Source organism: Caretta caretta, chromosome 9 (assembly GCF_965140235.1).
Source record: "Caretta caretta isolate rCarCar2 chromosome 9, rCarCar1.hap1, whole genome shotgun sequence".
NCBI lineage: Eukaryota > Metazoa > Chordata > Testudines > Cheloniidae > Caretta > Caretta caretta.
Genome location: NC_134214.1, coordinates 47808895 through 47878492, shown reverse-complemented (window position 1 = coordinate 47878492; position 69598 = coordinate 47808895). Strand labels below are relative to the sequence as shown.

The following is a 69598-nucleotide window of genomic DNA, read 5'->3' as shown; positions in this document are numbered from 1 at the left end:
TCTGCGAGTTCACATCACCAGCGACTTTGAGATGGTGCAGATGGGCTCCAGCAGTCTCCCCCAGCTGAAGAAACTGCTCACAGTGCTCTGCAAAGGGCTCTTCAGGTAACTGGAGCCTAATTTTCAGAGAAGGCAATATAATGTCATGACACTGTCAAAGGTAGGTGCCATTTGAATTGTGAACCCATATTTCCAGCACAGCAAAACTGCTTATCCTTAAAAACGGGTAGTAAGACAATGGTCTCATGGCCTATGGGGTCAAAGGCCAGGAGCCAGATGCTCATGCTCCAGTGAGGTTCAGATGATTTATGCCACCTGAGATTCTGGCCCTGGGACATTAAATCTGCCTGAAACACACAGCTATAGTAGGTAAGATTTTCCTGGGGGTGGTTTCAGTTAATAGAGTATTACTTATTTTATATTTTGTTTAGAAAGAAACAAAGCCAAAATGCATTAAAGGATTAGCTGAATAGGATTAGTTTAGGAACAGATATAAATGGCACCTCCAGAATCATCAAGTAAAAGTCGTATATAAAAAAACCCACATATTGCTTTATGACTATTCTCTCCAAACCCCGACTCTCCTCTCAATTACAGCAGGGAGAACCTGGGATGATTTTATTGAAATCATTGTCAAGGTGGAGTGAGCAGAGAAACAGGCCCCTACTCCAGTATGGTTTCCATTACAAGTACCCCTTCCCTATCCAGAGCCCAGACTGACCTATACCCAGCAAAAGCCCAAGTACCAGTCAGGATCTGATTGCTCCTCAAGCTTCCTCCCTATTCTGAAACAAACAAGGGGCTCAGCCCTCAGATCCCAGGGAGAGCATCTGGATGCCTGACCATCAACAGAGAGGTCCTGTACCTCCACGCTGGCTCAGGGGCCCACAGCACCCTTTTCCACACTGGCTCCTTGGCAGCTAGGCTCCCACAGAATTCGCACAGAGCTGGGGGGAGGTGGATGGGCCAGCTGGTGTAAATCGGTGTGGCTCAGTTGAAGTGACTGGAGTACTCAAGTTATACCATATGAGGATTGGCTGAGTGTGCATTCCCCTTCTCTGGCCCGACTCCAGCCCTCCCCAGGGAGGGGATCCAGGGAGGTCGGGAAGTGGGGGGTATGATGCTGCAGAACCAGCACTTCCTTTTCTGTGCCCCTCAGCTGGGTTTCAGTTCTCTACAGTCACGGAGTGGGGAAGGTCTCATGTGCTCTGTTATTAGCAAACCCTGAATAATGCGATCCCACAGCCAGCAAAATCAGGACTGAATCTTTTCCATTGCTAAACTGCCTCAAATAGGGCTGTGCTGTTATTCCAATGAAGGCCAAGCTGGCTTTTCCCAGAAGGGAGTTCGAATGCATCGCTACTCTGTGCTATACTCATCGCTATCTGTACTCTGTGTGTTTTTGTACCCCTCATCGCCCTTCAAGGGGATAAGAAAGTCTTAAAAAAGAAAACCTACCGATATCAAATGTTCTCAAGCATCAAAGCTGCTCTTCCAATTGTCAGTGTCCCTTTAACATTTGTAGTGAGAGGGCACAGAAAATCTAGTGCCCGCTTCAAACATTACCGGGCCAAATTCTCTACTGGTGAAAGTCCATTGACATCAGTGGAGTTGCACCAACAGACAATTATCCCCACCTTCCACCCCTTGTTTAGTGGTATACATTTATGGACTAATCTGTTGTCATCCTGGGAATTAATGACATCTTAATATAATTAGTCTAACTGGCCAGATTTTCAAAGACCTGTGCGATTGGTGAGATGCACCAAATGCAATTCTTTTCATGGGCAATCACCCACAACATGGAGATGTCTAATTATATATATAATTGCCCAATTTGCATATGCAATTTCCCACATGGAAATGCAGGATTCTTTCTTATGGAGGGGACCTGATCTAAAATCCAATGAAGTCAGTGGAAAAACTCCCACTGATTTCAATGGGCTTTGGATCAAATTCCAGTCAGGCACTCAGTTTGTGTTGCTCAGGTAATAAGAGACTTTCAAAATCAGCCCACGGAGCTGTTGTGCTATTTGAAAATGGAATTGATTTGATGTATCCCATCCAATTTCTTCTCCCTCCTGCAATTTCCTGCCAAAATCTGTACCAATAATCTTGGTATCATTTCATTTCAGTGGATTTGCCTTCTCAATTATCCTGTGAACTCCTAATAACTTGAGGCCATTTCTCCTTCTTTGTCTTCCATATCAATCAGCTTTCTCTAATAAACCGCTTTCCTGCAGATCAGATTTTCTCAGGAGTGTGTGCATTCTAGCCATAGAACCTAGCGTTCTCCCATAATTTACTAATTTTCAAATACCTGGCACTTACTTGCTTTATGTAGCTCCCTTAATCTCTGCTGTAGCTTGCAGCCTCTCTAGCTGAATCCCCCTTTCAAGATGCAGAAATTTAATTTATTCAGTGACATTACCTAATTTTAGCCTTCATTCACCTCAGCTTCTTTCCCAGCTGCATTGTGGGATTCAGCCTGAAATCTGCAGCTTGTTCTCAGGCAGCTGTGTTTTCTTTTTCATAACTGGATTTTATTTTAACAAAGCCTTGGGGAGGGGAAAAATTGCAAATCGCAGGCTCAATTGGCACTAATGCCCCATCTTTAGTTGTATAATGTCCCTCCCTAGCCCCCTCTAATCTCACATCGTTTAGAGATGAGTGAGATGATATATTTTACTGGACCAGCTTCTCCTAGTGAAAGAGACAAGCTTTTGACACAGACACAGAGCTCTTCTTTGGGTGACCTGAAGACTTTAAGGAGAACTCTGTGTCAGCTCAAAAGCTTGCCTCTTTCACCAGAAGAAGTTGGTCCAGTAAAAGATATCACATCACCCACCTTGTCTTGCTAATGTCCTGAGACCAACATGGCTACATCAACACTGCACATAGCCCAGGGATAGCTGTTGTCAGACCCACGTGACACTGCATTCAGTTTAAAGGTTGAGAGCTTTTCTTTGATGTCCACTAGCTGATATATGCCTGTGCTGGCATCAGACTGTGGGTAAGATGTGACTGCAAATGTTAGCAAGGGAAAGGGGATGTTTTCTGGAACTGCATGTCCTCCTTTGGGGTGGGGGTTAGAAGGTTGTTTACAGCTTAGTAATGGGCAGAACTGGGCTAACTGTTCAAAGGGACCAATTTACTGGTGACCGTAGGTCCTTTTCCAGTTCATGAGTTACCCATCAAGAAATGCAGGGCCAACGTCTGAGCTGCAGCTAAGGAGCACTCCACACAGCTGAGGGGGAGCAGGGAAGGGCTGCAGAGTAACTTTTGCACCCCTGCCTCCCCTACTCCTTAGCCAGCTCAGCAAAGGGCCAGTTCCTGGCATGAATTAGAGCAGTCTGAAGGTTGCTTTCAACTGCACCAGCTGCTACTTGCCTCCAGGGTCACCAGGCTGTAAAGATGCCCAGGCCAAGTACTCTGCCTCAGGAGTAGAGGTATGGGCAGGAGCACGGAGGCTGCAAGATCAGTGGCTGAACCTCTCCCAAAGATTCCCATAGTCAGGGGGTATCCTCAGAGGGGGCTGGGCAAAGCTTTAGGGGGAACTTTAGGGGAACTTTGTGCCAGCACAGCCACGGATCTTCCTGCAGATGTATGGGGAGGTGTTCCTCATTCAGAATTCCTTACAGGGTTTGGGTGGACATATTTCACAGTGCGAGTTATGGGTGAGCTGTTCAGCTTGACTGTTTCAGGCAATCACTCCATCATTCCCTACCTGATCGGTCACCTAAACATGGTGTTATTTCTGCTCTCTGATTGCATGACTCCCACAAGAAGCTTTTAAGATGGCTGCTCAAACACTTCTGGCGCCAATACTTATGCAAATATAGATGGACAGAAGTGTTCGTGACACTTCTGTGAAGATTCGCATGAATAAAATTTTACTCACACAGCAGTTCAAAGGAAGAAAAAGAAAGAGGTGTGAATGCAATTAAAACCACTTTGTGGTTTGGTTGAGCACAAATGCCAGTAAATTCTTCCCCAAGTCTGACCTGTGTGTTACATTAAGCTGCACTTTATGGTAAAGTGCCTCAGAGCGGGCCATTCTCACATAAGAAACGGCCAAGCAGTGGGTTTTTCTGTGGTTGCTGTTGTTCAGAACTGTACGGTCTGTGCTGCACATTGCTTCAAAGTAGATATATTGTAATTGTTTCCAGGTGGTTTGTCTAGTAGAACTTCTCCCAGAGCTTCTAATACCACCTCTTTTCTGATAGGGCCTGAACCAAAGTCCGCTAATGTTAGTGGGAGTTTTAGGGACAGGATAACTTAAAAGGTTCAAAACAGAACAGTTTTGTGACAGAACTGAGAACCTAGGAGGACTTGGTTCCCAGTTCCGCCACAGACTTCCTGCATGACTTTGCCAAGTCACTTAGGCTGAAATTTCAAATGTGGGTGCCTGGCTTAGGCCATTGAATACATATTTAGGCACCTAAATAAGTAGCTCGATTTTCAGAGATCGCAGGTGTATGCTCACTGTAGCGCCTTTTCCAGAGAACTAGATGGAGAAACTGGTGCATTCGTACCTATGAAAGTGAGGGGACTTGTTAGTACTGGCTACTAATTAGGCACAATGCCGCATTGTTCTCCATGTCCACCTTGGCCTGCAGGACCTAGCTGCTCTGCCAGTACTAAGTCTGGTCTTTAGCAGAGTGTCATTTGTGCCAAGTTCATACAAAGATTTTGTGATGGACAAGCATCCTCTGGGCTCACTAAATTAATTTCATTTGTAACCTACCCTTGATTTTAATTCAGAAAATTAAAGCTGGTTCATTTTACAGCCACAGTTCCACTTGTCCCCTTATTGCATTTGTTGAAAAATATATCTTTGTATTTCCTCCTTCACTGTGCTGTCCCAGCTTCCGGAGCTGTAAGGAGTTCTGTTCAAATGAGCTGTTGCTGATGCATTAGCTGCCATCCTAACCCTGCTGCGCTGTCCTGATCTTTCAGGGTTGGCACTGACCTCACTGGGTATGTCTACACTGCAATCAAAGGTGTGAATGCAGCTCAGATTGGCATACCCACACTAGCTTTAATTAGCTGGCATGTCTATGAATAGCAGCATAGGTGTGGTAGCAAGGGCTTCAGCGTGGGCTGTCGGAGCTTGCTGGGCAGCTTAGGGATATACTCAGGTTGAAGCCCGTGCCACTACTTCTTCACTGCTATTCTTAGCTGCACTAGCTAGTTTAAAGCTCGCATGGTTCTGTCTACTCATGCTGCATTCATCCCCCTAACGCAGTGTAGACACCCACATTGACTCCGTACTGACTATGCATCATTAACTGGTTTTGTGCTTTATCCTTCTTTCATTGCCCCATGTGACCTTGCCCCAGGTTCCCCACACAAACCCTGCATTGTCCTTTGACATGTCTTTGTATTCTCAGTGAGGCGTCTCGGACTCTCCCTTCCCTGGAGTCCATCCAGAAGGTTTTTGACCAGCAGCTGCCCCCTGGTATCCATCAACGTTCTCAAGTAAGTTCTACTGGAAGAAGCGGGGAAAGGTGGCCACGGAGGAGTGATAGTTTCTGTCAGGCACAGACGCGGGGGAGGGAGGACTTTCTGAGCTTGGGACACAACAATGACCATGAATTTAGATGATTGGTTAACACTTTTGTTCTCTTTAGCCTGTTTCTGGCTGCAGTGCACTGGGCACACAGTAAATTATTTAACCACGGATTCAGCTAACTCATAGTCTTCTCCATCCTCTCCCATACCCCTGTCCCAAAGAGAGAATGCAGCAAAGTGCCTCAGTCGTTCCTACTTCCAACCTCTATCAACCTGTGACCCAGAATTGCAAATTTTTCCTTCCATCAGCTTAATTCCTCTGGATGGTCAGTGTCTTTTTGTGACAAATGCTTCCTTCCTTCCATCAAACCGCCTCAATCCTGTGTCCAACCTCTTCCGTCCTGCGGCCCAGAACACCAGAAGTCCAATCTGCATGTTCAACCCATGGACCAGTAATACAAATCTGTCTTTCTGTCATCAACCATCCAACTCCTCTGCACGCCCAGCCTCTGACCTATGTACCAGATTGGCAAGGTTGTCCTCCCACCAGCCCGACTTTCCTGCGTGTTCAGTCACATTCTGTGCCGCTGCGCTTCACGCTATGGATTAAACTTGGATGATGTAAAACACACTGCTGCTAACAGCTGTTTCGGGCAGGTGGTGTGAACTCGGAGCTTCTTTGGGTCTGGTACTCATTGTTCTCTCTCTTTTTTTTCTTCTTCTTTTCTTTTAATGCTGTTGTTACCAGTTGCTTGGGGAAGCCAGTCCAGTCAATGTTGTGTTGAAGCTCAATCAGCTGATCTCTTTGCTGTCCTCGGCTGAAGAAAAGGTAGAGATTTATAACTATCTTGTGTTCCCATCTGCTTCTGGCTTTATTTATGCTCCTTTCATGCTCAGAGAAATCCATCTCTGTAATAAGAATTCTCCTGCAATGCCTTTATTACTTCCTTCTCTGATCCCCCTCAAGTGAAGTGTAGAGTCACCAAATAGATACCCATATGCATGAAATTTTACAGGTGAAAACACTGTTGATTGAAGGTCCTGATTCAACACATCGGCGTTCTCTCATCCCTCCTGTAACCTTTGAGGTAAATAGACTTTGTCAGCAATGCTTATTGTATTACAGAAGAACACAAGACATGTAGGAATGTCTCGATGTCTTAAGTTTCTGGATACTGTGCTCTGCTACAGTAGAGATAATACAGTTATATCTCAGTGCCTGGAGTCCCTGGGTGCTCTATGGTACTGTAGAAGGGGCCATGTCTTAAAGCTCTCTGTTCGGAGTGATGTAAGTGGGTCAGGCCATGCAGATGTTTCTCTGTGCATTGATTTAGGTATTGCTTTTCCTCGTACAACTGACTGAAGTTTAGAAAAATGGCTTATGAAAAATCTCTCCCTTTTCCAATAGGTGAAAGCAGATTCTCTAGGAATTTCCCAGAAAATACACCTCAAAGTTGATGTGGAGATGGGGAAATTGATTATCAAGAAAGCCAAGGATGGTCCTGAAGACAAGTTTTATAACCATAAGAAAAGTAAGGTGCCCTGAGTCACAAATAAGGGGTTAGTCCTCTAGATCCCAGTGGGAATTTTGTCATTGACTTCAGTGGGAGCAAGGTTTGGTCCAATGTGTATATTAGTCTGTTATGCTGAGAGTTTGGTTCTACTGCAAGGCATCAGTAAACCTAGATCGCTTGTCTCCAAGGCAGTTTTCAGTGAATAGGAAGTCAATGCTGTGGTAAATGGCTCTTTCTGAGAGTTAGTTTACAATCCCATGGCTTTCAGTTAAGTTAAGACAATGGCAGCATGTCTGCAAGGAAAACAGCATCCCTTGATCAAAGGTATTTCCAATTTCTGCCCTAGTATGGATCAAGGAGGTAAGCCGCAAAGATATAAACATCTCAGAGATGTTAGGCCAAAACTGGTGTGAGTCCATCTCTTTCCTAGGTACGCTGCACCCACAAAAGGGTCTGTTTGGAAAAGCGAGGTCTTGAGAAGGCATTAGTGTTCTTGCTCTCAAGATCAGTGCTCAGCCAGTTGCTGTTTGTACTGCTGTCATGTTTGTTACTTTGGCCTGGTCTGCACAATTTAGGTCAACATTGCTGTGGCGCTCAGGGTGTGAAAAATCCATACCCCAGAGTGCTGTAGCTAGACCCACCTAATCCCTGGTGTAGATGCAGCTAGGCTGGCAGAAGAATGCTTCCGTTAACCTAGCTGCTATTGCTCGGGAAGGTAGAGTTCCTACAGTGACAGAAAAGCCTCTTTGGTCGCTGTAACCTACACAATGCCATAGCACCTGAGCCGCTGTAGCACCTGAAGTGTCGCCATGGTGTTAGTATCATTAGGGGAGAGCGGTGGTAGTTGTTTGTTTGCTGTGAAGGCCTATTTAAAATGGTTCTCTTTATCCCTGGTTAGGTCCCTGCTAAAACAATTGGTGAAAGATTTTTATTAGGGAAAAGCTATTTTTCTAATTCCCCTCTAGCCTCTAACTCCAAACACTGCAGAGATTAGCAGAGGCAGAACTATCAACTCAGGCTCCATCCTCACGAGGAAAACAACCCGTTGCTGACCATAGTTTTGAGCTAAACCTCCACAGCTGATTTTCCCCAGCTGGGGTTCAGAATTGCTTAGCTGCGGATGTACATGGGACCGAACCATCTCCGCCATCAGATTGGCTTTCACCTTCTCTTCCACAGATGCTCAGACGAAGGAGTATAAATTGTCTGCTTGGGATGCAGAAAGGGCACGAGGTTGGGTTGAACACCAGGCAGGAGGAGCTATTTGTGACTCTTGTTCAGGGTATAAATGTAATCCCTGGGGGAAAGTCTCTTGCTGACTGCACCTGCATGTTGTTTCTGCTGATCCATTCCAAAAGCTCTCTGAGACTACTACCCTGACCAGCCAAACAGAACTAATCAAAACGCTGAGAAATGGCCAGACTTAAAGGACCAGATTGTCCCTGGTGTTGCTGCACAAGGAGCTCTCCTCCTTCCCCCGTGTGTCCCATAGAGGCCTAGCAACAATTGCAGTCCCTGCACATCAGGAACAGTTGTTATAGCTGAAGTACTGTCGGTCGGTCTCAGTGCCGAAGCTACTGCAACCATCTTTGTCATATTTTTGGTTCCAGGCTCTGTATAACACCCTTTTTCAGAGGCAGAATTGACAGGAATGTGTGCTTAGCGGGGGTCTCCCAATGCAGGGCAAAGAGAGCCTCAGAGTTCAGAATGAGTGATCTCTTGGAGCATGCTGCTTCCGGCAGCCAGTTCTAGTGAGCAGAGGAGGATTTCTCTGGGACTCTGGTTTCTGCAGATACAGTTTCTGGGTCTCTGGTTTCTGAAGTTGACAGCCCACCTCTGCTTAGTCCTGCAGCTCATCAAGTCCCAGAAGTTCCCTAACAAACTGGTGATCGTACTGGAGACTGAAAGAGAGAAAACACAGCGGAAAGAATATGTTTTCGCTGACTCTAAGGTACACGACAACGTCTTTCCTCACTTTATCCCAGGAGCACCAGGATGGGCCTGAGGGCAGTGAGCCTCGGCAGAGGACTAACCAGGGCATTTATAGGATTTTAATCTGCTCTGCATAAATGAGATTGATCATATAATGTGAGAACATCCAGAGAATGCAGGAGAGAATGGGCGACGTGTTCAGCAACAGTATAATAATAACCCCTGCTATATCAATGAGGGTCTGGGAAAGGGAAGGAGGCAGATTAGGACTGCGCCATTCATTGGCTGCTCAATGGCTGGCAAAGGCAGGAGTCAACCGCGGAGCAGTTACACCAGAATCGTTCACCAGCCTTGAATCCCACTTGTCTCGACTAGGATATCAGGGTGTGATGTAACACATGCTAGCTTCCGTGTTTGGAAACTCCAGTGCAGACAAAGCACACTGCCTTTACCATGTGCCAGTCTTTAACCTGACCAGTTTAACACGTGTCAGAGTAGTACACTGCCTTGTCTCCACTAGGCTTTTGGAACACTCTAGTTAACACATACTAACAACACACCTTTTCTCCTGAGAAGGTACCATAAACAAAGCAACCTCCCTGCAGACTAGTAGAGATAAGGCTGATCTGCCCTTTAGATATTCTGGGCACTTCCCTATTCAATTAGTTCTTCTTTCAGAAGAAGCTGAGATTCTGGCTAACGAGACAGCCATCTCATTAGCTGTCTCTCTGTTCCTCTGGGTGTAGAAAAGAGAAGGGTTCTGCCAGCTTCTGCAGCAGATGAAGAATAAACACTCTGAGCAACCAGAGCCTGACATGATCACCATCTTCATTGGGACCTGGAACATGGGTATGTGCTGCCTTCTCATCTAGTCCTTCATACATTCCTCCAGACACTTATCTCGACCTTGACATTGGCCTGCTTCAACGTGGGGACTTTTGGACGCCACATTTCCTATTGACTCAGTAAGGGACTTGCTCACAGAGATTGTGTTCCACTAGGACAGGAGCGAAATTGAGTCTCTAGGCCAGGTTTTCGCATGCACCTTGGCCCCTTTGCATTGCTCCAGCGTAAAGGGGCCATAATGCCAATGTGACCATGGTCGGGGGAAAGGGGAGTGTCCAGTCACTGCACTCCAGCTATTTCTGCATCTGATTAGGAGAAACCACCCATCTTGGGATTGAAAAAAGAATTTAATAGCAGGGCTCTTTGTCTGGGGAACCCGAAATGAATCTGTTTTTCCCATTTGGGGAATGTACGTTTGTTCTGATGGATGTGAGCTGATAGGTTAATGCCATTAATCTCACAGACCCTGATCCTCAGCTGCAGCCACAATGAACTCAGGGCTGTCTTTGGAACGTCCCAGCCTCGAGCCGAATAGCCAGTGAGAGCTGGCTGCCAGTGTCTTCCATGGGCAGCTCCAACAGATGGGAATTGTCAGAGTACAGAGATGCTCCTGCCAATGCCCCCTTTTCCCCAGGAATGAGGAGGCATAGCACCAACTCCATCCCCTATGGCGTCCCCTCTGCCAGGCACAAAGCAGGATCTGGCCCATAGTACGTCATTTGGGCATAAAGTCCATTGTCTCCCCCTGGATGTGTGCATAGCTCTGTGGGTTTGTGTGCCTTTTTATTCATGTGCTGTGTATAGCCTTGAGGTTTTGACTGCAAGTGTTTTGATTCACTGTGGTTTTGGATTTGCTGCTAAAGGTGCTGCTCCTCCCCCAAAGAAGATCACATCCTGGTTTCTCTCCAAGGGGCAGGGAAAGACACGGGATGACTCCGCTGACTACATCCCCCATGACATTTATGTCATTGGCACCCAGGAGGACCCCCAAGGGGAGAAGGAATGGCTGGAAGTTCTAAGACAATCCTTGCAGGAAATCACCAGTATCAGCTTTAAAGTGGTGAGGAATCATGTCAGCTCAGAGCAAAGTGAGGATAGCACACTCCCCTAGCAGCTAGGAGAGACACAGGAATAACCAGCCCCAGGCCCACGCCTCCTTGCTCTCGAAGCGCCACATTGCTGGGACCATCAGAGAGGGGACTGAACAGAGAGGGGACTGAACATGTCTATGGACTCCATTACTCTTGAATCAGCTAGATGGACTGCTCCCAGCAATGCCCTACGCCGAGTCTGAGCCCAGAGCCAGCCCCAGTGCTCCCAGTGCCTTCCAGCTGGGGCATGAAGGATGGATCTTGCCTTGGATTCACCCCCTCCCCCACAGTAGCACACTTACTTGCAATTAGGCCACTGCCATGGGAATGTCCCTCTTAAGAGGAGAACATTTTAAAATTATTGGCGTATCTTTTGAGACTGCTCTGCCCTCATTCTCTCTCTCTCTCTCTCTGTGAGCTCTGGCACTTTTTATTCCAGGTTATAATAAAGTTTAGGACTGACTAAACTGTGTTAGAAGCAAGTTCGACCACTCCTGAGTTTCAGTGAGGGTGAGGAACAGTTTTAATCATATCTGAAAGGTCACTGTGTATGGGGCCCCTAAGTGGCTCTTAGAATTTGCCTGTGAACAAATAAAGTTGTCTTTTGTGTAACCAAGGTGATCTAGGGATTAATGTGAGCATATCTGCATGCTTGGAATTGCGCATGTTCTCCCCACCCACACAATCTAAGAACATGGGTCCATCGCTCAAAGAAAAATCTCAGTCAGTGAGTCCAAGTAGGTTGGGAAAGCCTTGGACACACCAGATGTGTCCGGTGTCTCTGTGCCATGATATAACCATCAGTTTCCCATCCCCTGACAGATAGCAATCCATACACTCTGGAACATCAGGATTGTCGTTCTGGCCAAGCCAGAACATGAGAACCGGATAAGCCACATCTGCACAGACAACGTGAAGACAGGAATCGCAAACACGCTGGGTAAGGAGACAGAAGCAAATCTAATCAGAGCATCATCCACTCTGTGCTCACGGGGACTCTTGAAATGAACAGTTCTCTCTCAGAAAGGTTACTTTGGGTCATGCTGAAGTGACCCTGGTCTTCCCCAACCAGGCATATATGAATCCCAGCATAGGCACCCTGATGTCCTCTCAATCCCCACTCCACCCCTTCCTCCAAGTCCCACCCCTCCTCTTCCCACCCCCTGCCTCTTCCCTGCCTCTGTGTGCCCCATCCCCGCTCCTCCCCCTCCCTCCCTCCCTCCCAGCACCTTCTGCACGCTGTGGAACAGCTGATCGCAGGAAGCAGAAGGGGCTGGGGGTGGGGGAGGACTTGATCAGTAGGGCTGCTGGTGGGCGAGAGGCACTGGGGGAGGGAGCTTGGCTGCCAGTGGGTGCTAAGCACCCACTAATTTTTTTCTGGAGCACCCATGGAGCACCCATGGAGTTGGCGCTGTGAATCCTAGCCCTGCTTAGATAGACTTGCCTCCACCAACATGGACACCACTTTACCTGGGGGTGGGTGGTGGGAGGGGGAAATTGTCTTTCTACTCAATCCTGGGCTCATAAATTTCCCCAGTAAAGACTTCAGCCTGAGTGGGAGGGATTCCCCTTTCCGGGTTGCAGATGGAAATTAAATTAGCTTTCTTAAAATTTATTTATTTTGCCTTCTTCCGAAAAACTTTCCCTGAACATTTTTCTATACATGATAATTCTTCCTGCACTGATTAAGTCTGCCTCTCCCTCTCCCTCTACCCCATCCCCCATTTCACTTCAGAAGTGTCATGTTCTTTATTATCTTTCTACTGCTCAGCCTGGAGGTGGATTGATTTCTTGATGTTTTTTGCCTCTTGTTTTTCCCAGGCAATAAAGGAGCTGTGGGAGTATCATTCATGTTTAATGGAACCTCCTTAGGGTTTGTTAACAGCCATTTGACTTCAGGAAGTGAAAAGAAACACAGGTGAAATATGTCATTGCCTTTCAAGTGCAGGTGTTGATGTCCACGGTCAACCTGTGGAACTCATTTCCAGGGGATGTTGTGAAAGCTAAAAGTATAACTGGCTCAAAAAAGAATGAGATAAGTTCATGGAGGATAGGTCCATCTGTGGCTATTAGCCAAGTTGGTCATGGATGCAGCCTCATGCTCTGGGTGTCCCTAAACCTCTGACTGCCAGAAGATGGGACTGCACAACAGGGGATGGATCACTCACTAATTGCCCTGTTCTGTTCATTCCCTCTGGAGCACATGGCACCAACCACTGTCAGAAACAGGGTACTGGGCTAGATGGACTATTGGTCTGATCCAATCTGGCTGTTCTTATGTTAGGAATTGCTGGGTGATGTTCTCTGGCCTGTGCTATGGAGGAGGTCAGATTAAATGAGCACCAGGGTCCCTTCTGGCCTTAAAATCTATTATATGTTCACTGTGAATGCGGCTTTGGCTCACCAGACTAGAAGCTGCTGAGTACCCCAGTCAGTGCCTAAGTTCCCTCTAAGCTGCGTGGCCACGCAGCTGCTTATTAAGCACCGCACAGGAGCTCAGGGCTGTGGCATGGAGAGATGCCTCTCCCCAAGCCCTGGACCTGCTGCAACCCCCAGTCCCAACCCAGCCCGGCCCCAAACCTGCTGCAGCTGGGGGACAGGCGCCCCCTCCCCTGGCCCCGATCTGAACTTGCCATGGCCGGGGACAGGCACTCCTCCCCTGGCCCCAACCCAGCCGGCCCTGACCTGCCACAGCTGTGGGAGAGGTGCCTTTCCCCCCCAGCCCAGGTGCCACTGCAGGGAGAGAGAGCTGGAGGGAGTTCTCTCTCCACACCGTAGTCCCAGGGAGCACCACTGCACCCCAAACCCCTCATCCCCACCCGCACCCCAGATCCCACACCCCCAGCGGGTGGCCCTCGCCCTCCCACACCCCAACCCTTTGCCCCAGCCATGAGTTCCCTCCCACACTCCAAACCCCTTGGCCCCATCCCGCCACATGAATTTTGTTATGTGCACCAATATGGAGGTGATGTATCACATATTGGTGCAATAACAGAATTCATTCCACACGTGGATGGGAAAAATTAGAGGGAACACTGGTCAGTGCATTATCATTTGGTCAGTAAACCCGGCTTTACCAGAAGTGGAAGCTGCTGGCATCTGCAAGTGGGCAGAGGAAATAGAAAGATGTTCTCAGAGCTGTGGAGAGATATCCCACATATTTTACCCAAAGCAGTGTAGGCATGGCCCACCTGGCCTAGCCTGAGGAGCTGCCACTGTATGTCGTGGAAACAGCTTGATGATTTGCACTGTCTAGAGAGAAATTGGGAGGTTTTTCTGCACAAGCACAATGTGGAGAGTGAAAATATTTCCCTAGTGCCAGCAGGAGGCACTGTCTCCTTTGTGGGCCGAGGTACACTGAGAGAGGGCCGGGAGGGTGAAGAGTGGAGGTACGCTAATGGTATCATCATGGGCCAGTACTCCCAGGCTGAGGGACGTCGCAAGGAACAGTGGGAGAGGATGCCCCAACGGGGTCGAGTGTGGAGCAGAGAAATGTGTCTCTGGTAGGTAATCCCATTCCCCAACCTGTTACATTATCAACAAAGAGAAATGGAGCCTTCGGTCTGGGCAAGCAGTATGCCGCGCAACAGCCAAGGGACTGTGGCTTTGTAGCCCTGGGGCCTGTCCGTCCCTGGAGTAAATTGGAGAAGCCTGAAGAAGCCATTTGGGCAGCTAAGGGTAGCTGGGATGAAGAGATGTGTTGGTCATGCTGCTGCTCTCCTGGGAACATGCCCTGCATCAGGTCTAGGTCGAGCAAGGGGGTGGCATAGAATTGCTATTCAGGAACTCTGCCAGCCAGGTCTTCACTTGCCATTAAGGAAATTTCCAAGTGTCTGGAGTGGCTGCCAGAATCTAGCCAAGCACCTTCTTATTTCTTGTCTTGTTTAAAAATGATGGGTAAGATTCTGTATCTGGCCGCCAGGAAGCACAGCACAGAAACGCACAGCCTTGTGGAGGGATCAAGAGTGGCATTCGACTAGCTTTTGCACCCCTTTGATTTTAGGCTTCTCTGGAAACAGAAACAGCCTCCAGCACAAAACGGAGCAGTCAGGAGCTGCTCTAAATGATTGTGCCTCCCCCAGCAGGCTACCATGCAGCGCCTGAGAATCACCATAGCCGCATATGGCATGAAGTCCACTCCTGCCCCTACTCCAGGACTTGCTGAGGTTGCCGGTGCAGTGCGCTGTTGTCCTAGAGCGCCTGCGCCGGGGGCATTGTCCCTCACCTGGCGATGGGTCTCTGATTGCTGAAGCAGCACAGTCCTGGTTTCTTTTTATAGTTTGTTTCCCTTTCCCAAGGAAGGTGCAGTGATAATGCACTAATTACTGACAACTTCTTCCGTTGCCAGTGCCCAAATTCCCTGACCGGGGCATCCCTGAGCATTCAGGGGCTACGTAGCTGTCACCAGGGTCTATGGGAAGTGGAAGTGTGGGGTTGTCTAAAGAATGATGGCTAAAAACCTGATCTTTCCTGTATTTTGAGTCTAACTGGCTCCAGCATGCTAAAGCAGCAGTCTCTGTCAGCCCCTAGCACTGAGGAACCCAATGGCCACAGAGTATGACAGGCAGTCTTCTCTTGTTTTGTTAGGCGAAACCAGAACTACATGAACATTCTGCGCTTCCTGACACTGGGAGATAAGAAACTGAGTCCATTTAACATCACTCACCGCTTTACTCATGTCTTCTGGCTGGGAGACTTGAACTACCGCGTGGAACTGCCTACAACGGTTAGCAGCCCCTCTTGATTCCTTTCTATTCCGGAAAGCAGAGACAAGAATTCCTGAAGTGGCAGACGGTGCCTTTAATTGTGTTAAAGGTGTTGTCAACTTCTGATCTAGAGGAACATGGAAAAGAGAGTGAGAGCTGGGAAAGGGTGGGAGAAAGGGCCCCAAACTAACGGCCCCTTGCAAAAAGACATTAGAGAGACACTGGGAGACAGCTGAAGTTGTCACCATATCCCCTCTCCAGAGATTAATGAGCCATTGGCCTACTAATGATGCCAGCTGGCATAACGTCATTCTCCAGTTCTCTCCAGTGATAACCATTCCCAAAACAGCACCAACCCTGCTGCCAACGAGAGAATGCCATGACCAGAACACCCTTCTGCTCATTCATTATGCCCCTCAATTTGTTCTATAATGGCCCAGACCTAGTCAGAATAGGTGTTCAGATACTTAGGAAACAGGCAAGCCTTATAAAAACTTTGGTAGATCCTTGATGGGCACGAGACTTGGTGATACTGCAGGAATGTCTGGTGCTGATGGGAATCGGGTGGTCAGGTATACATTCATATTTTGTTTGTTGGTCGTTTGATGGACAAATGTCCCATGTTATAGCCTGCTCACTAGCAAGGGAGTGTTTGTAAGAAGGTGGAGTGCATTTCTGCAACTCTGACATTTCCTTGTTTCCAGGAAGCAGAGAATATTATCCAGAAGATCAAACAGCAGCAGTATCCAGAGTTGCTGGGTTTTGACCAGCTTCTAATGGAGAAAAAGGATCAAAAGGTGTTTCTGCAATTTGGTAAGTTTCTGAACTCTTCTACTCCTAACTCTACCCTTCTCCTAATGTTTCTGTGGCCAATCAAAGACTCTTTCTGCCAGAGCAATGTTACAAGGATGAGACGGGGGAGTATTGAGCTTCTTACCTGGCCTAGAGCTTTCCTAAAGTCAGAACAATAACCAGCTGTCCCTCTGTTCCAGAGGAAGAAGAGATCACTTTTGCTCCAACTTACCGTTTTGAAAGAAATACCCGGGAGAAGTATGCATACACCAAGCAGAAAGCAACAGGGGTAGGTGGTAACTAAAATATAATCCTCTCCATTCAAAAATATATGCTAGTGTAGGGAAAATAGCATCCAGAGAGAAAAGTGACCTAAAAATCGCTCTCCACTTCCTGCACAAATTAGGATTAAAATTTATATTGTTTTGAAAGGAGCCAAATAATGGACAACAATAATTTGGAACAAGCACACAGCCCTTTGGCAAGTGATCTCTCTCCTCTTCTTAAGAAGAACTTGTCCTTTCCCTTCTTCTTGACCTCAGTTCTCCTTTGGTTTGCAGATGAAATTCAATTTGCCGTCCTGGTGTGATCGAGTGCTTTGGAAATCATACCCCATGGTGCACGTGGTGTGTCAATCCTATGGTGGGTAGATAACAGATTGTAGATAGCAAAGCAATTGGTCTGAAACAGAAATGATTCACAGGGGCATCTGTAGGATCTCCTTGCACTGGCAGGCTCCCAGCACAGAAGAGACATGATAAACCATGCAATTTGGAGTTACGTCTCTTCGATTATCACAGTATACAGCTGGAAAATGAAGTCTGTTATACATTTATATGCAGAATACAGTTGAGATGGCTGCAGCACAAATGCTCCTTCCTTGGTTTTAGTCTCTTTTCCAGCTTATGGCCACACTGTTCAGTTTGTTATGACACCATCTAGCTCATAGACTTTAAGGCCAGAAGAGACCATCATGATCATCTAGTCTGACCTCCGGTCCATTGCAGGCCACAGAACCTCACCCACCCACTCCTGCAATAAAGACTTCAAGTTACAGAGAATCCAGCATTTACTGTAGTTCAAACCAGCAAATGACCCATGCCCCATACTGCAGAGGAAGGTGAAAAACCCTCAGGGTCTCTGCCAATCTGACCTAGGGGAAATTCCTTCCTGACCCCAAATATGGGGATCAGTTAGACCATGAGCTTGTGGGTGAGACCCATCAGCCAGACACCTGGGAAAGAATTCTCTGTAGTAACTCAGAGCTCTCCCCTCTAATGTCCCATTTCCAGCAGTTGGAGATGTTTACTACTACCAGTTCCAAATGGGCTATGTGCTATTGTAGGTAACCTCCCATACCATCCCCTCAATAAATTTATCAAGCTCAGTTTTAAAACAAGTTAGGTTTTTTTGATCCCACCACTCCCCTTGGAAGGCTGATCCAGAACTTCACTCCTCTGGTAGTTAGAAACCTTCATCTAATTCCAAGCCTACACTCATTGATGGCCAATTTATATCCATTTGTTCTTGGACCAACATTGGCCCTTAACTTAAATAACTCCTCTCCTTCCCTGGTGTTTGTCCCTTGGATGTATTTATAGAAAGTAATCATATCTATCCTCAGCCTTCGTTTTGTTAGGCTAAACAAGCCACACTCCTTAAGTCTCCTCTCATAAGGTAGGGTCTCCATTCCTCTTATCATGCTAGTAGCCCTTCTCTGCACTTGTTCCAGTTTGAATTCATCTTTCTTAAACATGAGAGACCAGAATTGCACACAGTATTCCAGGTGAGGTCTCACTAGGGCCTTGTATAATGGTCCTGACCCTTCCCTGTCTCTACTGGAAATACCTCGCCTGATGCATCCTAGGATTGCATTAGCCTTTTTCATAGCCACTTCACATTGGTTACTCATAACCATCCTGTCATCAATCAATACACCTAGGTCTTTCTCCTCCTCTTTTGCTCCCAGCTGATACATTCCCAGCTTATAGCAAAATTCATGTTTTTAGTCCCTAAGTGCATGACCTTGCGCTTTGCACTATTAAATTTCATCACATTTCTATTACTCCAGTTTTCAAGGTCGTCTAAATCTTGTATGATATTGCAGCTCTCCTTAATATTGGCAATACCTCCCATCTTTGTGTCATCTGCAGATTTTATTAGCACACTCCCACTTTTTCTGCCATAGTCATTAATGAAAATGTTAAATAAGATTGGTTCCAAGGCTAGTAATTTCCCTCCAGCCTGACAGTTCATCTTTCAGCATGACCCATTGTAGTCCTCCCTTTAACCAGTTCCTTCCCCAACTTTGAATTCTCATATTAATCCCCATCTTCTCCAATTTAACTAATAATTTCCCATGTGGAACTATATCAAATGCTTTACTGAATCCAGGTAGGTTAGTTCTATTACCTTTTCTTTGTCTGGAAAATCAGTTATCTTCTCAAAGAAAGAGATCAGGTTGGTCTGGCACAATCTACCTCTTGTGAAACCATGTTGTATTTTATCCCAGTCTACACCCTTAATCTCTTGGCAGTAACAAGCCAGGGGTTTTCAGCACTGGTACCAGCAGGATCTCCATACTTGTTGATGCCAGACCGTTATGGGCATTGTCTGAGTGGGCTGGTTTGCAGCAAAGAAGCCCACCCGGACAGAATGCAGTGTGAAATGTGTTGATTGTCTTGATCCAATTCTTTGATGGGCACCTACTTCAGAGTAAATCCCATCCCAACTGGCAGTCCCAGCAATCTACCCACTGAATGGTCTTGGAGACCGAACTACCTTTCTTCTCTACAGGTGGGGCTTCCAGAGCCTGGCTAAAATACAGAGGGCCAGATCCTCCCCTCAGGAAATCAGCCTTGCTCCAGTGAAGTTAGTGGAATGATGGTGATTTGCAGCAGCTGAGAATCTGACCCACTAGCTTTTGGGGAAGCCTGCGTTGCCTCTGCTCGTGCTGTGGCTGTCCTGTGGACAGCAGAGGAGTTCACTTTCCAGTGCTATCAATCTGGCACCTTTCATGAGTCTCCCAAAAGTCATTAAAAACTAGTCAGCCCAATCTTGTGTCTGCTGCCAGCATGTTGTATTTCCACTCAGTAGACTCAACTCCAGCATCCCCCGCACCAGTGCAGGGGAGTTCCTTACATCACTCTTGAATTCCTCCCTCAGTTGATGCTAACAGTAGGGCTGATGGGCTTCCAAGAGAGTTACCTTTACCCTTTCTTGGCTAGAACAAGGTTCACTGTGGTATGGGGAGAAATGAAGAGCATCCCAGAAGAGCCCTTAAAACCCCCTGGATATTGGGCACTGGGGTCTCATTGATCACACCCAGATGCAACCATCTGAGTACAGTGCTAATATGCCCACCATGCAGATGAGAAGAAGGTGTGCTCAGAAATCTTATCTGACAAAATGGGCTGGTGTGACCATGAGGGCAAATTATACGCAGATAATTCAGAGTGTGGCTTTGGGAAATGAAGTTACTTTGGAAAAATTGGCATCTGGGCCCCTTGTGTTCCATCTACTGTATTTGCTGGATGTCAATGTAACCTAAGAACATCAAGCCAACACCCCTCAGCTATAGACAGCTGTAGTACATCCGGTTCTGAATCCCTTGCCATGAATTGTTCTCTAATGGGGAATAACAGAGCTGTGTTCCTACACCATTTTCTTCCTCATTAGATTTGCTCTTCAGGTGTGCTGCTCATATTGCAAAGATGAACCAGGGATACTGTGATATACCAGGGTACAACCCAGACTAATGAGCAGCTGTGTTACCCCTGCCCTGCAACTTTGGGTGCCTTACAATGCCTTGATGAACTAGCTTCCACCAGGTCCACTCACAAAGAGCCTTCCAGCATGCAGGCTACACCCTGGGTATCTGTGTGTAGCTACAGCCTGCCAGCCATACAGGGGTTACACTCTGGCCCTCACCAGACTTGGTTATACGGCAGGTTATACCCCAACACACCCCCAGTCCCAGATTTCCGCCCCAGAAATGTATGTCCTGTCCTACACAATCCTCTCCTGGACAATACAAAATATTGTAAGTCCATTATTCCTTAACGGGAATAATACGCCAGCTCATTATCTCAAATAGTTATTCAGACACTTCAATTTAAACACACTAGATTAGAGAAAACAGTAAAATAAGTTTATAAACTATGAAGAGAGATTTTAAGAAAGTAGAAGTAATGAGGCATAAAAGTCAGAAATGGTTACAAGAAAACTCAAGATAAAGCATTTACTAATGCCTAACATAACAAACTATATCTGATTCAAGCAAAGTTTCTCACCACATGCTTTCAGCAATCTTACTGACCAAACCCTGTAGGTCAGGACCGCTCACCCAGAGTCCAACGAATGCTTCCTTTGTCATGTCAGGTGCAGTGAATGCAATGGGCAGGAGGAGAGAGAGAGGTCCCTTGGGATGTTTGCCCCTCCTTTTTATCATTTCATTCCCCCTCTTGAAAACATTTCTAGCTGGGAACTAGGAGACAGAATCTATGTAGAGGGATATTCCCTGCTGGCTTTTTCTCACCTGTTTGAGCTTTCTTTGTTTCCATCCCCACTTGATGACTCTGTTTACTGCTTAAATGCAAATTAAGGCAAGCACACATTCCTTTGTCTAGGAGAGACCTGTTTGCCAACCTCAGTTTGGGCAGGGCTGTGGAGTTTGGAACATGTGTTAATAACATCATGGAGGGAAATCGTATAACACACATTTTATCAGGACAGTGCTGACCAGCATTGCCACTCTTACTTCTGCCCTGCTGCTGGTGGTGGCGCTGCCTTCAGAGCTGGGCGGCTGGAGAGCGGTGGCTGCTGGCTGGGACATCCATGTTGTTTGCAATGCAGGAGGACTATTTTTTTAATCCTGCTCCTGTCTTGCCCCTGCAATACCCACTCTATTTTTATCCCGCTGGAACCTGCAGGATATTTCCCAATTTCTTCGTGCTCCCCAAGAGAATCTCTTGCGCCGCCCCTCCCATCCCCCAGTTTGCACACCACTGGTTTACATAACTGTGTTTGATGCCTAGATTCCAAGATGAGGAGACTTAGAAATACCATAGATTAGAAGAGACAGTTACAACCGTGACACAATTATGTTTTTCTGGCAAGCTACTGAATGACGATTATATTACAGTCATCTCTTTGGGTCAGAACAGAAACCCGTGGCATTAACTGCCTTTCCCCTCTCGTTGGCAGGCTGCACCAGTGACATCATGACCAGTGACCACAGCCCTGTCTTTGCTACATTTGAAGTTGGGGTCACCTCACAGTTTGTTTCAAAGAATGGTTAGTAAGGGTAGGGGCATGCAAGAAATATGTAGATTCATATAAATGTGTTGCATACATTGAACAAGAAACGTGGCTCCGAGAGAGTCTTGTTGAAAATGTGCAATCGTTAGTGTTCTTTTGGAAGTGAATGGGCGTCCTTCCCTTTTCTAGATTCCAAGTACACAGAGTCCCAGGGGCAGATAGAATTCCTGCGCTGCTGTGCCACTCTGAAGACCAAGTCCCAGACCAAATTCTACATTGAGTTCCACTCCAGCTGCTTAGAAAGTAACGATCTCCCTGTCTCCTCCTCTGTTCCTTACAACGTTCTCTGCTTATTTTGATCAGCTCCCTTCCTCTCACTTTGATCAAAATAAACGGGCCGTGTAGGTTATTAGTGTGACTGCAGAGAGGGGGCGGGGGATGTTACGGGTATGTTGTGATTTGTATGTCGCTCTATATTGTTACTGACAAAATCTGAGCAATGCAGCCATATAGCTGTAATAATGTGTTATCGACAAGGATCTTCCTTGTTCTCTTTCTTCAGTCTTATTTGGAAATCTGCTCGTCTCTCTTAACAAGAGAACTTTGGTGTTCTCGCTTGTCAGATAGGAAAATCTTTGCTTAGCGAACACTCCATTGATTATATTTCCAATCATGCTGCTGTAAGTAATCGTATGCTTTCAGAATAAAGGGACTAATATTTGTGCTACTCTCAGTAAAAATGAATTAATTAATTAATTGGTTCCTATGGTTTCAACAGAATAAATGGGAGGATCAAATGAAAGTGAAAGGAACTCCACTGAGATGATTCTGTGAATAGTTCTGCATTTCAGTGCTGAAAATTGTATCCTGTGTTCCACAGCTACAAGGTTGTAGTCTCAGCTGTGCATGTAATGTGAGACCACACGCCCATGCTGTGTTTGTTACGCTATTCCCCGTCGCAGGGCCGGTCTTGTAAGTGGGACAGCATGCCTGTGCTGTATGCTTCATCACATTATCCTCATGTCAGAGAGCTGTGTCAAAGACAGTTCCAGAAAAGATTATTTTTTGGCTGCATCAAAATTTGCATAAATTTCTATGGAAACAGCGTATTACCAGGCTTAAATTAGAATTTCAAAAGTGTGCTATCTTGAGTGGTGTGGGAAGAGCTGTCATGTTCTTACCTTCCTGTCCATGCCTGTACTGAGTCTTTTAATACCAAGTTTGACTGTAAAATAAAATCACTTAACGATTACACAGTAAGGTCATCTGAAAATTTACTAGGGAAGCATTCCCTCAAGGTCCAGCCCTCAAGCAACCCAGAGCTTTCAAAATCTTGTGCCCAAAGAGGAAAAATTAAAGCAGGTCCTTTTGGGATCCAGCATCTGAAGGCATCTTTGCTACTGAGTTCTTGCTGTGGGGGGTCTCTTTCTTGCCTGGCCAATGATTTCCTTTTGCATCACTCTTTGCAGGCTTTGTGAAGAGCCAGGAAGGGGAAAATGAGGATGGGAATGAAGGGGAACTGGTGGTGAAGTTCATTGAGGCCCTTCCTAAGGTAAGTGGAAAATATTTTTTCACACCCATTTCAGAGAAATCCTCTGTCTGCATGTTTGATAAACAGCAACCAAACCTTTTGTTCATATAAAAATTGGTTTCAAGGGCTAGGCTCCGTTCTGGAAAGCAGCAGGAAGATTACCAGTTTCCATGTTTCCTTTGTCCTGCTAGTCCATGGTGGTTGTTGGTATCCCTGAAAAAGGCCCAGGCATTCGGATTGGGAAAGTGCTTTCTTTGTTCAGCGCAGGTTAAATGTGCCACTCTTCCAATGTGGAACTCTTTCCAACACAGGGAGGAAATGGCCTCTTAAAAAAAATAAGGTGCATATGGTAGAAAATATTTGCCTGTTTCTAAACCAGAGGGCAAGCCTGTGTCAAAAGGACCATCAAAGGGCGAGCACTAGTATTCTGTGCTATTGTCAGAGACGCAAATTCAGTTTTTGGGCTAGTCGCTGTTCCTCTGCTCCTTGCACTAGCAGGGGCTGGAGAAGCTGCAGCCGTGGCACTTTTCGGCTGGGCAAGACTGAGCCTTGAATTACCCTTGTGGATAATCCAAGAGGAGAACAGCTGGGTTCAGAAAGGCAGGCCTCGCCAGGTAGTTTGCGGAATGCTCTGCCGGGCCTTGGAGGGCAACCCCCATGATCTTAAAGTAAATGAACAGAGCGAAAGCCACATAGTGTGGAGCAGATTGAAATTAGGCTCCGAATCACTTCCGCCTGGGGATTTTCAGTCAAAAGGAAGTTCTGCAGTGGTGCTGGGTGTAAATGTCTGATGTGCAGCCTCTCCCCTGGGATTGGGAAGGGGGTACTTTAGAAATGGCTTGTGTTCAATCTTACATCTTCAAACATCATTGAAGAGGGCTGGGTTGTGCATTAAATTGGCAGGAATCCTCAGGGCCCTGTCTGGTTGAGCCTTGCTCAGTCTGGGCCCAGGTACAAAGGGCGAACTTTATTTCTGTGTGCTTTCCTCTCCACTGTATTGACCCCTGTGGGCTTGTCCTTGCAGCTGACTCCGATTATTTCAGACCCAGAGTACCTGCTGGACCAGCACATCCTGATTAGCATTAAGTCTTCAGACAGTGATGAATCGTATGGTAAGTGCCTAGTTCTAACGCAGGGTATGAGTCAAGCTCTCCTTAGATTGTTCCAAATCACCGGAAGAGTGGGAGAGAATGGCAGTAATTATTACAGCCTGGAGGCGTTACGGTGTGCTGTATTCTGATGTAGAGCTTAATACATATGACACGCAGGCCATGTGCAACATTCTGTGCTAATGAGGATTAAAAGACTCAGCACTATAGACATCATCGGTGCAAACTGGATCAGCCTGAAAATGACAGGGATTTAAAGGAAATGTGCCCTGCTGGGATTAGAGCTGAGCTCATTCTCTGTCATATTGGTTTTATCCAGGACTAGTAAATACTGCTTCACTTGCATACTCCATATCTGATGGATAAGAGACCACTTTTTCCAGGGCCCGAGAGAAATTCACTATCAATGCTCAGCCAAATTCACTATCACACTCTGCTCAGCCAAAGGAGTGCAGTCCTGACTTGGAGAGAGGCCCTCTGTTGGCATCCACTTAGTTCAGATGAGGGTCACAAACTGTTCTGAACAATAATGGAAGCTCAGAGAGCCAAAGTCATTAATGGTGTCTGAAGTGTCCTGTACAAATCCTTATTGAGTGCCTGAGAAAGGAAAGTGAATGCTCCTTACCCCCCTGAGTTTGCAGATATCACACAATCCATATTATGATTTAAAGCAGAGATTCTCTTTCCAATCACGTTTGAAGGTCCCTTTGTTCTGTTTGTACAGAGATAATAGATGACTGAAGTGACAGAGAGAGACGATGCTAGTCATTTCTCAGCTCCAGGCTTCCTCCCTATCTTCTAGGTGAGGGCTGCATTGCCCTGAGAATAGAAGCTACAGAATCGCTAGTCCCCTTCCACACTGTGCTAACGCACCATGGTGAGAGAACAGGGGTCTTCCAAGGTGAAATCAAGTTACAGACATCGCAAGGAAAGCAGAGAGAGAAACTGTATGGTAAGAGCCTGGCCCTTGGAGTGCTCACTCTAGATTACTGCGATCTTATCCAGAAGGGCCTGATCTGATTCCTGTCAAAGAACTGGAGCTTATTTTAGCAGCATTTTTTAGTTCATAACAGCCAATAGCTTTCAGTGGTGGCCCTTGGGATCCAAAGATGATCAGTCTCTTCCTAGGGGCTGTACTTGAGCAATTCCAGAAAAACACAGCCGTCACAGTCAGGTCCTCCTCTTCCTTCTGCATGTGAATTAACAGACTGAGGGAGCCCTCTACCTGTCTTGCACTAATGCAGACTTTGTTGAATTATATTACTGCTTTTCCGCATGTGATGGCTGCATAACAAGGAGACAGATTTGCTTCTGGTCCAGACACCTGCGGGTACGTGGGAAAGGGCACTAAGGACTCTCAAACTGCAGCTGCTCAGCTAAAGGAAAATTAACCTCCTTTTCTAGCTTGCTGGGTATTGTTCTCTTCACCCCACAGCAGCATGCTTCAGACCACAAAAGTTACCATGTATTTTCATTAGTAATAAAAACTACACTTTGAATGTCTGTATTGTAGCACAACTGGACGCCTGCCATGCCCAGAATGTGGCTACTGCAGTCTCTAAAGAGGATAGAAATATATTAAATTCCATTCCTAGGAATGAATTCCCATTGCTCTCTGCTCAGGAGAAACTAACACGCAGGCTCATGCTTCGAAACCATAATAACGAAGTAGGCAGCAGCAGCCACAAAGGCTCAACCATTTATACTGTGTGACAATGGGAGTATGCTCAAGCCAACCACTGGAGAAAAGAGATGCTGCTAAACATTCATCATCCTCAAACGCCTGCTGCTGTAGGATTTTACAGTTTGAAAGCCCTTTACAAACATTGTTTAATTCTCCCAGCACCCCTCCGAGGTAGGACACAGGTGTGCACATGCTTCATGTTACACATCAGGAGTCCTGCTAAATTCACTGGAATTATCACTGTGCGTAAAATTATGCAGATACATAAGTGTGTCTAGGATCAGGGCCTTTGGTTGCAAGTGTTTTGGGGCAGGCACCTTTGTCTTCTACTTGTCAGTAAAGCATGATGTGCATTAATGGCGTTACAGTAATAATAGCTGCACTATTTAAAATCTAAGAAGATGTATGTCCTGGCCATCTGATCCTGACTGGATAAGACAGCACAGCTTCCTTTTGGAAGACCTCCTTCCTTCCTTGTCCTGTCTATGCGTTGACATTCTGAGAGGCTAAGACATCTAGCTAGATACAGGCATTAATACAGCATAGCTCAGAGCCCTGAGATTTGAAGTCGTAAGCTGAGGCTATGATCCACTCAAGTGCTCTTTCATGCCTCTTCTTTGCCTCCAGACTTTGTGAAGATTGAACGGGATGAGACTGCTGGGCAGAAACCAAAGGGCATCAGCAACCTTGATCTCACCAAAGAGTGGGAGCAATCTATCAGGTAAAGAGCCAACAGATAATTCAGACCCCCCAGAAGCGAACTGCCTGCAGTTCAGAGCTGAGTGCAGGAGTGGCTCTCGCTGGAGGTTGTGAGTGTATTACAAAACAGATCTGGTGACAGCTGCTTCTGTGTCCCCCTTACAACTACCAGTCTTCTCGGTTTTGCTGGTAACAGCTGCAGAGTCAAGATCTCCCCCCTTGCCTTTCCAAGTAAATGAATGGGATGATGGTAGGCTTCTGTGCACAGGAGAATGGAACCAGGGATAAACTGACAAGGCAGTAAATGACAGACAGTGGATTCGTTATGCTGTGGTCCTGTCCCTGTCCTAAAAAGGCCCTTTCCTCCCAACAGAAAATCAAAGTCTACTCACCTGATGGCTAAAGAAGCAGCAGCTGTTGCTCGCTTTCGGGGAAACGCTTCCTCTCCTCCAGACGCACAGGGCAAGGATGACATGTTACGGTAACCTCGCTACTTTAACTCTGCCGGCTTGGGCGTGGGAGCTGAACTCAGACTGCCAGCCTTTCCTAGCGAGTCACCGGACGCTTCAGATTGACTCCAAGGAAAGGGGTCTTACTGCTTCAGTTTATACATTTCACAGGACCCATCTTCTGTCTGGGCAGTTAGGACTAGGACTTCTCCTCCCAGTTCATAGAGAGAGGCCAGATTTCTGTGCTCTGAATGCAGTAGCACGGCACTAGCTTGCACCCTGCTATGCAGCATTATGATCTGCTCCTTACTTTGTATATCGCTGTTGCAGCCGCCAGCTGAACTACAGGGCCCAGAAGCCCTTCCAAAGGCTTCAGGGCTCTATAAGCAGCTACAGAGCAGTGCATGGACTATTTCACACCACAGGAGCCTATTGGGGGGTGAGTTGAGGGCTGAGTGATGACCCTGACCTGGCAGTCCCCTCTGTAGAGGTCCTGGGGAGGGAGCAGCCAAGAAGACTCCCACGTTATCTTCTCCTCCTGAAAAAAAAATGGTCCCAGTCAATGGGCATTAGGCTCTTTCCTTAGTAGCTGTCTGTTCATGAGAGCTTTGGGAAGGGAACTGTGTATTTTCCTCTGATCATTCCCTTTTTTCAGCAGCTCCACCCCCACGGACATCAGTAATCCCAACTATATGGGAGTGGTCGCTTTCTCTCAGCAACTCTCTGCACCCGGCCAGCTTAAGCAGAGCCCTTCATCAGACCAGCCACCTGCCTTCTGGACCTATGACCAGCAGCCTAAAGAGAACACCCCTGTGATGGGACAGAGGGAGTCTACCTCCACGCCTTCCTCCCAGTCCCCCCTGTCTCCAAAACCATCCATTCAGCCTACAACAAACCGAAGTTCTGGCCCCAGGAGTCAAGAGCATGTGTGAGTCTTTGCCCTGGCCCTGGTGCTCTGCTGGTCTCCCCCATTCCCCACCCCAGCACAGTCACGGTTTTGTTATCTGTGTGGTGGGTTGGAGGTGCAGTGAGTTACCCCATTGCCCCTTGACCTCTAGAGGCGGAAAGAGAAGTTGAGTGAGATGGGCGCTGGCCCTGCACACGCTAAGGGAAACTAGTACAACTCCTCAGGCCTGTGCTACAGCCCAGAGTCAAAGCTCCATGGGTAATTCCTTCCCAACCTCCATTGTGGGGAGAGGGGAAAGAAGGGTGGAGAGCTCCCCCTAGCCACCCAGAAGTGAAGGGGAGAGTGTACGATAGCCCCCTCCCATCTGGCAGAAGGAGCGCACCCTCGTGTTTGCATGCCAGGCTTTCGGCTGCACTTCTGTGCAGCTCAGCCAGTTCTAGTTTGTTTTAGAATTTAGTGCCCAGGTGTCAGAGTAATCACCAGCCTTGATGCAGAATTTAAATCCATCCATCATATGTATTCCTTGTTTACCAAGCTTCTTGGTGATTAGGTTACACTGCACCCATGTAACCCTCGTCCTCATTCCATTTCTTCTAACGGAGCCATTGTGATGGGTTTTTATCTGAGACTGGAATGCAGTTTCCTAGTAAACCTCTTTGCCACTCTACAAAAATGGAGTTAACAGGAGCCTCCATCCCAAACACTGGCCCCCTCTTCCATGGTACTCTCCTTACTGCTTCTTCCCTTGCCTTTCTCCAACGCTCCGCTGCCCCGCACAGAATGCCACTTCACACTGTCCAAGAAAGGTATCCGGTGGGAGGAATGGAGCTCATTCGCAATCTCCCTTGAACATGTGCCATTCATCCCCCCATTCCACTCTGTCCAATAAGAGCAGAGTTGCCCTTTGAGTGTTCAAGCTGTCATGTGATCACCTGGTGAAAGCCTCACCAGTGCAGCACCCACAGAACCTCACTGATCACGTTCTACAGCAACTCTCAGTCAGGCGTGAGGTTTCCGTTAGTTTTAATTCAAGGGGTTGCAGGCTCCACTGAACACAAAGTAACCCTCTCACCCCTGCAATACACAGTTCTTAAATACTGTGCAGCTGGGTGCTTCGAGGGATACTTTATTCCTTCCCCTGAACCACCTGGCATGGGTAGAAAGAGGAGATTGGTTGTAATGGCCTAACTGTGACATTGGTGTGGTGGGAGTTCTTATGCTAACATTCTAGAGACCTCCATTCCAATCCCCTCTGCCATAAGTGAAGAGATCTATTAATTCAGTCCCTTTGGTGCTCTTCTCAAGACCATCACAGCACTTGGCACACTTGGGCTCCGTTGCTAATCTCTGTTTAAAAAGAAACTAAGTTTTGTCAGGACTGAGCTCTGGGGGGAGTTTACCCAGCACCATGCCTGCCCAGCACCATGCCTACCCATCCTCAGCTCTCCTATCAATAAAGCTTATACAAAGCAAAAAATCTGCACCATTCTGTTCTGTCCCCATTGGTTTGACTGGTATTCTGTTATCTCCTTGCACCTCCTTTTTCCCTCTGCACAGCCAGCGTCATTCTCTCATGGTCACTTTTCTATTCACTCTCCCTTCTTTAAGTCCCTCATGACCACTCCTAATTACACCTGTCATTTTCATATTGCCTTGATGGTTATAGGCCAGCTGACATGGGAAAAAGTGTGGTGGAGCCTTTGCTTCAAGAGGAAGTTCAGCAGAAGCCTGAGATGTTTGACAACCCACTGTACGGTGCCATGAGCTCTAAGGGGAAGGTGGCATCCAAGAAGGAACAGGACTACACCGCAGTCTTGCGAAAGGAGCACCCAGTTATTCCGAATCATGGCTCCCTTCTCACTAAGCCACAAGATGCCGACAGCAGCAAGTCTTCCAACAAGCAGCCATCCCCTCCTTTCCTGACCCCCACACCCAGATTCCGGTCCTACACCTGCTCCAGCCAATCTGAGGAAAAGACTATAAGTGAAAAGGCTCAGGGCAAGCAGAAGCCCACTGCCTCCTTAGAAAACCCAGCACCACTGAAAAAACCAGTCAAGCCCTCAAGGTCTGAAGTAGGTCCAAGCAGTCAGGGACAGTTCAGCAAACCACCTCTTCCTACAAAGAGCCGGGCAGTACTAGACATGCAGACTACCAAGGGCCGAGACTACCGGGAGAGTTCAGAGCTCCCTCATCAGGGAAAGCATCGAACCGAAGAGGGGCCAGTTGGTAGGACAGCCACACCGGTATGTTGCTTGTGGGAGTTGTGGGGATGGAGGAGAAGGTGTATTAGTTTCACGTGACACTGTAATTACTTTCACATTGTTTGAACCAGGTATGCTGGGCAAAAACTTCAGATGCTTTAGTGCTCACCTAACTCAAATTGCTTTATTCCAGAAGATCAAAACTTGGACTGTGTATAGTTCAAGGGTAATTTGCTTTGCCAGGTTAATAAAAAAGAGGTCAAGGTACTGATCAGTTGAAAATACTTACCAATCTAGGCGGTGCTGTTGTCCAGAAATACATCAAGCTTCCACTTGAAAAATTAAATAAAGTTCCATCTAAGTACATTTCTTTAATTGGACCACCCTTTGAGTTTTGCCCTATGAGCTATGTCTGCTCATGTCTCTGGTAAATTATCCAGTACATAGAGACAGCAGTAGATAAGCTGAGGGACTGGTGTCTTTTCTTGTCTCCACAGTGACTGCAACCTGGTAGATGCCATCCTGAGAGGAACCCTAAAGGGAAGAAACAAGATTACCACTTCGTTCACATTACTATCCTCTGGTCTGGTGTTGAAAGGACTGAGGCATTTTATTTTTGAGAGTGTCTCTCTCTTTATCATTATAAAAGTCTTCTAGCTGAGAAATTTAGCACAACTTGTTCAGATGAAGAAGAGACAGGACAACAATGACAAATGCAAGAGGACAAGGTTCCCAGTTAGCCTTCTGCAGTGTCACTTTGGTACTTAATCTAGGAGGCAAGGAGTTAGATACCTTAGTACTCTTTTGGAGAAGAGGAAGGACATAAGGACAAAGACATGGGTTGGGTGGATGGAAAGAGCCCCCTGCACAAACAAACTAAAACATTTATCTCAAGTTCCAAAATCCCAATCCTGAGTGATAGTTACTCCAAAGGAAGCATCTTGAAAGCGGTACAGCTCCCAGACAGGTCACCCCAATGGAGCAAGGAGTCAGGGGAGGCTGGGAAAGAGTTTGAACAATGGACGTTGAAGAGTGTCACACCGTATAAGGTTTCAGCCTTGTCTCTTGTGGGAACCCCAAGCTGTGTACAGGCATCCACCAGATACAGGCATCCATGGAGATTATGGGGATTTGTTCCCTGGCACTGCAGCTCTTGTTTTTAGCAACTAGTAGTGTTCCTCCTTCACAAAAACATCCCAAGAGTGAAAGGGCAGAACTACACACAGGAATGGGAGTGGCAGATTGTGCCCACGTCTGGTCTATAAATGTAGACCTGAGGGGAAATCAGTCATTCCAGCCATTTTATTTTTGTTTTCATGGGAGTCACTCTACTTTGAAGGACATTTGGCTGGTTGGTTTAGTAGCATCCTATTAGATTCATGCTGACCTTATTGTATTTTTGATCATTGCCTGAGAACTAATCATGTTAACATATTTGTAATTTCTATATCCATGTTAAGTACTAGTGCAGTGGTTTACAGTGATGCTGGGCCTATTTGTGACTTGATCCTTGCTACTGTTCCCTGTTCATTACTAAAAAAAATAAAAATTAGACACATTTCTAGCCATCCCTTATTGAAAATTTAGAGTTATTGTCACCTGTCTTGTTTACTTCGTATTAGTTCAGTGCTGTACAGCTCACTAAATGAAAATAGTCCCTGCCCAGAGTCACTTATTCTGAGACACCAGAAAAGATCAAATGCACCAGGAAGGCCAGAAAGGAATAACTTGGAAGATCTGATATTGTTGATTTGTTATCCTCTCCTCTACAAAGCATCTTCATTAGGGGGATTCCCTCCAGTAGCAGTGCAGCTGTACTTGTGTGCATATGACTCAGGTTTTTTGAAGAACAGGTTTTATGACTGTGGTAAAAATGCTTGAACCCAATCTACATTCATGCTTAATTGGTGGTAATGGGACTTGCTGAAAGATAGGTCTGCATTTTCCTCGAGCAGCCCAGGCCTAGCACAGATTTGGGGAGGTGGATGGGGGAGAGCGGTCCATGCATACAAAATTCTTCCCAGAACTGATTTCTCTACAGTGTGTATGTTTTCTGTGAAGCACCTGCTCCCCTACACTCACAAATTTTTTTAACTCTCCTCTTTGTTTATTTAACAGGGTCTTCCCTGTAAAAACCTAGAACTTTGTTGGAGGATTCAATGGACATGGCATTTTTTTCTCTAGGGAGTGTTTCACTTCTCCATTTCAGACTCTGAGGAATTTGTACAACTCCTAGCACTGCCTTGGAATTACCCTGCTTGAAGCGGTGATTTTATTGTCTAATATGAAGAGTGAAAATCATTTTCGTATTGAAAACCAAGGTGCATCAGTGTGCGTGGGGGGATGGGGATTCTGCTAGATGTTCTACGAAAAGCTTTTACCCATTGATAATGAGCAGTGAGCCAACAGACAAAGCTTTGTACACAGTGTCAGTGTTTTCCCAGTGAGACCCCACACTGGAGCCTAAAAAAGTCACTTCACATATTAAAGAAAATGAAATACCGAGATAGAGTAAAACTAGTCTCTCCATGTGGAGATATCCTTACAAGCAGCAGAGCATCTGGCTACTTTCAATTCTGGAATTTGGTACCATGAAAAATTTTGCATATGCTGCCTCTATAGATGAAAGTGGGTGGGACCAACTCAGTACTTGGATCTAGAATGGCAGGTCAAACCTCCAATGAAGCAAAGAACCAAAGACAGGGTGAGGCTGTGCACCAAGCCTGAGGGAGAAAACTCTCTCTACTAATCACTGGCTCCTGGAGTTAGATAAGGGACATCAGCAAGGTTCTGTAGGGAGTCCCAGCTACTTTTCCTCCTTGGCTGGAATGATGGCAGCTGCAGTATAGTTGTGTGTGGGCAAGGTAGTGTTAAAGCAAGGGGAAATGGATCTTCAGAGCTCCACAGGAGAGATGGTAGAAATATGGGCAAGGTAGACTACCAGTGAGGAGCAGCTCCTGGCAGGAAGAGGAGCCATTCTACTTTTACCTGTGTGACAAGGTCAACTGCTCTTAGGACACAGCCTCAATAAACTAACTGGGACTCTTTCCAAGTACTCATCCTACATCTAAAAAGGAAACAGATATGAATTTCACAAACCCTAGTACTGTGGTGGTTCTTTTCATGTCTTCTCTCCCCATCTTGCCTAGAGCCCTGAAGATGTCCTCCATTGCTTCCATCCTACTATCCTTCTGAACTAAATAGGACTCCAGAAGCTGGTCCACAAAAGCTGCTCATTTCTAAGAGGGGTCACTATTGACCAAGCTGAGTTACTCTCTCCCAGCCAAATATGCTGCTTTTGCCACACTCTGCTGTTATCCCAGTTATTTTCCCATTAAATTGTTATATATATTGTGAGTGAAGGGAGCAAGTTGTTGAAAAAACAACTGATTTCCCATAAATATATTCCCCTAACTTTAGTCTACCCAGTTCTCTTATTTTCTAGTTCTCAAAATTAGCTACATTCCCTTACTGTGGTAATTTCCATGGAGCTCCAGCTGTCAGAAATGCTTCAAGTTTTCAGTTACAGTATGCGATATTATGGAATACCATAATTTGTTAAAAGTCTGGTTCTTGGCCAAGACTAAAGTCTCTAAAACAAGCTTACCTGACCTCTCCAGTATAGAATGAGAGTTGGTAGGTGCAAGAGCTATTGCCAATATTACAGTAAGGCAGAATTGTTCCCTTCATGTAAGAGTAATGTTGTACAAAAATGTCTAGAAGGAAGAGTTGAATCTAGGAAGAAAAAAGAAACCAAGGGAGACTTAAGGACTATAAAAAAGCACGTGAACAATGTCCACATACTAACCATGCTGGTTAGAACCCAGATGACCTGATGCTAAGTGTTGGTCTTGACTCTGTCACTTGATTCACTAATGACCTAATGCGAGTCATTTAACCTCTGGGCTTCAGTTTATCTTTACAATGCAAGGTTAATACCTAGCTTTCTAAAACACTTTGAAATGTTTGCACAAAAGTTGTATTTTCTGGGGGCTCAGATATTTGTGTGTGACAAGATGTAGAATAGCAGGGACATCTAACTAGCCAAGCTGACCAAGGACTATCTGCAAATCTCTTCATGTTGGACAAAGGACTTGAGGCTACCACGTGTGGTGGTGCAAGTCTTAGTTGATTATTGGGGCTAGGATGTTTATGCAGGATGGACAGACAAAGTGCATGATGCCAAATTTTTAAAAAAAAATTCTTTGCCCCTCTATCTGCTCCTGAGAAGTCCACACTCACCACCCCTCAATATTAATATTCAAAGGGTCTTCGTCCCTATTGTGAGTCTCAAAGAATCTGCATAGCCACTGCTTCCCTAGGTCATGAAACCAAACTACAGAATCAGCAGGTGCAGCATGGTGGATTGTACATTTGGATGGCTTATATCGCAAGATAAAGGGGGCCTCCTAGCCTGCAGTAACACTGCCGTCTACAATGTGGTCTACTACCTCCCAGTTGTGTTCTGCATAACATTTGTTACAGCCAGGGTCAGATACTTAATAAACTGTACAAGGGAGGACACAGGCTTTGCTGCATACTATACACAGCTGAATGAGCAGTGAAATGCAGCTGGGTCAGTATCCTATTACGCCAGCTGTTCACATCTGCAACCCCAATGGCGATGTGAACACCTTTGCATTCCTGCTAGCAATTTTGGATGTGGACATGTTCCATGAGTGCTCGGGTTCCAAACAGGTGCTGACCATGCCACATTTCTCCAGTGTAGAGAAAGTGTGAGATGCAGAGGCACAAGATGTTATTTTCTCTATATGTAAGCAATTACCAGCTGCTTATTCATACCAGTTGTTTGGTATATGAAAAAATCTCATTATCCATTTCCTCGGTTGCCTGTGTTAGGTTTTTTTTCATATAGGGCTGTTAACAGAACCATTTTAGAACTTTCCCACTGTACAGAGGCATTTTGGTATAGTCCAACCCCGGATAGCAGAAGAAGTGTTTAGGTCCAACTGTAATTAACCATATTTTTCCACCATGTACATCATGCTGAAACAGAACACAAAATGAATCCTGAGTACAAAATTGCTGTGAACCTTTGCTCTCAGTTCGTTGCTATTATCCTGTTTTTTTAATTTTATTTACAGGTCATCTTTGCGCCAGCTCCCAAGGGCAGCAAAACAAAAGCAGCGAGTTACACTCAATGCAGGAGTCAGTTCACCCACGCAGAATTATCTGCTGATTTCAAATGTGATGTGCATGAATTTGTTCTTAATTACTGCTGTGCTTATTTCCTGCTCAATTTAGTTTAATTTGATTTCAGCGACTAAAGATGAACAAAAGCTAGTTTTGCCCAAAGAAACTCAATTGCTGCAATCAAAAGAACACACTATAAGCAATGGCTCAAGCTGGATTCTAATGTGGTGCTGACTGATGCTGTACCAAAAGGTGTACTTAGAGAACTGTAGTCAAGGCTCCATTCTCAATAACCCCTTACTGCAGAAGACACCACCAGAGCTGTGTAATTGTGCTCGCCAAGCCTAGATTTCAAGATATCAAGATTTTATTCAAGTTATGGAATTTTGCTAAACGTGTAGGTGATTATTATGATGACTGCAGTGGTACCTGGAGACCCTAACCAAGCTCTGGGCTCTACTTGCTAGACACTGCGCATAGACAGAGTAAAATTTAATCTCCTGCATCAAAAGATGGCAGCCTGTTGTTACCGACCCATTCAAAGTCATGTGAGATGGTAGCCATTTGGGGAATGAGTACTGTGTTTCAAAAGCAGGAAGGAAATGGGGGGGAAGAGGTGGCCAGGAAAGAGAAGGGGAGAAGAAATGTAGGGAGGGGAGTTTAAAATTATGTCTACACTACTCGGTGGGAGTGAGTCCCAGCTTGTGCAGACATACTCAACGAGAGCTGGTGCAAAGATAAATAGCAGTATATTTGCGGTGGCATGGGAAGCGGAGGCACAGTTTAGCCCTGCCAAGTACAAACCCACCTGAACTGTGTAGGTACATATGTGCCACCGCTGGCACTATCTGTGCGATCGTAACTGCACTATTTATACTTGCGCTTGATGAGTTAGCGCGAATATGTGTACACAAGCTGGGATTCACACCCCTAGCTAGCAGTGTAGCCGCAGCCTAAGTGAAGTGAGAGGCAGTCTGGCAGAATAGGGAAGAGTGAGAGGGGTCCCCAACAGAGAAAGCGAAAAAGAGGAAAACCAAAAGGATGAACAAGAGATGGAGGCTCAAGTTGAAATGGGAGAGGCTGGGTGGGAGAAGGTGGTGGATACAGTGCTCGCTTAGATGGAAGGCAGAAAGATAAGATAACGTAAGGAAGCAGGGGGCAGAAGTGCCAATGCATGTAGTTTCTGAGGAAGGGGAAACCTCCCCTGTAATAGACCTGTTTGAGGATACACTGCAATGCTTTTCCTTCTGTAGGCCAGTGAAGCACAACTTATGCCCAGAAATAATGAGATTCTCCCCCTTGCCTTAGCCTGCACAGCTGCATGTGTTGTTATAGAATATACAATTATACAGTCCTTCTAAAAGTCACCTGTGGTACGTGCCTCCTCCTGTGGCTACAAGTTCCACAGGCTGACTTGACACGTAAAACATATTTAGATACCCAGTTTTTCCTGTCTGGCTATTAGATTGTAAGCAATTAGATGCAGGGACAGTTGTCATTGGAATAAGATTGTGCCTTTAGAGGGGGCATTATGCCTCAGCTAATACATGGGGGTGGCAGGTTTATGACTTTGTGAAGTATAATCCCTCCCTGAATTGCCTGGAGTACAGGAGAGGTGCGTGGATGGCAACATCTTTTAAATTAGGTTAGGCTGCTGTAGATAGGCATGACCCACCTGTAGTGATGTGCACCCCAGGTACGCAAAGGGAGCAGTCCCTGCACTTTTCTGAACACAGGCACTGTGGCTGGCCCAGAGCAGTACTGCATGGAGGTTCTTTGCAGTACCTGTCCCCTCCCACCGTGAACATGCCCAGAGAGCAGGCAGTCTGGCCCATTGTCTTGTTCAGCCCTGCACCTATTCTTAGCACTTGACAAATAGTGTCGTCACCCCCACACACACACTTGCTCCTCTCCTCTCTTCCTCCTCCCTGTATCACTCAGGGAGGGCTTTTAAGTGATGGGGCCAAGGCCCTCTGTTCCGGCGCCTCGGGTCTGTCTCCTCCCCCTGGCAGTTTGCTGTGGAGTTAGGCAGCCTCTGAGCACCCCAATGGGATGGGCCCGGCACACGAGTCAGGCGTCCGAATGCCTATTTTCCCCCCGACCCTGGATTGTTCTGAGGCTCAGGCAGGAGATATGTGACCCCTAGAAGGAGGCAGCCAGAGGCCAAAACGTAGGTGCTTGGGAACTTTTACAGCAGAAATTTAAGCACCAATTGAGTTAGACACTACACGGTTGGCAGCAGCTAAGTGGGGGTTTTGTGGATCACAGTGGCACCTAAATCAGGGGTTAGGCACTTAAGTACCTTTGTGGATCTAGGCCAGGCTCAGGGAATCTTGAGAGACACTCATTTAACCTTTCCTTTTTGGAGCATTCAGCACATAACCCTTCAGCTAGTATACTGATTTTCAGTAACTATTTGCATGAACTTATTTCATATGCATTAATCATCTTGCTTAAAGATAAAATGTGAAGGCATGCAAATTACTGAGAGTCACAGCAAACAAACTGGGGCATACGTTCCATGACACACATGTAGCAGTTATTTATTTAATCCAAACCCCATTAAAGTGTCATGTACATCTTGGCTTTGCAGAAAAACAACAAAGCCTTTGTTTTGTTCTTGGGGAACCTATTTTTGTACACTCTGAATCATGCTTATTGAAATGTTTGGGGTTTTTTCCCCACCACCTATTAAAAATTAGAAGTACCAGTAGTTGCTCCAAATGACTCTCTGCCCTCTCATCACTCACATGTTGCCTGCTGGAAAGGTTAAGTTTTGTTAATTGTTTCAAATATCCTTATTTTGAGTTTACTTGAATTCCCAAGTTTATAAGGCCTGATTCATGCTCAGAAGGAATGAAAACTGAGCAGTCTCAAGAGGAATAGGTGAAGCTTTTTAAAGACTGGGTGACCAAATTTGGAGCCTAAAGAAGGGACCTGATTTTCAGAAAAGCTGATCATTCAGTAGTCTCTACTGAAGTCAATTACTTCAGAGGGAGCTGTTCCGTGCTTTTAAAGAATAGTTAACTTTTTTAGGATTCTAAATCTTCACACTTGTGCTTAACTGTAGGTACTCATGCATTGGAAAATCTTGGTCACACTGTGAAATTGCACTTGTAGGGTCCCTGCTCTCTCAGAGTGGGGGGCCATTATTATTGTAGCACACAGTAGCCCTAATCATGGACCAGGAGCCCACTGGGCCAAGTGCTGTACAAACACAGAACAAAAGGATAGTCCCTACGTCAGAGGGACATACAGCGGTACAAAGAAACAATGAGATGATAATAGTCAGCATGATAGGCACACCAGCACCCTAACTACTCTCAGTCTTCCCACCGTTTCCAAGGATATGGAAGGGAAACGTGTGAGCAACCACCAGCCTCCTCTATGATTCTGTTGAATGGCAGATAATCCTGCTCCTGTCTGTCTATACAGCCCTGTATTGTGGTTTGTCCGGGCTTCCTGCCATAAACATGCAATGTCTGGCAGTGGGCAGTGTTGTGATAACTGGGTCTATAATTTTACTGTTTGTGAGTGCAATTGTGAAGTATATGAAAGATCATAAAATGTTACAGTACTTCCTATTCACATTTATTATTATAAGTCAAGTTGCTTTCAATAATGAACATTACAAACAGGTGCAAGAGAACCAGACAGAGAGACTAAGTTAGTCCAAAAAAAAAAAAAAGGCCACATTAATATAATTCAAAGACTATGTTGAAATAATGCCTGGTAAAAACAGAAGATGGGGAATCAGAAATTAATTAACCAACACTGGTGTGCTGGATATTAGGCCTAACTGGTGGACAAAATAAGGAGGGGATGGGCTATTCCATCCACCATTTCCTTTGTGAGTCCTTAAAGAGAAAGACTGTGTGGGGGACTACAGACCAGATGAAGGCTACCGGACTGAACTTCACCATTGCCTGGGACCCTGAGCCTTCTTCATCCTAATCCTGAGACAGCATGACCAGATAGGGCCAGAGAGACCTGAGCACCTGTGATGAAATGGGACCAGACTTTAATAACAACAGTTCCAGCTCATCCCAACTAACTTCTTTTCCCCAAAAGGGCAGTTATCACTATTTTTGAAATCATCTAGGAGACTGTCAAACAAGGGAGTTTTCATTTTAAAAACTCTCTCCAGCTGAAGGGAAAGGGAACAAGAAATGTTAAAATGAAAACCTTATTTAATGCTTCACATTTCAAATGCTTTAACTGTTTTTCTTTTCTGTATCTTTAATAAACGTTTTAAAAGATTTTTGATGGTGTATTTGACATGGTACAAAACAGGCTGAGGTCTCTGTATATCAAATCCCAGACCGTGATTAACTGTTTAATGCTGGACAAGAACTGGATTATGTTCATATCTGTGCCCCGTTTATTCTATCTAAATTAACACAACAGAAGCCACTTCAGCATAGAGAGATGACCTATGCCATCTCCTCTGTACTTCATTCTAGCTTCTTTTCCGTCTTTATTCTTTATTTATTTGAGTTCTTTATTGCATGACAGTTGTGAGAATTTTTTTTCTCCTCCTACATCAGCCATCCATTCTCACTTACCCAGGTCCATACTAGAAAGGCTTTGCCTGTATACCTATAGCTGCAAACCCCGCAGTGGAGATGCAGCTTATAAAAAAAAAGCGCTTTTGGTGGGAGAGCCGATACTGGTTCCCCCAACGAAATAAGCTAGTCGAACGATATAACTGTGTCTGCACTAGGAGGCTCATTAAGGCTATGTCTACACCAGAGGTTCTCAAACTGTGGCCTGCGGACCAGCTCCATTTAGGTGGTCCACGGATATTTCCTTCTATACGTGCCTGGACAGCCGCACGTGAGAGAATGAAGGGCCACCAACCGAATTAGTGAAGCCCTGCACCTGTGGCGTCACTAATTAGGTGCCTGGACCCTGGAGGAGATGCACATGTAAGGCGAGGTGGTGGCCTTGGGCTGGATAAAGGGGTGGGGAGAGGGGGCAGTGGGGTGAGAAGAGGAGGTGGGGGGAATTTCGGACATGCAGGGCTGCGATGGGCAGAGAAAGAAGCAGCTTTTCCCCCCGTCCAGGGCCGCAGCTTCCCGGGAGCTCCCCCCCTCCTTCCCAGCCCCAGCTCGGGGGTGGGGGAAGGGCACCTCCCTGGCATTAGAAAGGTAACACTAGGGATATTAAAAGAGAAGTTGTGTGCTGTTATCTGTAGAACACCAGCCCCCCCCCACGGCGCGGCCACACCACAAGCCATCACCCCCGCCCTCTCCAGCCCAGAGGCTACACGGGCAGAGGGTCCACCACAGACCCGGTCCGTCTTCTCTCCGCTGCGCCACAGCGACAGCCGGAGGAGGCGCGACCGGGCCCAGGGTGTGCCCGCAGGTCCTGGTCTGCCCAGCAGGCGCTGCACCGAGCTGAGGGGGTCGGTTGGGCCTGCGCCCAACCCCGAAGGAAGCAGGCGCGGCGGCTCCGTAACGGGCGAAGTCTCTGTGCAGTGCAAGCTCCCGCCCGTTTCTCGGCTGCTTTCGGCGCCACCCCCAAGATGGCGGCGACCTTCCTCTCTTTGTGCCGCCTTCAAGATGGCAGCGCGGAGCGAGACGGTCCATCGGTACCGCCTCTAAAATGGCGGCCCGGGGAGGCCCCCTCACTTGCCATTTTGCGCCGAGGCGGCCGGCGTGTTCGCCGGATAGCGACTCGCCCGCAGCGAGCCCAGCGAAGGCGCCGCCCGAGCTGGCAGAGCCTGCGGTGCCCGCTAGGGCCCTGGCTGGAGGCGGGAAGGGGCTGCTGTCCGGGCCGGGCAGCCTGGCGGCGGCGGCGACGGACCCAACCGGCAACGGCTTTATTGTGCGACGCGGAGAGCTCAGGCCCCCGGTGAGGTGCGGCTCGGGAGAATGGCGCCGGTGGGGAGCGGCCGAGCGGGACAGTGGCTGTGGCCAGGCTAGGGAGTGGTGGTGAGAGGCCCCCGCCTGTCAGAACCATCCGGGGAGCCGGGCCCTGCTGCTCCCGGCCCGTCCCCAGGCCCCTCCCGAGTCTTTCGCTGTCCTCTTCTCCCGCCCTGCTGCCAGGTGCCCTCTGCCCTGCCCCGCCCAGGCTGCGCGCCCCGCTCCCCGCAGGTGCCCCGTCTCCCCGCCCTGCTGGTAGCTGACCACTTCCCTACACCCCCCCCCCTCGCCGCCGCCGCCGGCTGTGCCCCCTGCTGCCCCGCTCGACTGTGCGCCCCGCCCTGCTGCCAGCTGCCCCCTCTCTCCCCCAGTCAGTGTGTCCTGCCGTTACTCAACCCCCGCAGCCCGCATTTCTCTTCCCTGCCCCAGAGTGTCTGTGCCCCTGCCCGAGTGTATTCCCCGCTGCCTCCCCACTAGTGCCCCTCGTCCCGTCTGCGGCTCGCTCTGCCTGTGCGCCCTTCTTTTGGCCTCTCCACAAACCACGAGGTCCTGAGCACTGGGAAGTCGCAAGGCTTTGCCTGCAAGGGTGTTTGTGGCAGGAGCAACTTGCTTAGCCTGGTGCCGCTCAGCTCAGTGGAAAACCGGGACGCTGAGCCCAGTGCTGGAGCGATGACTTCTGGGCTCAGAGCTGCGAGTTTCCCCACGTGGAAACGTCACATTGCAGAGGAGCTGAGGCGCCGGGACCGGCTGCAGAGACAAGCCTTTGAAGAGATCATCCTCCAGTGTAAGTGTGTGTAACGAACCACCGTTTTGCTGTGCAGCCTCACTACCATGCTTCTAAACCATAGCAGAGTGGGTGCCCTCTGCATCCCACAGTTCCCAAAGTTGGTAAGGTTATAAGTACCTGAAAATGGGGACATAATTGAAAGTGTTGGGCAACCTTAACTATGATTGTTACTGTTGCACTGTATATAATGAAAGACCAAAGCACTGGTTTGTTTGTTCATGCTTAAGTGTAGTATTTCACATTTAATATGTGAGAGAAGCTGGTTTCAGTTCAGTCCGTTTGCACTGTGGATGGTGTGAGAAGTATCTTTTCATCTTTTAAGGTACTTCCTCTGAGGCATTGTTCAGATATTTGTTGGTTTGAAGCCAGCACCAGTATTGCCTATAGTGACTTTTAGTTGGGGGTTTGTTAAGTCTTTAGTGTTGGTCTTGTCCAATATAGTTGGTTTTTCACTTTGAGCTTGTTTTTTGGCCATCTCTTTTACCTATAGTTGCAATGTGAGCAAATAGAAGCAAATGGGTGCTCCGCAACTGTTGTGCTACCATGCTAATGCTAACACGTTACTTTTTTCCCCCCGTAGTGTAAAATACTCTTCTAGGGCTGTATTACAAATATTAGAGGGTTGGTTATGTTCTACAAGCTGTGCTTTGGTTGCCTTTGCCTAGGATGAGTTCAAGGATGGATTCTTCAAACCCATATTCCCATGAGAAGTCCCACATATATCAATAGCAGTACATTTTAGTAAGGACTACTTCTGAATAAAACTTTGCAGAATTGGTCCCTACTGTCTCAGTTTCTGAGAGGTTATCTAAGCCTGAGTAGGAATAAAACCACTGTCTACCAAAGTCAAAACAGGGGGTGTGTGTCACAGTGTGACTTAGTGTCATATGATGAGTTAGTGTAGGAATAACTACAAGATCCTGAAAGCTTATAAATGGAGAAAGCTGGTTTTGTTCCTCACTTGTTTTTTAATTGCACTTTCTTGCCCTGTTAGATAACAAGCTGCTAGAGAAGACTGATCTCCATGCCGTGCTGGCTGATAAGCTGCAAGCAGAAAAGTATGACTTGCAAAGCAGACATGAGATCAGGTACTTGGAATTCTTTTTCAATCAGGATTGGGAGATGAACATTTCAATCAGCTGTCTCTCATACACTAAAACGTTATGCTCTATAGGTTACTACAGTAACTTGGAACCAAATATTCCAATAGCTCCTGATAAACCTAGATTAGGTTGTAGATCACTTCATTACAAGGTCTTGCAGCTGTTACCCAGTTTAAGTCCATTCTTTTGGAAAGCTATCTTACAAATAGATTTTCAGACAGATAATGATTTATTTGGTCATTTGTAGCAGCCTCTGTATTTGATATGGGCTAAATTGGGCTATTATGCTATTGGACCTATTTGCCCCATAACTCTTATACTACTTCTCATTGTTGGCTTACAATACTACTTCAGTCAGTGACTTTGTCCAATTTCATAAGCATTGTAGGGAAAGACCAGGTCTGTACTTAAGGTAGAGGTTTTCAAACTTGGTGGCTTCATGGTCTCATGAGTCATGAAGACTTCCTTAGGGAGAAAAATGAGGTGGTAGAGTGCATTCTCTTCTCTTCTCCCTTCTTTTTGCTGCCGCGCCATGCCTCTTTCCCCCCCGCACCCACCCATGCAAAAAAAAAGCCAGGTGGCCATTAGCTTCAGAAAGCTTTGTTGCTGTAGGAAAAACCCAGCTACAGTTAGTTCCTTGCATTGACTGCATATGAACAGTAACAGATCAGGACTGATATTATTGCAATAAGGGCACAATAGTAGACTTCAACATTCATCACAATTATAAAGTTGATGTATACGAATTACTTCACCCACCAATGAAGTGCAGCTACCTCTAAAGTGGAAAACATATTGTGTAAAACCACTGTATACTGCTGAGGATAGGAAATGAATAATACTGTGTCGTACATAAACTGCAAGTGAAACATTAGGCAAGTAGAGTGTAATTAGTTGAAATAGAATTTGGCTGGCATACCACAGGCAAAACATTAAGTAACTAGAGTGTAATTACTTGTTAGAAATTGGCCAGCACACAGGCTGATACCCTTATGAAATATCTCAAAGGTTCTTTGGTGACCATAATATTTAAGGTTGTACAAGTATCTGCTCTGGCAAAAGCTATGTTTGTGGGGATTGTAACAGGCTGCCCTGCCATCTGAAATAGATTGTGCCATTGATAGCCAACTTTCATTTGTGGGAGGCTATGGCCAACTGAATAATAGTGCAAGAGCAAAGACGGGAAGGACTACAGTACATATAAACAAAGCCTTAAAAGTAAAATCCTAAGCCTTACTCTGGAAGTGCCCTCAGTATAGTCTTGTACTCCTTGATAGGGAGTGAATCCCACAACCATGGGTCTCTGGGAGACTGTCTTTACCTCCCCTAAAGGCTTGAGTGGGGAATGGCTGGTTCCACCTGAACTGACTTCCATATCCATGGTAAGTCAGAGGATAACAGGTGTTCCCTCAGGACTTTTTAAACTACCTTTGGACATACAGCTGTCTGGTAATTGCTTTCTATTATCACATTGGGCCACTGGGTAAGTGCTACCTGGGTAGGAAGAATAAGTTATCAACACCACTTCCTAAAAACCTAGACCTCCTGTTCTATTGGTGACCTGGTTTGAGCCTACTTAGCTTGTGAGATCTGATGTAAGAACAGCTCAAAGTGGTACTGTTGCAGGCAAAATAGAAATATTTGTTATTATGTAAACTAAAGTGAGAGGGAAGTTTGAAATGACCACATACTAGTGTCCCTCTCACATTCATTTCCCTTCAGAACACTAATCTGTCACTCTGACTCCTTTCTGTTTTTATGGTCTTCAGAGCAGATTAGCTAGGTTGTCCCATCTCTCCCGCCTCTTTTCTCCCCGGAGTACCAAACATAGGGTGATTACGCAAACAGATACTGCACATTTCCTTCTTATACTGTTTAGGGTTACTAGTATGTCTATTTTCTGATTTTTATTGTTTTAGAAAAACTGTGGGTTTTTTTAACTTCTAAAAAAGTTGCTTTGCTTGAATTATATCTTTTAAAAATTGACCTCCATGTTCCTGTGTGTGAGCTTCCAAAAAGCGTAGAAGATTTTGGTTATTGTGATGGGTAGCGTATTGTTTATATTAGTTTCTACTGGCTCCAACCTGATCAGGACTCCACTGTGCTGTACAAACAGAATAGGACAGTGCCAGTCCACAAGGAGCTTACAACTTCCATAGAGAAGATAGACAAAGTGTGGGAGAAGAAGCAGTGGCACAGAGAGGGCAAATGACTTGCCCAAGGTGTTACAACAGATCAGTAGCGGATCACGGAATAGAACTCAGGTTCCCTGATTCTCAGTCCATTGCCCTATCCCCTGGAACATGCTGCCTTCTGAAGAATTCTAGGCGCCATCATCTCCCTCCACAAACCACTTTAAATTCACCCAACCTTGCAGTTTTTGCAGTCCTTGGGGTACTGTATAAAAAGCCTCATCTTGCTTCTATTTTAACCTAAAACCAGGAGCTCTTAACATAGCTGGGTCTAAGTTCTATTTTGTAGTTAAAAGAGTGAACTCAATCCCTGGAAAATCAAGGAACCCTTCCAAACTGCTTAAAATTGTTCTGGGAGAAGAGGGTATTATGGAACTACTTTTCAGTCTGGTTTTATAGACTGGTCTGTTAATGGGGGGGGATAGGGCCCATAAGTAAAGTGACGACTTGTAAATTAAAAATAATGCAATTAGTAACTGACAGCATTGGGTTTACGGCGTGCTGTAAACTTGTGTTTGCCCTAGGCTAGGACTCAACTTGTCTAGCGTCTTTATGCACTTCCCGAGATCCTCTGAAGAAAAATTAAATGTTTATAAAGTGACAATCAGAACAGGAGAGAAATTGAAAATGTACCATGTACAGGAAAGGGCTAAATTATTTTTATCTAAGACTTAGGAAGAGGCAAAAAGATGGTGGTATGATATTCTAGATATAAGAAGCTGTAGAAGAAAAAACATTCTCACAAAGAGATGAGTATGTGGAGGAGACCAGGGCTAAATGAACTAAGGAAGTGGGGAGAGGAAGACAAGGAGGAGTAGGTCCAAAGAGGAAGGTTTTGTTGTATAACCTCAAATGCATGTGGGAGTCAATGGAATTCTTGGAATATAAAGACTATGTCAGAAGGCAGGCAGCAGCAACTCTGCATGTCCTTGGTGGGGAGATCAAGTTTAGGGAGGTGCAAGAGGAGATGAAGGCATTGATGAAGGGTAGTCAGGGAAATGGTGTCAGAATGTGATGGGATATCTGAAGGCATACAATTAAGAGAGGAAAAAGTAGAATTACATGACAGGGTGGGTACAACAACATGACAGGAAAAGGTGAGTTCTAGGTCAGGAATGAACCCCTCCACCCTCAGCCCCATGAGAGACAAAGAAACAAAAAACTTTATGAAACAAACTGAAAGTCTGAGCTGAGGATTATGGAGTAGTACTGGAGAGGAGTATTCTTGTCCAAAAGAACAACTTCTGTCCTTAAGACCTGTAGTTGAAGGGAATTAAGTCACATGTTTGCTCACTCAAGGAAAGTAGAGTCCCTACTTCTAGGATGCAAAGACCTCAAGTATTTTTTTTATACTGTAGACTTCTTGACAGGGAGTTTCAAGAGGGTTATTGAAGGATGCGTTTAAATGATGTTTTAAATGTCATGCCCCACTAGGTCTGGCTATTTTAATTGGGGGGATAATGAGATGTATAGACAGACTATAAAGAATTTAGAATTATGCATGAGACTTCCTTTCGTAATAAATTTCAATAGAGGCTGGTTGCCTGGAGGGTTTTAACTCTACCTTAATGTTTGAATGTAGTTACGCAAATTTGAAATTGCAGGAGATGCTGTTATGAGGCTACCTAGGCAGAGGCTCAGAAGTCATCAACTTCTAGCTTGTGAAATCTTTCCTCTAAAATTCCAGTCCAGGGCATGATGGCACAAGGAATGAAGCTCAATTGCAGGAAATGGCCCAGCTGAGGATTAAACATCAAGAGGAGCTGACAGAGCTGCATAAGAAGCGTGGTGAGGTTAGAAAGTCCTCTTTCATGTATTTTGTGGCCCTTTGTGAGCATGGTGTCTGTGCAGTAATTGTCTAAAGATATTGGATTCTGATCCTTTTTCATTATCTTTGCTATTGTCAAATTTAAACTTCTGATAGGTTTGTTATCCCTTGACGCTTCTCAGTTGCAGAGTGTGCAACCTGTTCATGTGATTAACTTGTAGTATTGTTATAGTTCAAAGGATTTGCTTTTCCTGCATAAGTGAATCTTCTGGTTGCTACTTTATTTCCGTGCTTTTTGTGATATTTGAAAAAAGTAAATATTTCTTCCTCATATGTATCCTCAACGTTTGATGTGGTTGTGTCCAAAGGAGCCTTTCTGTCTGACAGGGCTGAGATAGTAAGGGACAGTAACAGTGATGACTACTACTCTTAAGTAGCAGACTTTCCAGTCTGATACTATCTGCTAGTACTGTGTCCAGAACTGTTTACTGTCTTTGAAGAAGAGGAAGTTCTGAAAGATGCACACATTACTTATAAAGTTGGACTGCCACATTCTGACTAGGAGCCAATGAATGGCTGAAGTACAGGTGGCATCCCTGCATTTTTTGTAAATTTTTTTTCTCTCCCTAGTTGGCCCAGTCAGTGATTGATTTGAATAATCAAATGCAGCAGAAAGACAGAGAGATGCAGATGAACGAAGCAAAGTGAGTAGGAGCATTTCTTCTTTGTGATATAGGGCATGAGACCTACATTTTTGGTCAGGTGTTTGTTTTGTATTACAGTACTGCCTAGGAGCCCCAGCCATAGACCAGGACCCTGTTGTGCTATGCACAGTACAAACACACACCAAAAAGATTGTGTCTGCACCAAAGAGTGTTTTTCATTGTGTTATTTATGGTGTTGCTCTTCCAGGATTGCAGAATACATGCAAAAGATCTCTGAGCTGGAAACAGAGTGCCAGGAACTGCGCAGCAAGCTGCAAGAACTTGAGCGAGCCAATCAAACACTGAAGGATGAGTATGATGCTCTCCAGATCACCTTCACTGCCCTAGAAGAGAAACTGAGGAAAACTACTGAAGACAACCAAGAGTTGGTCACACGTTGGATGGCAGAGAAGGCTCAGGAAGCTAATCGGCTCAATGCAGAGAATGAGAAGGACTCAAGGTGAGATGTTGACCATATATAATCATAAGCATGGTTTGAGTACGCCAGTCCTAGAGCGACCATTGTCTCCGAGAGTCTTCTGTTTACTCTGAAAACCTAGACATTCAAGGCAGAAAAGCTTCTGGAACTTCATGTTCATTCTCTGGGGCCAACAAAGGAAAATATGTTCTCCAGGGCTTTGTCTAATTGTAAATGACTAAAGTAATTACTTTTCCACTATTTCCTCAGGAAACTATTCTAGTCTAACAGATCAAACAGTTGGAATCTGTCTTCTGATTTTACCATGGTTGTATAACATACTGGTTACTTCTAGTTTTACCCCCTTGGACTAACCTAAACAATTTCTTCATTTTCTGTATCCCGTTAACTTAGTTGCTATTTGGCCAAGCGACTCATTAACTTGAATCAGTTCCTCATAACTTCTGGTTAATAGCCATGCATGCAGTCTTCAAAGTGTTCTCTTTCCAAATGCTGCTTACATACTTGACTCCTTGGCATGTGATTCCTGTGTTAGCATCATATAATCTCACTAGGTTTCTTTGCTGACATATCATTATAGGGTTTGATTATGTAAAGAACTTTGTTTTTTTTCCCCTCCAGGAGGCGACAAGCCAAGTTGCAGAAAGAGTTAGCGGAAGCTGCCAAGGAACCACTGCCAGTTGAACAGTAAGTAACCCTAATTTCAGGCACTAGAGGTGTGCTAAAACTGAGGTCTGGGAAATAAATCTGTTTCTCCTGTCTGGTGTGAAAGGTGTCTCTTCTTCTCATCACCATGCATGAATGTATTTTTGTTAGGGCTGTCAAGCAATTAAACAAATTAATCACACAATTAAACAATAATAGAATACTATTTAAATATATTGATTTCAATTACAATACAGAATACAAAGTGTACAGTGCTCACTTTTATTTTTTATTACAAATATTTGCACTGTAAAAAACAAAAGAAATAGTATTTTTCAATTCATCTAATACAAGTACTGCAGTGCAATCTCTTTATCATGAAAGATGAACTTAGAAATGTAGAATTATGTACAAAAAAAACTGCATTCAAAAATTAAAACAATGTAAAACTGTAGAGCAGGGATGGGCAAACTTTTTGGCCTGAGGGCCACATCGGATTTCTGAAATACTATGGAGGGCCAGTTGCCTCCCCAAATAGCCAGGCGTAGCTCGGCCCATGGACCCCCACCCCTGACTGCCCCCCGCCACCCCATCCAATCCCTTCTCTCATTCCTGACTGCCCTCCTGGGACCCCTGCCCCATCCAACCCCCCTCTCCTTCCTGACTGCCCCCCTGGGAGCCCTGCTTCCATTCAACCCCTCCCCCTGACCACCACCCTGAACTCTCCCACCCTCTATCCAACCCCCACTGCTCCCTTACCACGCTACCTGGAGCACCTGGGGCCCACGCCGCCCAAAGCACCAGGACAGGCAGCCATGCCGCCTGGCTGGAGCCAGCCACCACACAGCACAGAGCACCGGGTCAGGCCGCAGCTCTGCATCTGCGCTGTCCAGCAAGAGCTCGCAGCCCTGCCGCTCAGAGCATTGCGCCAGCGGCGCAGTGAGCTGACGCTGCAGGGGAGTGGCCAGGGGCTAGCCTCCCAGGCCAAGAACTCAGGGGCCAGGCAGGAGGGTCCCGCGGGCCGTAGTTTGCCCGCCTCTGCTGTAGAGCCAACATGTCCCCTCAGTCCTGCTTCAGCCAACCACTCGGAAACAAGTTTGGTTACAAGTTGCAGGAGATAATGCTGCCCACTTCTTGTTTACAATGTCATCCGAAAGTGAGAACAGGCGTTCGCATAGCACTGTTGTAGTCAGCGTCCCAAGAAATTTACATGCCAGATGCTCTAAAGATTCATATGTCCCTTTATGCTTCAACCACCATTCCAGAGGACATGCGTCCATGCTGATGATGGATTCTTCTGGATAACGATCCAAAGCAGAGCGGACCAACGCATGTTCATTTTCATCATCTGAGTCAGATACCATCAGCAGAAGGTTGATTTTCTTTTTTTGGTGTTTCAGGTTCTGTCTTTTCTGCATCTGAGTGTTTGTCTTTTAAGATTTCTCAAAACATGCTCCATGCCTCATCCATCTCAGATTTTGGACAGCACTTCAGGTTCTTAAACCTTGGGTCAAGTGCTGTAGCTATTTTTAGAAATCTCACATTGATACCTTCTTTGCGTTTTGTCAGATCTGCAGTGAAAGTGTTCTTAAAACAAACATGTGCTGGGTCATCATCCGAGACTGCTATAACATGAAATGTATGGCAGGATGTGAGTAAAACAGAACAGGAGACATACAATTCTCCCCCAAGGATTCAGTCACAAATTTAATTAACACTTTTTTTTTTTTAAACGAGCATCATCAGCACGGAAGCATGTCCTCTGGAATGGTGGCCGAAGCTTGAAGGGTCATACAAATGTGTAGCATGTCTGGAATGTAAATACCTTGCAATGCCGGCTATAAAAGTGCCATGCGAATGCCTGTTGTCACTTTCAGTTGACATTGTAAATAAGAAGTAAGCAGCAATATCTCCTGTCAATGTAAGCAAACTTGTTTAGCGATTGGCTAAGGATTGAGTGGACTTGTAGGCTCTAAAGTTTTATGTTTTCGTTTTGAGTGCAGTTATGTCACAAAAAAAATCTGCATTTGGACGTTACACTTTCACGATAGAGATTGCACTACAGTACTTGTTAGGTGAATTGAAAAATACTATTTTGTTTCATTTTTACAGTGCAAATATTTGTAATAAAAATAATACAAAGTGAGCACTGTACACTTTGTATTCTGTGTTGTAATAGAAATCAATATATTTGAGCATGTGAAACACCAATAATATTTAATAAATTTCAGTTGGTATTCTATTGTTTAACAGTGTGATTAATTGTGATTAATTTTTTTGAGTTAATCGCATCAGTCAACTGATTAATCAACAGCCCTAATTTTTATAGAGAATTAGGGTATTATTTTTATCTTCAGTAATTGTGATAGAGGAGTGTTAAAACTTGAAAAGTCAGTTTAAAATCAGAAATATGTAGTAAATTTCCTTATTTGTATGTTTATAGAATGAGGAACTCTGCTGTGACTAAGAATATCAATTCAAGTTTGAAAGTCATAAGACAGGTTCATTCAGTGAATTTGAACTCGTATCTCAACAGAATACAATTTCTGTGATGCAGTCCCTTTGGCATTTGGAATAGTTCTCCTGATCTGGGAGTGAGGGCCACTGGAGACACTTAGGTCTGGAAAAAGTTGGGACTACGTAAACAGCATGGTAGGGTTTCATGTGAGAGCAGAGATTGTACAGATTGGAAAAACAATATCAATTACTTCCGTGCTGGAATGGATTTATGCCTAGTTTCTGCTTTGCTTGCTCACTTACTGCCTTAAGTATGAAGTGCCCATACCATTCAGTTACCAACTAGGTAATATGCAGATTAACTGTAAACCAATATGGGAACCTGAGAGGGTGTGTATGGGGGGAATATTCGTTCACCTTATTGCTGAATAGAGTTGCTGCCTTTGGGGTTTGACAAAGGGAGTTCATTACAACGGGCCTTATTTGGCTGATTCAAAAGGAGGCATGTTCCCATACTTCTCCAGGGATGATGATATTGAAGTGCTTGTGGATGAAACTTCTGACCCAGCTGAAGAGACTTCCCCAGTGCGAGCTGTCAGCCGGACATCCAGGTATGTAGACTGATATTCCTGTACCTTTTTTAAGGTGCCTTTTGAAATGTCAATATAACTTAAGAAGAATGGGTAGTGGTTAATGAAAACTGTTGAAAAGTTACTTAACTCCCTTCCCACCTAGACTTAACACACACATTTCTTACTACAACACAGCAGCAAGGGTGGGTAGAGTTATATGAACAGCCCCCAACTGCGAGAATAGGGGTCAAGGAGTGATTGACAAATCTAAACAAAGTTTCAAATTGCTTAAACCCAATGAAGAAAGTCCTTTCTCAAAGTTTATAAGGTCCTTAACCTCACCCCCATTTATATATTCCAAGCTGTTATTAATGGTGACCTGCATCATCTGCTGCTGCTGCTCCCATGGGATCTTCCCTCCTGAGCTTGGGTCTGAAAGGGAAAGCCTCTTTTTTCCCAGATACTTGGTGTTGTGAACTGTATTTATTGATCTTCATTTGAACAATCTGTTCATAAGGCTTAAACCTGTCCTCTCCTCCTCTTTAGTAAGCGACTGTCCCAGCCTGCTGGAGGCCTTCTGGACTCTATCACTAATATTTTTGGGTAGGTTAGAACACCTTCACCTTTTCTTGTTTATATATTGGTTTCAATGTACACCAGAATTTTCGTGATCTAAGGAATAGAGATGTCATAATGTCAGCCTTTCTTCTAGTTTCTGCTTTTTTTCTTTTTGTTCTCCTCAACTTCCTGTTTCTTCCATCTTGACGTATGCTGACCTCTGACCTTTCCCTCCAGTCTATCTGAGTCTTCCCTTTTGGGACATCACTCTTCTGATGCTGCCAGGTGAAATCATTATCCACTCTTAGTCCAGCATGTGAATATATGACACTGAAGTAATGTGGAACTCAGCTTCACTACCCTGATTAGTCTTCAGATGTTCATAACACTGGCTAGAAACTTTCCAGTTAGCAATTCAGGCAGTCCTTCTGAATGGAGCAGTATGTGGATTTGGTTCTTTTTAATGACAGTGCAGTAGTCAGCACCTCACTGGCTGGGGTCTCTTCTCCAGTGACTGTGCTGTAGTCAGACCCTCTAAGTGGAGTCCTGCATTAGGTAGAAGGTCTTTCTTTAAGACAGTTTTGGAGTCTGAGCTTTCAAACAGGGTACTCCACTGGCTGGGATCTTCTCACAGCCACAGTAGTGCAGTCTGAACTAGACACAATGGTGGGGTTGCAGTCTGTCCCTCTAAACTCATTGTGATGTTTACATTGTTTGACTCCTTAGTACAAGAAAAGATGACTGCTCAGACATTAGCTGGTAGTGAATTTGATAGTGTGGGAGCAAACTAAGGTTAAACTAGGTAAGAGAGTGCAGGCATGAACTGATGCATACTGCCATGTGAGAGAATACAATGTAATCTGATAAAATGCAGTCTTGCAAGGAGGGGGGGAAAGAATAAAGTAAGGATTTTGGCCCTGTCTCTCATCCACCCCACAGTGATAGTTGGGCTCATCCAGGTCTGTGCCTGCCACTTTGAGAAGAACTGCATCCACTCTTCTATTTAACGTATTTTTCTTTGTGTCCCATCGCAGGAGGCGCTCTCTGTCCTCATTTCCCGCTCCCCAGGAAAATGTAGATGTGCATCCAGGTTCCAGTAAAGAAGTGAGAGTGCCCACTACTGCAGTGTATGTCTTTGTAAGTATATCCAGGAACTACAAGATTCTTCAGACTCTTCCTGCTTAAGAGGAGGAGAATTTGACCTTTGAGTAGCAAATGCTATCTCGAATAATATGGCTCTGCTTGTTTAAACTGTTCCAGATAATGTTTTAAGTCTAGAAGATGACTCGTGAATTGGCAAGGCAGCTAGGTCCATTTAATCCATATTGACTTTACTCTCAGCCTAGATATCCACCTAAAACAAAAATTCACTCAAGTGCATGCATCCTTCATGCTTTTAATGTTCCTCCTTTTGTGGTCATAGTTAAGTTTATGTACATCTTGCTGAGGTCAATGATGACTAGTAAAAGGTCTGAGTGCACAAAAGAATCGCACTCCTATTACCCTTTCAGCTCCCAACAGTCTCTTTGTCCCATCATACTATAGCAGTGCTGTGATTGCGGGAGAGGCTGCTGACAATGTAGGATAAGTTCAGTGCCTGTTATCCACAGTGTAAGGAAGCATGGCCCTGAATGTCATCCAACAGAACCGATTAAGGAGTTTAGGGTGTTGGGGTGTCTTGATTTGTGGTGTGTGTGATCTCAAGTTTTCAAGCTGAGACCTCTTGTATATGTTATGGAATGGTGAGGCCACTTTTGAATCTGAGTCTGTGCAAGGCAACTCTACGTTGTTCATTTTATAGCTGGAAAATTGAAGCAAACTCTTGTGAACCAGTTACTTGCTTTGAATGCTCATGTAATAGAGATGGTTGCTGAATGGTGAAAGAGATCCCAGAGATTTCCTATACCGCTCCTACTACCTGGGTAATTCACCTGAGTTTTTGTGGTATTCTGATCTGTTTAATGTAGGCTTTGCTAATTTTATTTAGTATGGGCCTTCTGCATATGAAAGATGATCACATTTGGGCTAGATCACAATTGTGTGCAGCCTACTCTTCAGCAAGCTCTGTATGGTGCTACAGTCTGACAGTTCTCTTTGGTGCTGATGTCATTTGGGGTGGCTGTGATTGTGCTTTTTGTTCACCCTCCCCCAAGGATGCACATGATGGAGAAGTGAACGCAGTGCAATTCAGTCCTGCTTCCCGGTTACTAGCAACAGGAGGCATGGATCGGAGAGTTAAACTCTGGGAAGTCTTTGGAGGTAAGTGTCTGCTCTGAGTTATTGTGTGAAGAGACATAGGCATAAAGAGCACTTTGTGTTTTATACCAAATTTAGAATCCCATACAGTTGGCTCATACAAAATGGATTTCCCCTAAAGTTTTTAACTCAGTTGCTGGTGTTTAAGTTGAGCATGCTGTTCTACAGTTCCAGACAAACACTATATAAGTGTGAAGCAGTTATGTTAGGTCAGCTGAAATATACTCGGAACGGGGGAGTAAAGCCAGGCTCAAGCAAACTGATCAAAAGCCGTTGCCACTTATGTAATTCATTTTTGTGTTGCTGTGGTAATTGTCCAGTGTGTTGGCCAAATGGATCTAACCCAGAAGTTCAAATCCTTCCCCCTATTTGTATCCAATTCACTGCTTAATTGTTTCTTTCTGCATACAGATAGGTGTGAGCTGAAAAGTTCTCTCTCTGGCAGTAACGCAGGGATTACGAGTATCGAATTTGACAGTGCTGTGAGTATTTGTATAATACCCATAGTCTGTGTTTGGGGAGAAATTAATTGCAGTAGCTTGTGCTCGGCTACCAGTTTCACACACATGCTTTGAAATACATCCCCAAACAAACAAGTTAAAATACTTGTAGGAATACCTGACAAACATTTTAAAATATAGTACAAAACTTTTTCATACAGTAGGCTGAACCCTAGTTTCAAAGGGACGCGTCAGTGAATTAAGCTTAAACCAAATTAAGGCCACTGTATTATGAATAGGGGTATGTCTACACTTAAAACACTATAGCAGCACTGCTGAAGCACTTCAGCATGGACAGACACTACAACAGAGGAGGGCAAACTGGCCCATGAGCCACATCCGGCCTGCGGGACCCTCCTGGCCGGCCCTTGAGCTCCTGGCCGGGGAGGCTAGCCCCAGGATCCTCCCCTGCTGTTCCCACTCCCCCGCAGCCTCAGCTCACCGTGCTGCCAGCCCTCTAGGCGGTGGGGCTGCAAGCTCCTGCCAGGCAGCATGGCTGCAAGAGCCGCCAGCCTGCCCCGGTGCTCTAGACTGCATGGTGGTATGGCTGGCTCCGGCCAGGCGGTACGCTGCCAGTCCTGGTGCTCTGAACGGCATGGTAAGGGGGCAAGGAGTGGGGGGGAGGGGTTGGATAAGGGGCAGGGGGTCCCTGGGGCAGTCAGGGGATAGGGAGTAGGGAGCGGTTGGATGGGGCAGAGGTTCTGGGAGGGCGGGCGGTCAGGGGATGGGGAATGGGGGGGGTTGGATAGGCATGGGAGTCCTGGGGTCTTTCGGGGGGTGTGGATAGGGGACGATAGGGGATGTGAATAGGGGACCACAAGAAGGATGTGGATAAATTGGAAAGAGTCCAGCGAAGGGCAACAAAAATGATTAGGGGTCTGGAACACATGACTTATGAGGAGAGGCTGAGGGAACTGGGATTGTTTAGTCTGCAGAAGAGAAGAATGAGGGGGGATTTGATAGCTGCTTTCAACTACCTGAGAGGTGGTTCCAGAGAGGATGGTTCTAGACTATTCTCAGTGGTGGAAGAGGACAGGACAAGGAGCAATGGTCTCAAGTTGCAGTGGGGGAGGTTTAGGTTGGATATTAGGAAAAACTTTTTCACTAGGAGGGTGGTGAAACACTGGAATGCGTTGCCTAGGGAGGTGGTGGAATCTCCTTCCTTAGAGGTTTTTAAGGTCAGGCTTGACAAAGCCCTGGCTGGGATGATTTAATTGGGGATTGGTCCTGCTTTTGAGCAGGGGGTTGGACTAGATGACCTCCTGAGGTCCCTTCCAACTCTGATATTCTATGATGATAGGGGGGTGTGGATAGGTGGTAAGGGGACAAGGCGCAGGGGGTGTTAGATGGGTCGGGGGTTCTGAGCGGGGCAGTCAGGGGATGGGAAGTGGGAGGGGATGAATAGAGGGCGGGGGCCAGGCTGTTTGGGAAGGCACAGCCTTCCCTACCTGGCCCTCCATACAGTTTCGGAACCTCGATGTGGCCCTCAGGCCAAAAAGTTTGCCCACCCCTGCGCTACAGCAACGGGAGGGGTTCTACCATTGCTGTAGTTACTCCACCTCCCCGGGAGGCAGTAGCTAAATCAATGGAAGAATTGTTCTGTCTACACCGGAGGTTAGATCATCATAGCTTTGTCTCGAGGTGTTGATTTTTCACACCCCTTAGAATCATAGCTATGCCAATGTAAGTTCCCGGTGTAGACCAGCCCTAGGAATATCCACATGGGTTTAATTTATCCATTTCAAATTCACACTTGTAGGTAATTTGGATTAACTTTCCTGAGTCATTCCCCTCTTCACCCCACCCCATAGACAAGCCCTAGAACTCTGATCTGCACTTCACTTTTCAGAAGATAAACAGAATCCAGTCATCTGGGCTACTGGGAATTTTAAAATGAGCTAGGTCTTACCCCAGCTGTGAATTTCCACTGCTGCTTTATGAGCTCCTTGAAACTACTAGAGTTATATGTATCTGCTCCTGTTTTATGCATTGAGAAATGTTTATAACTTGGTGGTGAGGTTTAGATGCCTCTCTGAGGTCTGTGATGAATAGTAAAAGGTCTGACTGCCTGAAGGATTACACTTCCATCACCCTTTCAACTCCCAGCAATTTCTCACCCATCATAACCCAGCAATGCTGTGACTGGGGGAGTGTTTGCTGACAAATTGTGATGTGTTCAGTTCATGTTCCCTAGAGCATCACAGGCACAATTCTGATCTGCACCCAACAGAACCAGTCAAAGGAGTATGGAGTTTTGGAGGTGCATATCTGGGTACATGATCTCAAACTTTCTTGCTGAGACCTCTTTCACCATGTATGAACTAAGGCCAAGTTTGAAGCCATCTTTACAGCTTAGCATTTCTGTGCTTTCACATTATTGATACACCTTCAAAAACATCTTACGTTGGTCTTCACCAGTTCACCAGAGTCTGCAAACTGGGGCTCCCCCTCCGGGGGGTGCAGAGGAATGTCAAGGGGGACACAGTAGGCCAGGGAAGGAGCGCATGTCATGTAAGCCCTGCTCTACCCCCAGTTCCGCTGTGGCCCCAGTCCCAGCCACCCAGACACTAAAAGTCTGGTTACTCGCAGTAACCGGTCTCCACCCCTGGAGGGTGGGAAGAGCAGCAGCAGTTGCTGCTGCTGGAGCCTGGAGGAGCACTCAGGCGGCTACAGTGAAAGAGGTATCAGCAGCTTTCTCCTGCCCTGAGCGCAGCTCCCCTTCCCTTGCCTCACTCACACACATCCCCAGAGTGTGGCTCCCCCTCCTCCGTTATGCCCCACTAAACCCTCGCCCCGACTCCCGGGGGGGGCGGTGAGGGTGTGGACTGGGCAAGGGGGGGGTTGTGATTGAGAAAGTTTGGGGACCACTGCACTAGAGGGTTGTCTGGTGTTGCTAACCTGTTTGGAGAAACTTGTTCTGGTGTAGGTGGCTTGATCATATTGCAGATCTTGTCAGAACAGATGCATTCTGGGTTCCATGATATTTTTTCTGAATCAGTCACCTGACACTGACAGGCACAAGCCTTGTCCTTCTGGGATTTTTCTTGAGAAATAACTTTGCCATACAGTGTCTTGAAATATGATCTCTGTCTAGAGTGAAAGGAAGGAGCCACTACCCTCAGGATACCTGTATACCCATTTGTCCATCTCCTGACCAGAACTTACTTAGTTTCAACTACCTCTGTTGAGAACCCGGTAGATGGGAGTGAAATTGACAAGAATCAGGCAAGCCTCACTCTGCAGTTTGGGTCAGCTAGGCCCAACAGCAGGGGCAGATGCTGGAGCTATTTGTGGGGAAGGAGAGCCAAAAAATAGTCTGGGTAAAGGCACAGTAGGAGAAAACCCCACCATCCTTGCAGCAGTAAGGAGGTTATGAGTAGAAATGGTCTGGAAAGAATGTCCCTTCCTCCCAGCACTGTGGCCACTATTCCTTTTATAGCCAATTGTTCGGGAATGAAAAAATTACATCTTTGTTGAAAATGTCTTGAAAATCTTCTTCTTCATCCAAACTAATTGGTGCTTCCCTCCACCAGTTGCTTTCTTAGCAGTATGGCAGTAAAGTGAACCCTGTGGATTGTCTGTTCTAATGACTATCCCATAGTATTGAGACTTGCTGGGTGTAGTAGTTTACTTCTTTCAGTCACTGTGGGAAATTGACTTAAATCCCTCCTGTTTCCACAGGGCTCCTATCTCTTAGCAGCTTCAAATGACTTTGCCAGCAGAATCTGGACTGTAGATGACTATCGGTTACGGGTGAGTCTCCTGCAAAAGTCAAGCAATGTGTAGGCTCTTTCTGACCAGTATTCTCATTTATGTTCTTACAAAGGACACTGAAAAATTGTGGATTCCACTGTTTTAGGATCTTGCCAAAGTGGGGTTCGTTTTTTTTTTCTTTTTGCTCTCTTGCAAAACATTAATTGGATTTTTATCCCTTTTTTTTAATTGAAGAGAGCCTTTACAGCATAACCTGATGTGCAACACTGGCCTCTGCACATAGCCTCACAGAAACCTCTCCAGATAAATAGCGACCAAATATATGAACTTTCCTCTGCACATAGGAAGTATTAACTTTAGAACCATTTAAATGTTAAGATACAGCAGTCTTAAGGACCCAAAGGCTGTAACATGGTTCAGGGATTTAGTTAAAACAGAGTTCTATTTCCTAGACTAGATGCATGTTAACTGAGTAGGTGCCAGCCTGGGTCCCTGGCTCAATTGTTGGAGTAGACAAGCCCTGAAGCATTAGTCTCTAATCAGGATACTTAACAAAAGACTAATCTCTTGCTCATGTTCTTCCTCCACCTCTTCAGAATGGACTCTTTGGCCCTTGTCCAAGAAAGGACATGCCTGTGATCTCCCTAGGCTGAAAAGTGCTCTCTTCCCTTAGCAGAGGAAACTGTCTAAGAGGCTTCATTTATTCCTGCTCCTGGACATGATCCTTGTTCTTAAATTTTTATTTTAGGAATATTTCACCAAACATTATTTGGCATGCTGCCTCTAACCCAAGATATGTTTAGTTGCTCTTACAAGCTGTCGCATACACAATCTGGCATGAAGCATTTTGGAATAGCCAGGCCTGTTCCCTTTCTGACACAGAAGCTCTGCTGTCATTTCTGCACTGGTTAGCCTCTCACGCTCTTCAGGCATTAGAAGTGAACTTGAATCTCTCTCTTTGCCCCATGTTGCATTATTTGCTCTGTAGATCTTCAGCATTTTACGTATTGTTCTAAAGTACACCTACAATATAATTCACTTGATTGCTTTTAATATGAAGATATTTATCTCCAGAATGTTAGATCTTGTATGGGAAACCTTCCTGAACATGTCAAAATCTTTGCAGCTTTAGATCGGCCCAAAAATCCTACCATCAGATAGAAACAAAGGTGTATAACAGTTTAATAGATCATCATTAAGAATATGATTGTCACAAAGGTCATGGATTTCATGACTTTCTGGGAAGTCCATGACTACTTCTGCGCCAGGACTGGAGCAGCTGTCAGTCCCAGGGCTGCTGGAGCAGCTGTCCAGTGACCAGCACAGTGGCTAGGGTTGGGTCAAGCCCTGTGGGGCTGGAGCAGGGTATTCCCACCCCAAGCCGAGCATTTGTAGTAAAAGTCAGGGACAGGTTGTTGGGCAGTAAACAAAAATTCACAAAAGCCATGACCTGTCCCTGACTTTTGCTAAAACTACCTGTGACAGAATCTTAACGTTAATCATTATTAACTTTGTGTGAAAAGTCCCCATGCAAAACTCCCCTCAGTCTTCACAAGATCTTTCTGCAATTTTCCAGTGTCCCTTCAGGCTTTGGGTCAGTACCATCACTGCTCATTGAGTTAATACAGCACATTGACTTCCTTGTCTGAATGGGTTTGGTGCATGGATTTATCATAGAATCATAGAATATCAGGGTTGGAAGTGACCTCAGGAGGTCATCTAGTCCAACCCCCTGCTCAAAGCAGGACCAATCCCCAATTTTTTTCCCAGATCCCTAAATGGCCCCCTCAAGGATTGAACTCACAACCTTGGGTTTAGCAGGCCAATGCTCAAACCACTGAGCTATCCCTCCCTCCTATCTTCCTTGCATGTTCATTGAGGGCAGTTGAGTTGATTTGATATTAAATCCTGCATCAAACTACCTATTTATAAACAAGTATTCACTTGCTAATGGCAGTGCATCAAGGGTGGTAATGGAATATTCTTCAAGGTTATAAATATCCTCTCCATAAAATTGTGGTATCCAGAGATTAACTGTCATGTTGCAACCACTGAGACAATCCATGACCTTTCGGTTTTAGTGCTGTGCAATAATTTTTCAGTTCCTCACTCTGCTCCCATTTCACTTCCATTTTTAAGTCTTCTGGTGGTTCTGTAGTTCATGTAGCAGTGTGCAAGTCAGAAGTTCAGTGACTAACAGTAGAAGATTTGATTTTTGGGAAGGATTGCTCTCTGATCACTTTCCCTGTTCCCGGCAGTCTATCCTCTCATGCTACATTAGTTCTATGATTGACAAAAAAGTATCTAATAACTTGTGGTGATTGTACTTCATGTTCCAACGGGCCCTGACTGCAGTTGGCATCAGACAGAAACAGTCATGGAAATCTGCTGATAGGAGCAATTCTCTAATTTCTGGAGATCTCCGGCTTTCAAGCTGAGACTTCAGAGTTAACACTAGATCCCTTTTTCCTTTACTTGACAGTCAGCTTCTGAAATCTGGAGACACCATCATTCCAACTCTTACTATGCTTTAGTCCATCCCCTGGTCTATCCTTTAAGACTGTTGTAGTTACCATCCTTCCAACCAAGGTTACTAGGAGTGGTAGAAAAGAGTCATAGATTTCAAAAGAACTACTCCTTAACTAGTGAAAGGAGTTACTCTCTCCCTCAATTGCATCTCCAACCCAGAGGGAGTACTCTTGGCACTTGCTGACTCATGGAGAAGCAGACTGGGAGTCAAAACTACATTCTGTTTAACCTGAATGGAAAGATGAGCGCTTTTTTTTTTTTTTTTTTTTTTTGGTGACCCATGCCTCTAGTCAAACATTAGACTAAGGTGGGAGGAGTTGAATCAAAGACTTTGTCCCTGTTAAGCTGCTGAATGGCAAGATCATAGCCATGAGGACAAGAAGCAATTGTAGCTGAAACTGCTCATTTACACCATGTAAATCTTCTCTCCCCAGCACACACTGACAGGTCACAGTGGGAAGGTTTTGTCAGCCAAGTTCTTGCTGGATAATGCACGTATCGTGTCGGGGAGTCATGACCGGACCCTCAAACTCTGGGACCTGCGCAGCAAAGTTTGTAAGGAAACCATTTCCACCCCAGCACCAACATCCTTCTGTCTTTCACACACCTCTTATTCTCTTTAGTGGATGTAAACAAAAGTTTTACTTCAGCTTAATTGTTTTATTCTCTTAGTCTCCAAAAAGCAGGAAATTGCAGCCATACTGCTTTTTGATGATATTCTGATCTTCGGTATTGCAAGCTAAGCAGGGTCAGGCCTGGCTGTTACCTGGATGGGAAACCTAAGAAAAGACCGTATGCTACAGTGAAAAGCATTGCTGATTGAGTGGGCTACTGCATTCTAGACTCTCTTGTCCATCAAACTGTTGAAAGTTGGAGGCAGGTCAGACCTTACAACCCTGGGTTGGTCTTAAGTTCCCTCTTGAAATCCCTCCAATTCCTGCCTCCAATGAAGCAAATGGCAGGATTCAGTTTTTCATAGCAGAAACATTTGCCTTAAAATATTTTCCTGGTTTCTTCAGTACAACTTGGCACAGAGACAGCCTTTCTCCCCCAGCGTCCTACACTCTTTTTTGTGTATAAAGGGGAGTGTGTCATGTTGCTCATCCATGATTTGCTTGACTAATTATGAAGTGGTGGTAAAACACCTTATACTGTTGGGCATGGTAGTCAAGTGGTTCAGGGGAATAATGTGCTGTTGGGGATTTTGGATTCTCAGTAATCAGTTTCTTCTAAGACAGAGATCACCTGTCCCCACCCCACCACCCATGACCCCAAACTCCTCTCGGGGCAGTAGTTTCAGTGCAGCTACAGAATTTTGATGTTTGCTGTTGTGTGACTTTTAAATACTGCTATCAACTTGTACAGCACAATGGGAATGAGACTGTGTTGTTAGTGACACCTCCCTCCCCCTTTTTTTTTCTTAAAGGTATAAAAACAGTATTTGCAGGATCAAGCTGCAATGATATAGTGTGCACAGAGCAGTGTGTGATGAGTGGACATTTTGACAAGAAGATTCGCTTCTGGGACATCAGGTAAAACTATCCTCTAACACGGGTTAGATTGTCTAGCAATTTAATGCTAAAGAACATAAGATGAATCTGTGAATTGTGACCCTTCCATTCTTTGAGTTCTCCATTGCTTGGAATATTTATTACAGGAATATGAGGAAGTCATCAAGAATAAATAACCTTTTTGCACATGATAGAACTGCTGTTTTGATCTCTGAGCTATTAGTAGCATGTTGTGTTATATATTGACAGCAGATTAGCCCCTGAGTAAGGAAATATCTTGCATTGTTCTCTTATCTTTCTGGCCAGTTTTAAGTATCCCTAGCTGGTTCTGAAGGAAGTTCTGAACAGTCCTTGGCTAGGGACAAAATATCCACAATGTGAGACTTTAGTTGGGAAATAAGAAAAATGTGGAAGTGGATAATGAATAAGTAGATACTTATTCTCCTATCCCCATGCACCGGGGCAAGTCTAGGATACAGATTTTGATGCTCATGTGACAGGATCTATTCTGAGGGAATTCTGTGCTTAAAAAATAAAAATTCTGCATATTTTATTTGTCAATAAATAAATGTGAGGGCTCCAGCATGGTAGTGCGGAGCACAGGCACTGGCTGCACGGAGGTGAGAGATCACCCTGCTCTGGGAGCCCGAAATGACATGCCTGGGCTGCTGTGGAGGGGCACTTGACCCCCTCTTGCGGTTTCCTTTTGCTTCCCTGTCGGAGAATCATTTTTCTGCGGGGGATGGGAATTCTGGTCGCACACAGTGGCACAGTGTTCCTCCAGGAGTAAAGATCCTTGATGCCTAGTTACCCATGCTGTTTCCTGTCTTCAGGACTGAGAGCATAGTGCAGGAGCTGGAACTGTTTGGGAGGATCACAGCTTTAGACCTGAACCCAGAGAGAACAGAGCTCTTGACCTGTTCCCGAGATGATATGCTGAAGATCATTGATTTGCGAGTCAATGCTGTCAAACAGACTTTCAGGTGAGTGTGATCCCAGTAAGGTATGTGGCAGGTGGCTGGATTTTTGTGGCATAATTGTAACTTTGGTGTTGCCCTTGTCCTTTATGAATGAAACCTTCCAATTAGTCCCTCAATGGGGAGGTGAAAGCCTTTGGAGCCATGTCTCTGACGATGTAGTTTGCACATTATCCATGAATTGACACCAAAGATCTATTTTGTCAAGATTTTGTCTCCACCTCTTCGAAGGAGACCGTTTGTCCCCCTCACTGGGGAGAAAAGTCCCTCTGATTAGGTTGGAGAAAGAGAGGTGGCTTGTGTTAAACAGAATGTAGAATTTATCTCAGTCAATGCAATAATCTTCATTTAGTCTTAAGGAGCTAGCTTTCCCAAGTTTCATATTAAAAACATAACTACCTGATTCTAACTTGTTTCAGTGCCCAGGGATTCAAATGTGGATCTGACTGGACCAGAGTTGTGTTCAGGTAAGAGGCCAAACTGGTGAGACTGAGTGAAGTTTGGGATGGGAGTGGGGGCCAGCTGTTTGGTTTATTGCAAATTCTGCAGTAACATTTGAGGGCAAAGTTCCAAACCAACATACGCTTCTTAGCAATTACCAGTCGGCAGCATGCATTGATTGCTTCTTGATCACTTGTGCTACAACGCAAGCAGTAGCCATTAACACTAGTCATAAGACAAAAGGGGACACTTAGCACTGGGCAGTCAGCAAAACTGTTTTCAGACTTGGGTATCTACAATTAGACACCAAAAGAGCTCACCGTTTGTAAAAATCAGGAAAAAGGGAACAGCCAGTGTTCCATATAGTTTGCACACCCCCTATATTAAAACAAAGTTAATGTTGGAAAAACAAGCCTTGAAAAGCAAGAAAATGTCAGAATTAAGGTTGTCCATGGAACCTTAATTTGGCCCCCAGTGCATATTTATTATCTTATTACAGTCTCCTTCCACCTTGGGCTTGTCATCCAATCTTCTTCTCTTCTTCTCCACCCACTCCTAAGCCCCATGTGCCAGTCTCCTGGCTCAGCCAGTTCTTGGGTCTCCCTTCTGCTTTTGAGTTAGGCTACTTCCTCCTCCACACTGCCTGGACGCCACCAGCAAGGGCATTGAGAGCAAAAGAGGGATAGTCACCTGGCTGCCAGTTCTGGTGCTCAATGTCATAGTAGCCAGGAATAGCAATTGCAGGGAATTCCTGTTCAGCCCCTGTGACTCTGGGCTGGAACATTCCACTATAGATGGAATCTTCAGAGAATTTAGCTGGCAAGTTCTAACACGTATCTACTGAGCATCTGTGAACTGCAGTTTTTCATAGGCTTTAATTTGTCTGAATCTGGGTAGCTTTTCATGGGAACAAGAAAAGGCACATCGCTGAAACCAGGGTGACAACCCCTCCCTTAGACTATATGTTCTTATTCCAAAGCGTGCAGGTGATAGAGCTGCTCAGTGAAATGTTGAAAGAATTGTTTTAATATGGAAACATTTTTCTAATATCCTTCTCAAACGATTGAACCATTTTTGCTGAAGTTCAAGTAAAAATAGTCAGTCTGGGACAGACACCTGACAAGGAAGACTTCAATCCGAATGGTTAATGTTTGGCAAAGTCAGAAGTAAATGAAAACAGGGTCTTTTAACAGGAATTGTTGGGAACCTTAAGTATAGAACCAGTTCTGCTGATTTTTAAAAAACAAAAACCCACATTAAGATTTTTAAATATGACTAACAGGGATTAAATATAAAACTAAAATAGAAAGGTTAAGATCTAAGCAATGGAACAGGTAAGGGTTTAAGGGTTAAATACTTAAAGCAATGAAAAAAGCTAGGGCTAAATTTAGTGTGTATAGGTATGGCTTATCCCAGGGGTCTCAAACTCAAATGACCACGAGGGCCACCTGAGGACTAATACATTGGCCCAAGGGCCACACCACTGACCGTCCCCCTTCCCCGCTGCTCTGGCCCCGCCCTCCACTCCTTCTCTGTCCCCATTCCAACCCCTTCCCTAAAATCCCAACTCCGCCCCCTCCCTGCCCCCAGGGGGCGCAGGAGGGGTGCAGGGTGTGACAAAGGGCTCAGGGCAGGGGGTTGGGGTGCAGCAGGGGGCTCAGGGCAGGGGGTTGGGGTGCAGCAGGGGGCTCAGGGCAGGGGGTTTGGGTGAGGGAGGAGTGCGGGGTGCAGCAGGGGGCTCAGGGCAGGGGTGCGGGGTGCAGGAGGGGTACAGGGGCTGGTCTGGCCCGGTGCACACCAAGGGCAGGGCAGGCTCCCTGCCTGCCCTGCCCCTGCACTGCTCCAGGAAGTGGCCAGGACCTGCGGGGGGGCACAGGGGTCTGTGTGTTGCCCTGGCCGCTCCTCCAGGTAGCTCCTCCACAGCTCCCGTTGCCCAGGAATGGGGAACCGCGGCCAATGGGGGAGGTACCTGGAGGAGCGGCCAGGGCAACACACAGGACCCTGTGCGCCGCCGCGCCCCCCCCCCCCCCCCCCAGGTTCCGGCTGCTTCCCGGAGTGGCGCCGGGGACAGGGAGGGAGCCTGCCCTGTCCCCGGTGGGCACCGGGCCAGAGCTGCTCTAGGTAAATGCTGAGGGGGTGCAAGGAGCTGGCAGGCTGCAGAAAATAACCCCGTAGGCCGCGTGTTTGAGATCCCTGGCTTATCCTAACCACTTTGTTTAGGTTTAGGCGTCAACCTTCCCCATCACCTCCTTTTTTCCCCCTTGTAGATTACAAGCTTTCGGGGGGAGGAACTGTTTTATGTGTTAAAGGTGCCCACCACAAAGGAGCCCTTGGCTGCTATTATGATGGACCTTTTTTCGGTGTCTAATGTTAAGAATCTAATAGAATAATAATATACCTACCTTATATAGCACATCTTATTCATTGATCTCAAAGTGCTTTACAAAGGAGGTAAGCGTCGTTATCCCCATCCGAGGCACAGAGATGAAGTAACGTGCCACAGTCACCCTTTTGGCGTAAGTAGATTTCACAATCCGATGAAGTGAGCTGTAGCTCACGAAAGCTTATGCTCAGATAAATTGGTTAGTCTCTAAGGTGCCACAAGTACTCCTTTTCTTTTTACAAAAACCAATGTTTATCTTTAAATGCCAGCCACCCAGCAGTTACATCATCACGTGATCTGGAAACTTCTCGGTCTTGCTAATCAGTGTGGATAAGAGCTGGTGAAACTTTAATATTTGCAAGTGCAGACCACTAATGTCAATTTGCTTGTTTTGGAAACTCTAGAGATTAGCGTGGGGCCAAAGGTGCTAACTTCAAAATAAATTGTTTTTTCTCTTCTGCACTGAATGTGTTTCAATAGCCCTGATGGTAGCTACGTGGCAGGTGGTTCAGCTGATGGGGTCCTGTACATCTGGAATGTGCTCACTGGGAAAGTGGAGAGAACTCTCGCAAAGCATCACAGGTGAGACAGGAAGCTTGCAGACTAAACTGGTTCAGGGTCTGAGCTATGGCTGACATACGACCTGTGGTGAGGAGATGTGGGATTGCAAATGTGGAGTTCCATTCCCATACCAGTGTGCATGGGATATTTATGTGCAGCTTCTCTGTGGATTCATGGCAATAACCAGTGAAGTGGGAATTAAGGCTATGAAATTTGTGCTTTGTTGTCGGGTTGCTTGTTCACAATCAGGGCATTGAGTATCATATACTCTGAATATCCCTGGGAGGCTGTTACAAATGCAGGTATCATAAATAAGATCTGAAAATGAATGAGTTTTGGAAATTATGGAGTTTAATTTCTTTTGTCCTAAATGCTGCTATGAAATTAGAATCTCTTCTAAATTGACACCTGGCTTCCTTTCAGCTCCTCTATCAATGCAGTGGCATGGTCACCAGCCGGTGCACATGTGGTCAGTGTGGACAAAGGAAACAAGGCTGTCCTGTGGTCTGAATTTTGACTGGAAGGAGATGAAAGACGGTTTCAGATGTCTCTCACTGGGAGGATGCTAGTCCAGAGCTGGACAGAATGGAGGCCCAAGCCTAGATTCATCCTCCATGCATTTGGGCTTCATCCAATGGGCTTCACCTCTCATAGGAGAGCTCTAATCAGGCAATCAAAGATGAGGAGCTGGAGGCGGAGCCCTTTACTGCCTAAAAGCATGCTGCTGGCCCTCAGGCTCAGCAAAGGGTCAGCTGATTTGGATGGCGAATACTACTAGTCATGCCTTGACATGCAGTATCTATGCACTGGATGGAGCCGAAGGTACTAGCCAGATTCCCTCACCGGACAGCTGTGCCAAATACCCTATTATACAAGTGTATGTACAGCACTTCTGACTTGGAAGTGTTGGAAAGAAGTTTACCATGTATTCTGACCTAATGCACGTCCTGTTTCCCGTGTCCTGTTCCCATGGAGTAGCTTAGGCATGGGGTGAGGGCATTCTGAAACATGGACAGGGTGGGTCCCAGTCAGTCTGTAAAGTGATGGAACAGTTGTAAACTAATTTAAACATTTCTGTTGCTCTGGCAGTTCTGCCCCCTGTGGTGTTGGCTGAGTTTGGGGCTTCTCCAATTCTGACATGGTCTCTCTGGCAGTTGGTAATCTGAGAACTCCCTGCATCATTATGATCTGTATTTCGGGGAACTGTCCATTCTTCACAGGTGATACATCTTCGTTAAAAGTCCCTCCAAAAGCTCCTATAGCAGAAGTACTAAGAAGCGGGAGAAGGAGAATTTTCATTCGAATCAGTATATTTCCAGTTTTGTTGGCGTGGGGGGGAGGGGGGGAAGAGAAGAGAAGAGGTGTAACATCTGCAGTGGGGATGGTGGTGCTGCTGTGACAAGGAATGTATCCATACCAAGACTTCCAGTGCCAGGAAATAAAGGTATAGTCTCTTCTGCTGTCCATCCATCCTTCTCTACTGGAGGCTGTTGGTGAAGCACAGGGGAGCAATGGGATTCAATCCTGAATGTAATGCTCTGGTGCTGGCGATCCCAGGCCACTTGCCTCCTTTCTGAGCACGTGCAATATTCTCCTTTGTGCTTGAGCCCTTCCTGTGCCATCAAACAGGGTTTACACCCTGTATCCTCAGGCATCTAAATATGTGAGGTGGTTGGAGGAGAGCTAACTTTTGTTTTGTAACTTTTATCCAGCCAAACTTTTCCACCTCAGACGGGCCTCGGACAAGCCACCAGCATTCTGTCATCTTTTTATTTGCACTTTATTTTGCTTCCTTCCTGAGCTTGTTTTCTAAGGAAGTGTTTTGACGGGTTAGGAAAGAGGGTTATTTCTAGGACAGAGGTCTCTCTCTAACCCAGGCTTTCATTCAGACAACTTCTGCAGAGGGGAGTTGAGATTATACAGGGCAAATCTTTTATTTATTCAGCTGCCCACCAGAACTTGATTGTAAATAAACCTGTGTTCTGCTTTTAAAACCCACAATGTTTCTCCTCGTTTGTTTGTTTTTTCTTGCCCTGAAAGAAAGAGGAACCTATATCCGGTTTCTTCTCTCCCCACCTTGCTGTTTCAATGGACTAATGTTAGGTTTGGGTCTGGTGGTGGTGGGGTACTTGACCACATAGGCACCGACTTGTAGGTGCTCTGGAACTCAAGCATCCATGGGGAAAAAAAACAATAGGGGGTGTTCAGCAACCACCAGTCACAGCTGTTGGGTGGGACCTCAGATG

General features: G+C 45.8%; 2 protein-coding genes and 2 non-coding genes across 11 annotated transcripts in view; all 4 read left to right on the top strand.

Annotated features, from left to right (window-relative positions):
- INPP5D (inositol polyphosphate-5-phosphatase D) overlaps positions 1-31802 on the top strand; it is a 91451-nt gene extending 59649 nt beyond the window's left edge. For 4 of the 5 annotated variants that reach the window (XM_075132262.1, XM_075132263.1, XM_048864762.2 and 1 more), the window contains 24 exons: positions 1-105; positions 5394-5481; positions 6263-6343; positions 6531-6602; positions 6923-7046; positions 8873-8979; positions 9707-9809; positions 10670-10866; positions 11720-11837; positions 12719-12815; positions 15485-15623; positions 16308-16416; positions 16596-16684; positions 16956-17037; positions 21601-21690; positions 21844-21957; positions 23124-23206; positions 24210-24297; positions 25097-25246; positions 26606-26699; positions 27051-27158; positions 27782-28054; positions 29700-30276; positions 30732-31802. The exon at positions 1-105 is cut by the window's left edge and continues 36 nt beyond it. In XM_075132262.1, the coding sequence (XP_074988363.1) occupies positions 1-105; positions 5394-5481; positions 6263-6343; positions 6531-6602; positions 6923-7046; positions 8873-8979; positions 9707-9809; positions 10670-10866; positions 11720-11837; positions 12719-12815; positions 15485-15623; positions 16308-16416; positions 16596-16684; positions 16956-17037; positions 21601-21690; positions 21844-21957; positions 23124-23206; positions 24210-24297; positions 25097-25246; positions 26606-26699; positions 27051-27158; positions 27782-28054; positions 29700-30276; positions 30732-30734 (3091 nt within the window). In that variant the 3' untranslated portion in view covers positions 30735-31802. The remainder of the gene's footprint in view (positions 106-5393; positions 5482-6262; positions 6344-6530; positions 6603-6922; positions 7047-8872; positions 8980-9706; positions 9810-10669; positions 10867-11719; positions 11838-12718; positions 12816-15484; positions 15624-16307; positions 16417-16595; positions 16685-16955; positions 17038-21600; positions 21691-21843; positions 21958-23123; positions 23207-24209; positions 24298-25096; positions 25247-26605; positions 26700-27050; positions 27159-27781; positions 28055-29699; positions 30277-30731) is intronic. The other variant, XM_048864763.2, reaches the window with a different exon arrangement.
- Positions 31803-41028: 9226 nt separating this feature from the next.
- ATG16L1 (autophagy related 16 like 1) lies at positions 41029-69353 on the top strand. Of its 4 annotated transcripts, XM_048864061.2 has the most exons (19): positions 41029-42039; positions 43037-43130; positions 47025-47130; positions 47736-47809; positions 48018-48269; positions 48870-48935; positions 51875-51961; positions 52469-52525; positions 52718-52765; positions 53515-53617; positions 54634-54739; positions 55148-55218; positions 58918-58989; positions 61914-62034; positions 62906-63011; positions 63824-63973; positions 64387-64434; positions 67272-67373; positions 67776-69353. In XM_048864061.2, exons 1-19 carry the CDS (start codon positions 41925-41927, stop codon positions 67867-67869), a joined length of 1872 nt encoding a protein of 623 aa, XP_048720018.1. In that variant the 5' UTR covers positions 41029-41924; the 3' UTR covers positions 67870-69353. The 4 variants fall into 4 exon arrangements, with proteins under 4 accessions (XP_048720018.1, XP_048720020.1, XP_048720019.1 ...); XM_048864063.2 differs by lacking the exon at positions 43037-43130 and having other exon boundaries at positions 41030-42039; XM_048864062.2 differs by lacking the exon at positions 52718-52765 and having other exon boundaries at positions 41032-42039.
- On the top strand, positions 53928-54201 carry LOC125643250 (small Cajal body-specific RNA 6). The gene has a single exon (XR_007358648.1).
- LOC125643249 (small Cajal body-specific RNA 6) lies at positions 57273-57539 on the top strand. The gene has a single exon (XR_007358647.1).
- Positions 69354-69598: the final 245 nt, after the last annotated feature.

Bases quoted from the DNA above. Each gene is read 5' to 3' on its own strand.
- ATG16L1 (XM_048864061.2), top strand. From the start codon at position 41,925: ATGACTTCTGGGCTCAGAGCTGCGAGTTTCCCCACGTGGAAACGTCAC. The intron at 42,040-43,036 runs GTAAGTGTGTGT...TTGCCCTGTTAG, and splicing joins TGAAGAGATCATCCTCCAGT to ATAACAAGCTGCTAGAGAAG. The intron at 62,035-62,905 runs GTAAGGAAACCA...TTTTTCTTAAAG, and splicing joins GGACCTGCGCAGCAAAGTTT to GTATAAAAACAGTATTTGCA.